Source organism: Mobula hypostoma, chromosome 25 (assembly GCF_963921235.1).
Source record: "Mobula hypostoma chromosome 25, sMobHyp1.1, whole genome shotgun sequence".
NCBI lineage: Eukaryota > Metazoa > Chordata > Chondrichthyes > Myliobatiformes > Myliobatidae > Mobula > Mobula hypostoma.
Genome location: NC_086121.1, coordinates 2,049,472 through 2,121,560, shown reverse-complemented (window position 1 = coordinate 2,121,560; position 72,089 = coordinate 2,049,472). Strand labels below are relative to the sequence as shown.

Below are 72,089 nucleotides of genomic sequence, written 5' to 3'. Positions count from 1 at the left end.
CCAGTGCCTTGTGGAATTTTCCATTTGTGATGTCATGCCAGCATTCAGACAGATTTTAGTTTTCAGAGTATGGAATTATTGTGCTCTTTATCTTATTGTGGTTTTTTTTGCTGTATTGGATCCGGAGTAACAATTATTTTGTTCTCCTTTACACTTGTGCACAGGAAATGACATTAAAGAGTCCTGAATCTTGAAAATCATCCTCTGCTTTTATCTCAGAAGCAAATCCATGGAGTAATGAGAGGTACACTTTATGTCTGTTTCAAAAGTCATCTGACCCCAATGGAACCCAATCTCAGGAGATGAAAATGTACACTGAATACACAGTGCACGTTGAATGTTCATCAGATGAATTTCCATCTCACCAGTTCATCTATCAAACCTACTCAAAAGGGAACTGTTCATTAATTTATAAATGCAGGACCTATCACTGTCTGATTCTAATGATTCTGGGGACTAAAGAGTCAAAGTACAAAGAGTATTTGATAGCTCTGGGCCTATACTCTCTGGAGTTTAGAAGAATGGTGGTGGGGGGGAATCTCATTAAAACTCATCGAATATTGAAAGGCTAGATAGAGTGGATGTGGAGGGGATGTTTCCTATGGTGGGGGAGTCGTGGACCAGAGGACACAGCCTCAGAATAGAGGGATGTCCATTTAGAACAGAGATGAGGAGGAATTTCTTTAGCCAGAGGGTGGTGAATCTGTGGAATTCATTGCCACAGATGGCTGTGGAATCCAAGTCATTGGGTACATTTAAAGCAGAAGTTCATGGTTTCTTGATTAGTCAGAGGGTACAAGGTCATGGGGAGAAGGTAGGAGAATGGGGTTGAGTGTGATAATAAATCAGCCATGATGTAATGGCAGAACGGACTCAATGGGCCAAGTACAGTTAGTCTAATTCTGTCCATATGTCTTATGGTCTTACGGTAGTGTAATGCTATTACAATGTCAGTGACCTGGGTTCAATTCCAGCCGCAGTCTGTAATGAGTTTGATGGTGCCGGCTTCCTCTGGGTGCTCGCATTCCTCCCACATTCCAAGGATGTACCGGTTTGTAGGTTAATTGGTCTCGTGGATGTATTGGATGACACAGGCTTATTCAGCCTGAAGGGCCTGTACCATGCTCTATCGCTAAATAAAATAAATAGATAGTTAAACAGCTCAGCAGGTGGACCACATTGTCTCAGAGAACGGCACTTACTGACCATTCATGGACCATGAAGTGGCACAGGCCGTTGGGATCTCTGGTAAAAGCATGGATTGTTTTTGCGACTGGGGTCACTGGTTGGAATCATTCTACTCAGTGCCCTTACTTCCGCTGTTTTCTCCACAGACTCTGCCTGATCTGCGGGGAATCTACCTGTGACCCTTACCTGTTGACATGTTGTAGCTCTCTTCCATTTCTTTCACCTTCTCCTCCAGATCCATGTTCCTGCTCACAAACTCTTTCACTGCCTCATCTTCTGATGAGAACGATTCACATTCTTCCCGATCTGTAGATTTCACTGAACTGACCGATTTGATTGAGTCAGACAGAAGGTACCCCTCAGACCCTCTGTATTCGTCCTCTGCCGAGCTTGATCTGCTGCAGCTCTCTGGTTTGGTCTCCTCCTCTGATTTCTCTGCTGGCACCTTGGGAGGCTGGGAACATTATCAATGTATGTCCCATCAGTGAAATTGTACAGGACATTATCTCCTTCACATGAAGTTCAATGTATCTGCTTTACTGAACTTGGGCTGTGTCTGGGACTAACACCCACTCCAATTCCAATTCCAATCTATATATCACGTGTACATCAAGACATACAGTCAAATACATCTTTTGCATTAACAACCGACACACAAAAGATTGTGGTTGTGGCAATTCATTGCCACAGACACCTGTGGAGGCCAAGTCATTGGGTATATTTAAAGCTGTGGTTGATAGGTTCTTGATGAGTCAGGGTTACCTGGAGAAGGCAGAACAATGGGGTCAAGAGGAAAATACATTAGCCACAATGGAATGGCAAAGCAGACTCGATGGGCTGAATGGCCTAATTCTGCTCTTATGTCTTATGGTATTATGGTGAAAGCAAGTCTCCTTTCTCCTTACTCAATGAATAGGACTCCCGACAAAGGATCTCAGTCTGAAACATCAGCTTTTATTCCCCTCCATAGAAGCTGCCTGGCCTACTGAGTTCCTCCAACATATTTTGTGCATTGCTCAGAATTTCCAGCATCTGCTGAATCTCTTGTTTATGCACGTTTCAATGTTCTGACAAGACAAATAAAGCTTATCTTTAATCTTTGTGCAGTGGATTCCGGTTAATTAGTCATCAGTTAATTGGGGCAGCAGCTCACTTGGGATACCTCTTAAAGAACAAAAAACAGTTTAAAAAAGGCTGGGATTCGCTTCATTTATTTGAGACACTATGCCACTTAACTGGGACAGGAGAATGTTGCCCAACAGTTTCTAACTTGTGACAGTCACATGCACAAGTGTGGCTGTTAGATACTTCACTGCTTAGAGCAAACAGTTTTTAAACAGCATCAGTGGCAGTGTTTGTGTTATGTTATCCACTTGGGCTGGTGGACGCCGATTCAAAAAACAGTGATTTTTGATCATTTCTTTTTTTAAAATTTTTTTTCCATTATCTGCACTAGGCGTCTGTGCTGTTCCAGTCTCAACCTATTAACCCGACGCAGACTAGGAGACCGCTTTGCTGAACACCTACGCTCTGTCCGCCAGAGAAAGCAGGATCTCCCAGTGGCCACACATTTTAATTCCACATCCCATTCCCAATCCCATTCTGACATGTCTATCCACGGCCTCCTCTACTGTAAAGATGAAGCCACACTCAAGTTGGAGGAACAACACCTTATATTCCGTCTGGGTAGCCTCCAACCTGATGGCATGAACATCGACTTCTCTAACTTCTGCTAATACCCCACCTCCCCCTCGTACCCCATCCGTTATTTATTTTTACACACACATTCTTTCTCTCACTCTCCTTTTTCTCCCTCTGTCCCTCTAACTATACCCCTTGCCCATCCTCTGGGTTCCCCGCCCCCCCTTTGTCTTTCTCCCTGGGCCTCCTGTCCCATGATCCTCTCATATCCCCTTTGCCTATCACCTGTCCAGCTCTTGGCTCCATCCCTCCCCCTCCTGTCTTCTCCTATCATTTTGGATCTCCCCCTCCCCTCCAACTTTCAAATCTCTTACTCACTCTTCCTTCAGTTAGTCCTGACGAAGGGTCTCGGCCTGAATCGTCGACTGTACCTCTTCCTAGAGATGCTGCCTGGCCTGCTGCGTTCACCAGCAACTTTGATGTGTGTAACTTGCCAACCAGCATGTCTGGACTGTGAGAGGAAACCAGAGCACCCAGAGGAAACTCAGGCATTCTACAGAGGTGGGGGTGGATATACAGACTCCTTACAGAAGATACTGGGATTGAACTCTTGAACTTTGATGCCCCAACTTTAGTAGTCATGCAGTCATGCTAACCTCTACGTCTTTACATTACCGTGGATTAGCTCCTACCTGAGTCATCGCTAGCTTTAGCCCAGAGAACTCATAATTTGCCTACCTCCTTTGTAACTCCCTGTTCCAATGGGTTTGACTCTTCGTCACTCGTCACCATGTCGAGCACAGCAATGCTAACATCGTCTCTCAGCAATCGGATCTGCAGTCCAAGCTGCCATATCTGGTCTCTCAAATCAGCAATGATCACGTCTTTTTGTTTACTCTCCTCTTGAGTTGCTTTGAGGATTTGCAGCTGAGTTCGTATTGGGCACAGAGACAGCACCTAAAGGCACGAGTAACCAAGGAACTGAGAGCAGTCGAGGACTTTCCGACACAGCATATATTACACTTCATAATAATAGTTCAAAGTTCAAAGGAAATTTATGGTCTCCATACTTGAGAAAGAATATACTGGCTTTGGAGGCAGTGCAGAGGAGGTTCACCAGGTTGATTCCAGAGATGAAGCGGTTAACCTATGAGGAGAGATTGAGTTGCCTGGGACTACACTCTCTGGAGTTCGGAAGAATGAGAGGGCATCTTACAGAAACATAAAACATTTTGAAAGGGATAGATAAGATAGAAGTAGAAAAGTTGTTTCCATTGGTGGGTGAGACTAGAACTAGGGGCATTGCCTCAAGATTCAGGGGAGAAGATTTAGGATGGAGATGAGGAGAAACTGTTTTTCCCAGCGAATGGTGAATCTGTGGAATTCTCTGCCCAGGGAAGCAGTTGAGGCTTCTTCACTAAATATATTTAAGATACAGTTAGGTAGGTTTTTGCATAGTAGGAGAATTAAGGGTTATGGGGAAAAGGTAGGTAGATGGAGCTCAGTTTACAGACGGATCAGCCATGACCTTATTGAATGGTGGGGCAGCCTTGATGGGACGGATGGCCTACTCCTGCTCCTATTTCTTATGTTCTTATGTTATGTTTATTATCAAAGTACATATATGTCACCATATACAACCCTGAGATTCATTTTCTTGCAGGCATTCACAGTAAAATACACGAAACACAATGGAGTCCATGATAATAATAATATCAGGTATTTGCAGAGCACCTTCCATACAGGCAGCTGTTCAAAGTGTTTTACAACAGGATGAAAGTGCAAGGAGCAGTGGGGAGGACTGCAGTAGTGATAAGAGATTCTATAGTTAGAGGAATACCAGATGGTATGTTGTTTCTCAGGTCCCAGTGTCAGAGACCGCTCAGTTTTCTAAGGGGCGAGGGTGAGCAGACAGAAATCTTGGTATATATTGGCACCAATGACACAGGTAGGAAAGGCAGGGAGGTCCTGAAGAAAGATTTTAGGGAGCTAGGTAGAAAGTTGAAAATCAGGACCTCAAAGGTAGTAATCTCTGGATTGCTGCCAGAATGCTGCCATGTGGCATTGAGGGTGAGAATAGGAGTGTTTGGCTGATAAGTGTGTGGCTAAGGAACTGGTGCTTGGGGGAAGGGGTTCAGATTTCTGGATAACTCGGATCTCTTCTGGAGAAGGTATGACCTGTACAAAAGGGACAGGTTATATCTGAACCCAAGGAGAACCAATATCCTTACAGGCAGGTTTATTAGAGCCGTTAGGGATGGCCCAAACTAATTTGGCAGGGGTATGGGAACCAGAATGATAGGGCTGAGGATAGGGCAGTTGGTTTACATACAGAGGCAGTTTGTAGAGAGACTGCTAGCAAGGACAGGCAAGGATAGCAAGGACACGGCAAAGTTGCAATGTAAAAGGAGGACAAAATCAGAAAGGGTGATGAATGCAGGGCTGAAGGTGTTATATTTGAATGCATGCAGTATATGGAATAAGGCAAATTAAACTGTAGCACATTTAGAGATTGGCAGGTCTGATGTCGTGTCTGAAAGAAGGTTACAGTTGGGAGCTTAACGTCCAAGGATCCACATTGTATTGATAGGACAGACATGTAGGCAGAGGGGGTGGGGTGGCTCTGTTGGTAAAAAATGAAATGAAATCATTAGAAAGAGGAGACATAGGATTGGAAGGTGTAGAATCATTTTGGGTAGAGCTTAGAAACTGCAAGGGTAGAAAGACCCCAAACTTCAGCCAGGATATGGGCTACAAATTACAACAGGAGATAGAGAAGGCTTGTCTAAAGGGCAATGTTATAATAGTCACAGAGTATTTCAATATTCATGTAGATTGGGAGAATCTAACTGGTGCTGGATCCCAAGAGGGGCAATTTGTAGAAAGCCTACAAGATGGCTTTTTAGAGCAGCTCATGATTGAGCCAACTAGGGGATCAGCTATTCTGGATAGCTTGTTGTGCAATGACCTAGAATTGATTAGAGAGCTTAAGGTAAAGGAACCCTTAGAGGCCAGTGATCACAACATGATAGATTTCACCTTGCAGATAGAGAAGGTGAAGATAAAGTCATATGTATCAGTATTACAGTGGAGTAAAGGGGATTACAGAGGCACAAGAGAGGAACTAGGCAAAGTTGATTGGAAGGGGACACTAGCAGGGCTAATGGCAGAGCGGTAATGGCTGGAGTTTCTGGGAGCAATTCAGGAGGTGCAGGATAGATACATCCCAAGGAAGAAGTTGTTTCCTAACGGCAAGATGATGCAAACATGGCTGACAAGGGAAGTCTAAGCCAAACAGAGGGCACATAATAAAGCAAAAATTAGTGGGAAGTTAGAGATTTGGGAAACTTTTAAAAACCAACAGAAGGCAATTAAAAAAGTCATGAAGAGGGAAAAAAATGGAATACAAAGGTAACTAGCCAATAAGATTAAAGAGGATACCAAAAGTTTTGGTATTATTATTATTTGGTATTATTATTTGGAATAATAAAAGACCAAGAATTAGTAAATGTCATTTACAAAAGTTGAAAAAGGATGGAGGTCTCGCTTTGCCTAATTTAAGAATGTATTACTGGGCTGTTAATGTGTGATACATGTCCTTTTGATTATATTGGGTTGATAAGAACGATGGGCCAATTTGGGTAGAATTGGAATTGAACGCTGTGAAACAGTTTTATTTAACCTCGTTATTGGGAGCTGCTTTACCTATACAATTAGCTAAAGTTGCTAATTTAAACTTATACCCTGTGATTAAGCATTCTTTACAAACTTGGCTCCAGTTCAGCAATTTTTTTAATCAAAAGTTTTCTTCAGATATACAAAGAGAAAAAGAGAGGCGAGAGTAGATATCAGATGGCCGGAAAATTATGCTGGAGAGGTAGTAATGGGGGACAATGAAATGGCGGATGAACTGAATAAGTATTTTGCATCAGTCTTCACTGTGGAAGACACTAGAAGTATACTGGAAAATTGAGAGTGTCAGGGAGCAGAAGTGAGTGAAGTTGCCAAAACTAAGGAGAAGGTGCTTGGGAAACTGAAAGGTCTGAAGGCAGGTAAATCACCTAGACCAGATAGTCCACACCCCAGGGTTCTGAAGCAGGTGGTTGAAGAGATTTTGGAGGCACTAGTAATGATCTTTCAAGAATCAGTGGATCCTGGCATGGTTCCAGAGGACTGGAAAATTGCAGATGTTGCTCCATTCTTCAAGAAGAGAGGGAGGCAGAAGAAAGGAAATGATAGGCCAGTTAGTCTGACCTCAGTGGTTGGGAAGATGTTGGAGCTGATTGTTAAGGATGAGGTTTCAGGGTGCCTGCAGGCACGTGGTAAAATAGGCCGTAGTCAAGGGAAAATCTTGCTTGACGAATCTGTTGGATTTCTTTGAAGAAATAACAAGCAGGTTGGACAAAGGAGAATTGATGGATGTTGTGTACTTGGATTTTCAGAAGGCCTTTGACAAAGTGTCACACATGAGGCTGCTTAACAAACTATGAATCCATGGTATTATAGGAAAGATTTTAGCATGGATAAAGCAGTGGCTGATTGGCAGGAGGCAAAAAATGGGAATAAAGGTTGGCTGCTGATGACAGGTGGTGTTCCACAGAGACTGTGTTGGGACTGATTTTTTAAAATCTAACATGTCAATGATTTGGATGACGGACTTGATAGTTTTGTGGCCAAGTTTGTGAACAATATGAAGATTGGTGGAGGGGCAGGTAGTTTTGAGGAAGCTGGGAGGTTGCAGAAGAGCTTAGACAGATTAAGGGAATGGGCCAGAGAGGTGTCAGATGGAATTCAGTCAGGAAGTGTATGGCCATGCACTGTGGTAGAAGAAATAAAAGTGTAGATTACTTTCTAAACGGAGAGAAAATTCAAAAATTTATGGAGCAAAGGGATTTGGAAGTCCTCGTGCAGAATTCCCTAAAGTTTAACGTGCAGGTTGATTCAGTGGTGAGGAAGGCAAATGGAATGTTAGCATTCACTTTGAGAGAACTAGGATGTAATGCTGAGGCTGTGTAAGGCACAGGTGAGGCCTCACTTGGAGTATATTAGCTGTTTTGGGCCCCTTATCTAAGGATGTACTGGCATTGGAGAGAGTCCAGAGGGGGTTCATGAGAATGATTGTGGGAATGAATGTTTTACCATCTGAGGACCGTTTGATGGCTCTGGGCCTGTACTCACAGGGATTCAGAAGAATGGGGTGGGGGGTATCTAATTGAAACCTGTTGAATGTTGAAAGGACTTGACAGAGTGGATGTGGAGAGGATGTTTCTGATGATGGGGGAGTCTAGGACCAGAGGGCACAGTCTCAGAATAGAGGGACGTCTGTTTAGAACAGAGATGAGGAGTAGTTTCTTTAGCCAAAGGGTGGTGAATCCGTGGAATTTGTTGCCACAATTGGCAGTAGAGGGCAGGGCACTGGGTATATTTAAGGCAGAGTTTGATAGGTTCTTGATTAGTCAGGCACGAAGGGATATGGGGAGAAGGCAGGAGATTGGGGCTGAGAGGGAAATGGATCAACCATGATGAAATGGCAGAGCAGATTTGATGGGCCAAATGGCCTAATTCTGCTCCTATACCTTATGGTCTTATGTGCTTTTCATAGATTCTGTTGTCTTTGTTTTGTGGCTGCCTACAAGAAGATGAACCTCAAGTCTAATAAAGGCTGCATTCTCATGGATGGTCCCAAGCCTGGCTGTGAAAGTAGGGGGGTTGGGCTTGGGACGAGCAACCCCATCCCGTAAAAACCCAGTGCTACAGAAACTCCATCAAAAGCACCAGAGGCCTCATCGCTGGGAAAGGAAAGATCTTCGAAGATGGGCTACACCTGGGGACAACTTGAATGACTAGCCCAGGGCAGGGGACTCTGGTGAGCTGCTGTCAGCAGCATGTGCCCCAGGAGGAGAGACAGACATTTAGAAGACGAGGAGAAGAACTAAAAGCTAGGTTTTTCAAAATTTCAGATTATTTAATTGAACTTAAAGTGCACCCTTCCACAGGTGATTTTGAATTGTCAGTCAAGGCCGCTGGCTGACTGGAGTGGTAGTTTATACATTCTGCTCTGCAAGAGATTTGTTTCAATCTGCGAACAAGTTGGACTTTATGAAGTAATTAGCAGATGTTGTGGAACATTTGATATTGGTCTTGCATTCAATATTTCTTTCTCACCTCTATCTTCAGGCCATCTTCAGTCAATTTTGGAAGCTTTTCTGTCAAGTTCTCGACCTCCTTCTGAAGAGTTGCAATCTGTATGTCCTTTTTTGCAGATTCATCCTTAAGTGTGGAGATAAGTTCCATCTTTTCCTCCAGCAGCTCCATACACTTCTCCTGCATATGTTAAACAGAAACAGTCATATTTTGGGTGACTGTGAGCTATTTTGTTGCATTACAGTCACTGTAACAGTAGGAAATGAAAAAATTAAATAACAAACTATGACACTAATTTTAAATGCATCAATTATTAAAAATTGCAAAGGATGATCACCAATCAGTCTATGCATCAATAACCTACAGGCCAGGACACTCAAAGACTTAGACTATATTATTATTTTTGTCATTATACATTGCTCTGATATCATAATTATATGTGCTGTGTGCTTTTCACCTTGGCCCCACAGGAACACTGTTTCATTTGGCTGTATTCATGTGTCTGGTTGAATGACAATTAAACTTGAACTTTGTGTAAATCTAGACTCAATACTTTTGAGAATTATCTAATAGCCATGATTACCTGTTCATGGATCGTGGAGACAGACCAAGGGATGATGTTCCTAGAGGTTTCCCTCAGAGTTTCCTCACTCCAATCCAACTGTATGACAACATTGCTGGGAGTCTTCACTCCACTGGCATGGGAGATGGTATTTTCACTTGGTGACAACAGGACTAAGGAAACAGAAGAAAGAATTAACGAGAATCATATCAACACACACAAAATGTTGGAGGAACTCAACAGCTTGGCTGGTATCTATGGAGGGGAATAAACAGTCAGCATTTTGGGCTGAGGCCCTACTTTAGGACTGGAAAGGAAGGGAGAAGATGCCAGAAGCAGTTGCAGTCTCCAAAAATCGTTCCATACAATTTGGTTCTTGGGGGTTTCAACAGTTTGTCCTGGACAAGACCATCATGTAACTCTCTCATTTTGAGGAGTTATAACGTTAAATCTTCTAGAACCATAGCGCAAGGAGACAGGCACAACTGGTTAGAACTGCAAAGAAAGTGCAGTGCAGGTAGACAATGAGGTGCAAGAGCCTTGAAGAGAAACAAGACTTCAACTTCCTCACATAAGAGGTCCATTCAAGAGTCTTATAAAAGTGGGTTAGAAGCTGTCCTTGAAACTGCTGATGCACATCTTCAAGCTTTTGTATCTTCTGCCTGATGGCAGAGGGGAGAAATGAGCATGTCCAGGATGGGTGGGGTCTGCGATTCTGCAGGTTGCTTCACTGAGGCGGGACACTGTGTCGATGGAGAGGAGGCTGGGTTTTGTCGATGACCTGAGCTGTGTCCACAACTCTGCAGTTTCTTGTGGTCTTGGGAAGAGCAGATGCCGTACCAAGCTGTGATGTACCTCGATCAGATACCTTTGATGGTCTATTGGGAAAAAAACGATGAGGGTCAATGGGCACATGCAGAACTTCCCTAGCCTTCTGAGGAAGTGTAGCTACTGGTGTGCTTTCTTTACAGTAATATCAAACTGGCTACACCAGCACAGGCTAAGACTGGCATTCTGAAAGTTTAATTGTAAAAGTTGAAATGATCAGAATCTGGTTTATTATCACTGGTAATCTAAGGGACCAGGTATATAAGTATTTGGATAGACATGGACTGATGAAGAATAGCCAGCATGGCCTTATGCCTGGTAGGTCATGTCTAAACAATCTTATAGAGTTTTTCAAGGAAGTTTCCAGGGAAGTAGATGAAGGCAGGGCAGTGGATGTTGTCTACATAGACTTCAGTAAGGCATTTGACAAAGTCCCACATGGGAGGTTGGTTAAGAAGGTTCAGCCGCTCAGCACTCAGGATGAGGTAGTAAATTGGATTAGACGTTGGCTTTGTGGGAGAAGCCAGAGAGTGGTAGTAGAGAGTTGCCTCTCTGACTGGAGGCCTGTGACCAGTGGTGTGCCACAGGGATCGGTGCTGGGTCCTTTGTTGTTTGTCATCTATATCAATGACTTGGTGATAACGTGGTTGACTAGATCAGAAAAGTTTGCAGATGAAACCAAGATTTGGGGTATCATTGACAGTAAGGGAATCATGGCTTGCAGAGGGATCTGCATCAGCTGTAAAAATGGGCTGAAAAATGTCAGATGGAATTTAATGCAGACAAGTATGAGGTTTTGTACTTCAGTAGGACCAACCAGGGTAACTCTACACAGCAGGACACTAACGAGTGTGGTAGAACAAAGGGATCTGGGAATACAGGCCCCTAATTTGCAGAAAGTGGCCTCACAGGTAGATAGGATCGTAAGGAAAACTTTTGACACATTTGGCCTTCATAAATTAAAGTATTGAGTACAGGTGATGGGATGTTATGTTGAAGTTGTATAAGATGTTGGGTGAGGCCTACTTTGGAATACTGTGTGCAATTTTGGTCCTACCTACAGGGAGGATGTAAATAAGGTTGAAAGGGTACAGAGAAAACTGGCACAGATGTTACCTGGACTGGAGTACCTGTGTTATAAGGAAAGATTGAATAGATTAGGACTTTATTCTTTGGAAAGTAGAAGGTTGAGAGGAGATTTGATAGAGGTATACAAAATTATGAAGGATATATGAAGGGACAGAGGGTCCAGTGAGATGGAGGAACTGAGCGAAATACATGTTAGTAGGGAAGTGGTGTTAGGTAAATTGAAGGGATTGAAGGCAGATAAATCCCCAGGGCCAGATGGTCTGCATTCCAGAGTGCTTAAGGAAGTGGCCCAAGAAATAGTGGATGCATTAGTGATAATTTTTCAAAACTCGTTAGATTCTGGACTAGTTCCTGAGGATTGGAGGGTGGCTAATGTAACCCCACTTTTTAAAAAAGGAGGGAGAGAGAAACCGGGGAATTATAGGCCGGTTAGCCTAACGTCGGTGGTGGGGAAACTGCTGGAGTCAGTTATCAAGGATGTGATAACAGCACATTTGGAAAGCGGTGAAATGATCGGACAAAGTCAGCATGGATTTGTGAAAGGAAAGTCATGTCTGACGAATCTCATAGAATTTTTTGAGGATGTAACTAGTAGAGTGGATAGGGGAGAACCAGTGGATGTGGTATATTTGGATTTTCAAAAGGCTTTTGACAAGGTCCCACATAGGAGATTAGTGTGCAAACTTAAAGCACACGGTATTGGGGGTAAGGTATTGGTGTGGGTGGAGAATTGGTTAGCAGACAGGAAGCAAAGAGTGGGAATAAACGGGACCTTTTCAGAATGGCAGGCGGTGACTAGTGGGGTACCGCAAGGCTCAGTGCTGGGACCCCAGTTGTTTACAATATATATTAATGACTTGGATGAGGGAATTAAATGCAGCATCTCCAAGTTTGCGGATGACACGAAGCTGGGTGGCAGTGTTAGCAGTGAGGAGGATGCTAAGAGGATGCAGGGTGACTTGGATAGGTTGGGTGAGTGGGCAAACTCATGGCAGATGCAATTTAATGTGGATAAATGTGAAGTTATCCACTTTGGTGGCAAAAATAGGAAAACAGATTATTATCTGAATGGTGGCCGATTAGGAAAAGGGGAGGTGCAACGAGACCTGGGTGTCATTATACACGTCATTGAAAGTGGGCATGCAGGTACAGCAGGCGGTGAAAAAGGCGAATGGTATGCTGGCATTTATAGCGAGAGGATTCGAGTACAGGAGCAGGGAGGTACTACTGCAGTTGTACAAGGCCTTGGTGAGACCACACCTGGAGTATTGTGTGCAGTTTTGGTCCCCTAATCTGAGGAAAGACATCTTTGCCATAGAGGGAGTACAAAGAAGGTTCACCAGATTGATTCCTGGGATGGCAGGTCTTTCATATGAAGAAAGACTGGATGAACTGGGCTTGTACTCGTTGGAATTTAGAAGATTGAGGGGGGATCTGATTGAAACGTATAAGATCCTAAAGGGATTGGACAGGCTAGATGCGGGAAGATTGTTCCCGATGTTGGGGAGGTCTAGAACGAGGGGTCACAGTTTGAGGATAGAGGGGAAGCCTTTTAGGACCGAGGTTAGGAAAAACTTCTTCACACAGAGAGTGGTGAATCTGTGGAATTCTCTGCCACAGCAAACTGTTGAGGCCAGTTCATTAGCTATGTTTAAAAGGAAGTTAGATATGGCCCTTGTGGCTACAGGGGTCAGGGGGTATGGAGGGAAGGCTGGGTTCTGAGTTGGATGATCAGCCATGATCATAATAAATGGCGGTGCAGGCTCGAAGGGCCGAATGGCCTACTCCTGCACCTATTTTCTATGTTTCTATGTTTCTATATAGACAGGATAAATGCAAGCAGGCTTTTTCTACTGAGTTTGGCTGGGACTACAGTCAGAGGTCATAGGTTAAGGGTGAAAGGTGAAAAGTTTAAGGGGAACATTAAGGGAAACTTCTTCACTCAGAGGGTTGTGAGAGTGTGGAATGAGCTGCCAGCACAGGTGATGCTGAAACACCGACAATACTCTTTTCCATAGATGCTGTCTGGCCTGCTGAGTTCCTCCAGCATTTTGTGTGTGTTTTGATGCATGTGAGCTTAATTTCCACATTCAAGAGAAGTTTGGATAGGTACATGAACAGTAGTGATATGGAAGGCTATAATCCAGGTGCAGATTGATGGGAGTAGGCAGTTTAAATGCTTTCGGCATGATCTAGGTGGGCCAAAGGGTCCGTTTCTGTGCCTTCTCTATGACTCTGTGATTCTAAATATGTCATGAAATTTCTGTTTTGTGACAGCTGTACAGTGCAATACACAAAATGTACTATAAATTGCAATAAGATATTCTTCTTTTCTTCTTCCAATGACGACGTCCACTCCATATATATATATCCTGCGGAGCATGAAGAAAGCTCACCTCTGTCCCAGGACACTGACGGACTTTTACCGCTGTACTATTGAGAGCATACTCACCAACTGCATCTCAGTGTGGTATGGCAATTGTCCTGTATCGGACAGCAGAGCACTCCAGCATGTGGTGAAAACTACCCGGTGGATTATTGGCACCCAATTGCCCACCATTGAGAACAGCTACCATAAACACTGCCTGGGCAGGGCGAAAAGCATTATCAGGGATGCATCTCACCCTAACCATGGACTTTTTACTCTCCTCCCATCCGGTAGGTGCTACAGGAGCCTCCGCTCCCGCATCAGCAGGCACAGGAAGAGTTTCTTCCCTGAGGCTGTGACCCTGCTGAACCTCACATCACAGCGCTAAGCAGTATTGCACCCATATTGTACTGTCTCAGTACTTTTATATTTGTGTGCTATAGCACTTACTTTTTATTCGCAGTTATTTTGTAATTAACACTATTCTTTGCATTTCTGTCAGATGCTAAATGCATTTCATTGGCTTTGTATCTGTACTCGGCACAATGACAATAAAGTTGAATCTAATCTAATCTAATATCTTATATATACATATATATATATACACACACACACATACATATAAATTAAATAAGTGTGCTAAAAGAGAGCAAAAGTAGTGAGGTAGTTTATTTATCTATTTAGAGAGACAGTCCAGAACAGGCCCTCCCCACCCAACGAGCCGCGCTGCCCAGCAACCCAACTATTTAACCCCAGCCTAATCACAGGACAATTTGCAACGACCAGTTAACCTACTAACCCGTACATCTTTATACCATGGGAGGAAATCCATGTGCCTGCTGGAAGGAACACACAGACTTTCTTACAGAGGTCACTGGAACTGAACTCTGAACTCTGATGTCCCAAGCTGTACAGTGTGTTTATGGGTTCATTGTCCATTTGGAAATCTGACAGCTGAGAGGAAAAAGCTGTCGCCCAGAGTTGGGCCTTCAGGCTCTCGTATCTCCTCTCTGATGTGCAGGTGTAGTTTTATTCTCCATTTCAACATGTGCAAGAAAGCCATTGAGCTCATCTGGGAGTGAAGCCATTCATGATGTGATATTTGAATCTCTCAACCATCGCTAAGTTAGCACCATTGATATATATGGGGGTGTGTACTCACCAACCCACCACCCGCTTCCTGAAGTCAGAGACCAACTCTTTGTTTTGCCTTACTAAGTGAACAATGAGGGTAAGTTTATTGTCATGACATCATGCTCCTCGGCTCTGTGATTCCTTGTGAAACTTTATGGCACTATCGATAGTATTTGGACTGAAGCATTAGGAGTTTGAGGAGACTTAGTATGACACCAAAGACTCTCGCAAATTTCTACTGATGTACTGTAGAGAGCATTGTGATTATTGCATCACTGTCTGGTCTGGACAGATTATTGTACAGGATCAGAAAAAGCTGCAGAAAGTTGTAAATTAATCCAGGTCTATCATGGGCACTAGCCTCCACAGCATCAAGAGCATCTTTAAAGCGATGCCTCAAAAAGGTGGCATCCATCATTGAGGACCCACATCATCCAGTTCATGCCCTCTTCTCATTGCTACTGTCAGGGAAGAGGTACGGGAGCCTGAAGACACACACAGGAGAAGCTTCTTCCCCTCCGCCATCAGATTTCTAAATGGACAGTGAACCCACAAACAATACCTCAATATTTTTTTTTCTGCTCTCTTTTTGCACTACTAATTTCACTTATTATATATACACATCTACATGTACTTCTAATTGTAATTTATAGTTTTTATTATTATGTATTGTAATGTACTGCTGCCAGTAAAATATTGAACAAGAAGTGAATTTTACCACTGGCCACCAAGATCCAGCAAACCCTGAGATTTGCACAACAAATGTCACAACATCTGCCAGTGATATTAAACCCGATTCTGACTCATCATCTGCATGTTCGTTTGTTATGAGCCATGTCGTATGAATTGGGCAGTCACAGTCTTTGACCATGATTGTTCTTGGCAAATTTTTCTGCACTAGTGGTTTGCCAGTGCCTTTTTCTGGGCAGTGCTTTTATAAGACAGATGACCCCAGCCATTATCAATGCTCCTCAGCGATTGTCTGCCTGTCGTCAGTAGTCACATAACCAGGACTTGTGATACGCAGTGGTTGTCATACGACCATCCACCGCCTGCTCCCATGGCTTCCTGATTGGGGTGGGGGAGGCTAAGCAGGGGCTACACCTTGCCCAAGGGTGACATAGACTAGCGGAGAGAAGGAGCGCTTACACCTCCTTTGGTAGAGACATATCTCCACTCTGCCTCCCATATATAAGTACTTGTGCATATTGACAGTAAACCCGACTTTAATTTTGATATTAGAACATTTTCTATCCAAAGTTCAAAGTAAATTTATTATCAAAATATGTTTATGTCACCAAATTCTACTCTGAGATTCATTTTTTTGCAGGCATTCACAGTAGAACATTGTGGGCCGAAGGGCCTGTTCCTGGGCTGTACTGTCCTATATTAACAAATAAATACAATACAATCAATAAAAAACTACACACAGAGATGGGCACACACACAATATGCAAGATGAGGACAAACCACAAATGCAAAAAGAAAAGGACACAGTTAAAAGAATAAGAAATTGTCCCAGTCCACATTTTGCCTCACCTCTCTGTAATAGGAAATGTCCCAATTATTGCTACAGACATCAAGTGTAATTTGCTTTATTATCTAATAAGAACATTTGAAAAGAAACGTTCCTGGAATCTTACCAATGGGCAGATCACTCTTCTCAGGTACACGGTATATCCAGTTCTTACTCTGTAAAAAACATAATATTGGTAGCAGAGTCAGCTGAGGTCAATTCTCCTCCAATATGCTCACTGTCCTGATGTGGAGATATGGTGCCTCACTGCCATTGGACCTAATGCTTGGAAACCCTTACCCATGGGAGTACCTTCACTGCAGGGACTCACCCCACCTTCTCGGGGACAGAGGAAGTTTATAGGAATGACCCTGGGAATAAAAGGGTTAACGTACGAGGACTGTTTGATGGCTTTGGGTCTGTACTCACTGGAGTTAAGAAGAACGAGGAGGGATCTCATTGAAACCTATCGAATATTAAAAAGCCTAGATAAAGTGGATGTGGACAGGATGTTTCCTTTGAAGGCGGAGCCTTTAGAACAGAGATGAGGAGGAATTTCTTTGGCCAGAGAGTGGTGAATCTGTGGAATTCATTGTGAGTGAGTGGTGAATCTGTGGAATTCATTGCGAGAGAGTGGCGAATCTGTGGAATTCATTGCGAGACAGTGGCGAATCTGTGGAATTCATTGCGAGAGAGTGGCGAACCTGTGGAATTCATTGCGAGTGAGTGGCGAACCGGTGGAATTCATTGCGAGTGAGTGGCGAACCGGTGGAATTCATTGCGAGACAGTGGCGAATATGTGGAATTCATTGTGAGACAGTGGTGAATCTGTGGAATTCATTGCAAGAGAGTGGTGATATTGTGGAATTCATTGCGAGAGAGTGGCGAATCTGTGGAATTCATTGCGAGTGAGTGGCGAACCGGTGGAATTCATTGCGAGTGAGTGGCGAACCAGTGGAATTCATTGTGAGACAGTGGCGAATATGTGGAATTCATTGCGAGACAGTAGTGAATCTGTGGAATTCATTGCGAGAGAGTGGTGATACTGTGGAATTCATTGCGAGAGAGTGGCGAATCTGTGGAATTCATTGCGAGAGAGTGGTGATACTGTGGAATTCATTGCGAGAGAGTGGTGAATCTGTGGAATTCATTGCGAGAGAGTGGTGAATCTGTGGAGAGACAGTAGGAGAATAGGGTTGAGAGGGATAATAAATCAGCCATGATAGAATGGTGGAACAGACCCAATGAGCCAAAAGGCCTGTTCCTGTGCTATACTGTTCTGAATTCTATGTTGCTCTTCTGTTAAGGTGGGACTTGAACTCATGTCTCTGCATTAGTGATTTAGAGCTCTGGCTGATGTTAATTTAGACACATGGCTACTCTAATTTTTGAACAATGGATCCTGTTTCTACTGTTGATTGCAAATCAGAGTATCACCCAGGAAGGTGTAAAACAAGCCAGGCAGTTAATCTGATGATACGTTCTAGCTACCCCTGCACCCACCCTGACCTATTACCCCGTCACTGCACTGCATGCTAAACACTTTAAACCACTTCTTATAATTGTAAATACAAGCTGGCATTTGTGTATTTATGCACATTTTATTCCATATCTGTCCTAACCTCTAACTTCATTTATATATATATAATATTTATATAATTCTTTATTTTTATAATTGTTAAATGTTGCTTTTAGTTGAATGTCACATCATCACACCACAGCAAATTCCTCACTCAAGTAAATCTACACTCAGTGGCTACTTTATTAGGTACACCTGTACACCTGCACATTAATAACAGCCTACCATGTGGCAGCAACTCAATGTATAAAAGCATGCAGACATGGATAAGGGGTTCAGTTGCTGTTCAGACCAAACATCAGAATAGGGAAAAAATGTGATCAAAGTGACTTTGTTGGTGCCAGATGGGGTGGTTTGAGTATCCAGTGAGCAGCAGTTCTGTGGAGAAAAATGCCTTGTTAATGAGAGACGTCAAGGGAAAATGGCCAGACTGGTTCAAGTTGACATGAAGGAGACAGTAACTCAAATAAACTCATGTTTCAACAGTGGTGTGCAGAAGAGTATCTCTGAATGCACAGTACTTTAACCTTTAAATGGATGGGTTACAGCAGCAAAAGACCAGAAACAAACGTTCATTGGCCATTTTATTAGGTAAAGGATGTACAGGAGGTATCTAATAAAGTGGCAACTGAGTGTATATGGTGACTAAAGTCGCTCCTTGATCCTTTATTATTGATCCTTACCTTCTTTCCAGCTGCACCCTCCAACCTGATTGAGCTTTTACAAATGGGCTTTGACTGGATCAGGTCACATTTCTTCAAAGTGACCCTTGGTGGTTGGTTTTCTCTTTTCTGGAGTGCCAAAAATCCCTTCATCTTCACAAACACCAGCAGACCCCTCTTCACCTGCTACAGAATAACTCACCCAAAATCAACGACCAATCTGGAACAAAGCTGTGACAATAGAAGAATGAAATTACCCATTATTATAATAAGCTCTGGTTAAACACCAAATGGATTTAAAAATCCTTACCCTTGCTTTCAAACCTTCTTAGAGTAATTTTTCCTCTCAATCTCCAGGAATTCCCAGGAATGAAAGGGTTAACATACGAGGAGCATTTGATTGCTCTTTCTTTAGAAACACTGCAAGGTAACAGGCCCTTGCAGCCCAACAACCTGCACTGCCCAATTACATCCGTGTCAGCAATTAACCTCCTAACCCATGCGTCTTTGGAATGTGGTAGGAAACTGGAGACCCATGTGCTCACAGGGAGAAGGTACAAACTCCTCACCGGCAGTGGCGGGAATTGAACCCTGGCTGCTGGTACTGTAATAACGTGCTGCCCTGTGTCGCTGGGCCTGTAACCACTGGAATTTAGAAGAATGAGAGGGGATCTCATTGAATCAAATATTGGAAAGCCTAGATAGAGTGGATGTGGAGAGGATCTTTCCTATGGTGGGAGAGTCTCAGACCAGAGGGCACAGCCTCAGAATAGAGGGACCAGAAGAGGTTCATGAGAATGGGTTAAAGTATGAGGAGCACTTGATGGTTCTGGGCCTGTTCTCACTGGAGTTTAGAAGAATGAGTGGGGATCTCATTGAAACCAGCTGAATATTGAAACAGTGGATGTGGAGAGGATGTTTCCAAGACAGGGGAGTCTGGAGACCCAACAACTGTGAGTCTGGAAGTCCAAGGTCAAGGACTGAAGGCCCTGAGGCTGTCCGTCCTGGGATTGGAGGCCTGTCTGTATGTGCGAGTGGATGGCTGGGTGGCAGAGTGGGAAAAGGGTTTATTTAGCTGTTGTTGTCTTGGTTTTGTTCTGTTGATGTTGTTACTGTTTCTGCTTGTGTTGTTTTGCTGAATGTTGCAGACATGCTATGTTGGCACTGGAATGTGTGACAACACTTGCAGGCTGCCCCCAGCACATCCTTTGGTTATCTAGGTTGTTAACACAAATGTGGGCCAAGTGGTTAAGGCATTGGACTAGCTACCTGAAGGTCGTGAGTTTGAAGCCCAGCCGAGGGAACGTGTTGTTCCTTGAGCAAGGCACTTAATCACACATTGCTCTGCGATGACACTGGTGCCAAGCTGTATGGGTCCTAATGCACTTCCCTTGGACAACATTGGTGTTATGGAGAGGGGAGTCTTGCAGCATGGGCAACTGCTGGTCTTCCATACAACCTTGCCCAGGCCTGTGCCTTGGAGGGTGAAGACTTTCCAGGTGCAGATCCATGGTCTCGCAAGACTAACAGATGCCTTTACTTTAACACAAATGAGGTATTTCACTATACATTTTGATGTACATGTGATAAATAAATAAATATAAATAATCTCGTCCAGCACATATAGAATCCTATAGAGTCCTATAGAATCCTGCACAAACTCAATCATCTGTCCCGTTCATCCACAAATTCACCTGTTACAGTCCTTTAGAATCCTGCACATACCCAATCCAACCCTCCCAATCATCCACAAATTCACCTGCTCCACTGCTGTTGGCTATGACATCTGATGCCAAAGCTCTAAATTCAGAAATAAACCCTCCCCCCTCCCTCTGCTTTGCCTCCTCATAAAATGCTGCCTACACTAGTCACCATGAGAACCCAGCTTTACAAAATAACACTTCCCAGATGCACTCTGGCAGGGTGAGCTGTGAAGATGGGGAATTTGAACAGAATGCTTGTAATACTTGGCAAACCAGGCAGCCTCTGAGAAGGGAGAATCCAGAGGGAAAAGGACATCAGATACAGAGATACTATCAGTTAGTGATGCCATTTGTGAGGTCAGCTTCAGTAGATTTTCATAAATAGCATTTAGGTATTAGAAACAACACACACAAAATGCTGGAGGAACACAGCAGGTCAGCCAGCATCTATGGAAATGTATCAGGCCAAGACCCTTCTTCAGGATTGATTATTAATATTAGATATTATGAATTGGTCATTTATATATCAAATAACATAAATATATTACATTGGACAATATTAATATCTGATATTAATAATTAGTAATTAGAGAAGACATGTTGACACTGTTTATCTACTATGAGCTCCATAATTTGAAAAGTCCTGAAGGCTTAAAAGTTTTAAGTCTCTTCAGTGACCAGACCAGAGACCAACACTGGAAGACAGAGGCCATGAGATACAGGGGCAGAATTAAGCCATTCGGCCTGTTAATTCTGCTCCATTTGATCATATACATATTTCTGGAAACACATCAAAACAAAAGAGATTCTGTAGGTACAACAAACCAGAGTAGCACACACACAAAGTGCCAATCAAATTCAGTTCTGATGAAGTGTCTTGGCCTGAAAAGTCAGCTCTTTATTCCCCTCTATAGATACTACCTGACCCTGTTGTGTTTCTCCAGCATTTTGTGTGTTTTCTAGAAACACAACTGGATAAAGCATTAAAGTTCTGTATGTTTTACTTTATCTCCATTCAAAATTAATTTTTTTTTCAGACTGGCCCTTTAATACCAGTACACCCATTCACTACCTGGCTGTCAGGGCGCCGACTCACCTGGACCAGAGAGGCGGGAGCACATTATGATTGACAGGGGTGTGGGCCAATTGAGAAAGGAGGCACCTTAATTCACCAATTACCATGAAGCAGGCTGGGCTCACCTGGTTAAGTCAGCGTGCAGGTACCAGCCGTCCAAATTTGCTCTACGCTCACGATGGCTACAATGACCCGTTGACAAAGGGAACCATGGAGGCGGCCGGTTGCCTAGCACCCATTGTCCTCCGGCTGTCACTACATTCCCAACCCATTGCGGTGGGACAAATCTTTGGTCCACTTCTTCCCTGGTCCGTTCCGAAGCCTGCGGGTGGCCGTCCAGGGAGACTCAGTGCATTTTGACTGTTTATCCATCTCCATGGATGCTGCCTGATCCGCTGAGTTCCTCCAGTATCTTGTGTGTGTTGCTCTGGATTTCCAGCATCTGCAGAACCTCTTGTGTTTGTGTGACTGGTTCAAACTCAAGATGGTTTATTGTCATTCTTCAGTACCTGAGTGTAAGGGAGAACAAAATGATCGTTACTCCGGAAACGATGCAGCATAAAATAACCACAATAAGTGTCAAGAACACAATAAAAAATTCAAATAAAGACAAAAGTAATATATTTTTTAATAAATACACACACACACACGCTTATTTATTGATTGAGGTACAGCATGGAACATGTCACTTCCAGCCCTTCGGGCTACGCTGCCCAGCAATTCCCTAATTTAATCCTGGCCTAATCACAGAACAATTTACAATGACCAATTAAACTTCCAACCTGTAGGACTTTGGACTGTGGGAGGAAACCAGAGCACCTGGAGGAAACCTACGTTGACACAGGGGAAAACGTACAAACTCCTTACAGGTAGTGGTGGGAATTGAACATGGGTTGCTGGTAGTATGAAGCATTGTGCTAACCACAACGTTATCATGCTGCAATATACCGATATATATATGACATGGGACATAATGAATGAGTATATGTGAATGATGGGTGGCAAGGTGGAGATATATCTCTACCAAAGGAGGTGTAAGGCGCTCCTCCTCACCGCTAGCCTGTAGGTCACCCTTGGACAAGGTGTATCACCTGCTTAGCCCCCCCGATCAGGGTCTCGTGAAGCCATGGGAGCAGGTGGTGGATGGTCGTATGAGCAGTTGGTGCATATCACAAGCTCTGGTTATGTGACCACTGACACCAGACAGACACCTCTGAAGAGTATTGTTAATGGCTGGGATCATCCGTCTTGTAAAGACACTGCCCAGAAGGCGGCAATGGTAAACCTCTTCTGTAGAAAAATTTGCCAAGAGCAATCATGGTCATGGGGTGACAATGATGATATACAGTATAAATAATCCTATAAGACACAATATTCAAGTATCTCAAACAAGAGAAAATCTGCAGACGCTGGAAATCCAAGCAACACACACAAATGCTGGAGGAACTCAGCAGGCCAGGCAGCATCTACCGAAAAGAGTATAGTCAATGTTTTGGTCCGAAACCCTTCATCAGGACCCTTGAGTACAATAACATTTTTTGGAAATTGGTGTGGTGGGTTGGTCAGTGGTAATACAAAGTTTGGAGATAGATAGGGAGGAGTGGGGCTGTGGGTGAAGACCAGGAGGGTAAAAGAATGATGTAAAAGAATGCGTTTCCCTGTATGTTTCAATGTACCCGTGACAGATAGAGCGAATAAGTCTAATCTGATGTAACTAGTCAGATTGCTCTCCATCGTACACCCAAAGAAATCTGCACGTATACCATGATTTCATCTTGGTACCCTGGTCAATATTTTATTCATGCACCGAGTGGCCTCTTCCCATGCTAAACACATCTGAGATTCCTTGAGGGTGTGGTCCTTGAGTGACCATTCACCGATTGTCCAGTCTTGGCTCAAAGGTTCAAGTTCAAGTCTGGTGTCACCTGACTGTACAGATATACAAACAAAACAACGTTGGGTTTGGCGTAGGCATGACTCCCCATGGGTGGTGCTCCCTTCCTCGGGATCACATCCCCCCTCACCTTTGATGAAGGATCAGAGGTTTGGTGTAAGACAGGGAGCCTGCTTGTGCAAGGTGAGGGACAGGGGTTGGGGAGGGGAGGGAAGGGAGGAGGGGGTTGAGCAGGGAGAGGAAATGAGGGGAGCCTGGGTGGGGAGAGATGGGAAGGAGAGAGGGGTGGGGGCTGCGGAGAGAGGGTGAGAGGGGGTGAGTGTGTGGGGTTGGACAGTGAGGGAGTGGTAGGGTAGGGGTTTGGAGGGGTGGGGGAGAAGGGGGTGGTAGGAGAGTGGCCTGAAGGGACAGAGGGAGAAGGGGTGGCGGAGAGGAGGGTGAATGGGGTGGGGAATGGAGTGGTGGCGATGATAGGGAGTGGGGAGAGGGGTTGAAGTGGGGAAGAGGGGATGGGGTGTGAGGGGATGGGGGGTGAAGGCATTGGGGAGAGGGGATGGGGGATGGCTGGGATAGGAAGAGAGGCCATGAGGTGGGATGCACCATGTAACCCTCAGAAAGAGGAGGTGTGCATCTCTCCACCCAGGATCTGCGGCCCCGACTGCGGCTCTCTTTGCTGCTCGGGACGGCGTGACCGGGTCCAATCTTCCTCCTTCCCTCTTCCCTCCCTCCCTCCAGATCGTGTCCCCCACCGCCGGCGTCCGTCCGCCTCCCGGGTGTTCCAGGCCGGTGTGTGACGCAGGGAAACGCGCACCGAATGGTGGCGGCTTCGGAAGGCGACGGTTGGTTCGGGGAGCGGCGGCGCTGATGGAGCCGGATCCGCGGGACGCGCCCCGGCATGAGGCCCGAGCCCAGGCTCCCGGCCGCGACTGACACCAAGCGGCCATGCGCTGCATCCTGCGCCTTTGCCTCCTGGCCGCGCTCTTTCCCGGCTCCAGACTCGGCCCCGACTCCGACACCGGCTCCGGCTCAGGCTCAGCCCTGCGAGGTGACCTCCTGGGGAGGGTGGTCGAGGGTAGGGGCAGGTAGAGGTGGTGTGAGAGGGGGTTGAACGGTAGACTGGTATTTCACCCCCACACCCCTGTCCCTCCATGGATTCTCTACCCCCGCACCTTCATCCCTCCTCCCAACCCCATTCAATTCCACTCCTATCTCACTCTCCCACCTCCCAGCCTCCACCTCCACCCTTTCTCCCCCACAACCCAACTTTACCCCTCTCACCCACCCTGTCCAATTCCATCTCCTCCCCAACCTCTCTTTGGACTCTCTACCCCACCTTGCTATCTATCACCCTCCCCAGCTTCTACCTCCCCCCAATGTCTCTACCACCCCTCCCCTCATCTCTAACCCCAGTTCTTACCCCTTCAGGTCTCAAAGCCCCATCCTGTTCTCTATCCCACCCTCCTGGTCTTATCTTCAGCCACAGCCCCTAGTTCCCCCTGTTGTCTTTATCCTTACGGTCTTATGTTAGTCAAGGCGTCAAATGTTACCGTGAGAAGGCAAGAGAAAGGGGTTGAGAGGGGTAATAAGTCCGCCATAATGGAATTCTGCTCCTATGTCTTTTGGTCTTATGGTCACTTAGTTTCCACCCTGGTCACGCCCTTCTCCCTCCAGCCCCTACTAGAGGCAGCAGAAAGGTGGGTGAGCCCGAGATAGGCTGGATTCCCTGGGTTACACTCTGGCGAGGAGTCACTCCAGGCAGGATCCCTGGTCACGGATGAACGGAGATGGATTAACACTGGCAGACAGAAACGTGTGTAGTGGTGCTGGAGGAACTCAGTGGGTCAGGCAGCATCTGTGGAGGGGAATGGACAGTCAATGTTTCAGGCCGAGAGGCATCTGGACCGAAAGCACAAAGGGCATCAAGTTTTTTTTATCACTGACATATTTCATGAAATTTGTTGAGTGTACAGTGCAAGATGTAAAACTTACTATAAGTTACGAATATTAGTAAAAAGTGTAAAAGATGAAAACAAGGTAGGGTTCATGAATTCATTAACCGTTCAGAAATCTGATGGTGGAGGACAAGAATTTGTTCCTAAAACAGTGAGTGTGGGTCTTCAGCTTCCGGTACCTTCTCCTGGATGTTAGCAATGAGAAGAAGGCTTGTCCTGGGTGATGGGGATCCATCTTGTTGATGTTCTTGATGGTGGGGAAGGTTGTGTCCATGATGGTGCTGACTGAGTCTACAACTCTCCTTTTGTAATCTTGTGCATTGGAGACTCCAGGCTAGACGGTGATGCAACCAGTTCGAACACTGTTCAAGGTTCATCTGTAGACATTTGCGAGATTTGCAAAAAATCTATTCAACCTTTCTCTATAATTCAGGTCCTCAAGACCCAGCAACATCTTTGTAAATTTTCTCTGCACGTTTTCAATCTTATTGATATCTTTCCTGTAGGTAGGTGACCAAGATCGCACACAATGCAAATTAGGCCTCACCAATGTTTTATACAACTTCAACATAACATACCAACTCCTGTATTCATTACTTTGATTTATGGAGGCCAACATGCCAAACGATTTCTTTACAACCCTATCTACTTGTGATGCCATTTTCAAGTAAAGTTGCAAGAACAGTTCTCAGGCTTTTCTAGTCTAATACACTGAGAGAGGGAGGTGAATGGTATCAGAGACTGTTCGGTAATGTGGAACCTTCCCACAAACTTTAAACCTTTGCCTAATAGAGGGTATAAAATGTAATTATAAGTCACTTGTTTTGCAGATCCATATCAGAGTGAGTGCTATTACAGGAAAATCTTTTGTCACGAGAAAGCTATCTGCCAGCTGGACTTGGTGACTCAATTGTTTTACTGTCGATGTCTGCCTGGATATACTGGAGATGGAATGAATACCTGCCAGGGTAAGGTCACCACACTGACGGTAGTTGATGTACTTAACGGATTCATCAATGAGATGTGTAGTCCTTGTTGTTTACTTGGAGTGTTGTGTATGGTTCTAGTCACCTCATTATGGGAAGGATGTGGATACTTTAGAGAGTTTGCAGAGGAGTTTTACCAGGATTCTGCCTGGATTAGAGAGCATGTCTTATGAGGATAGGTTGAGCGAGCTAATGTTTTTCTGTTTGGAGCGAAAGAGGATGAGAGGTGACTTGATGGAGGTGTAGAAGATGATAGTGATCAGCCTCTTTTTTTTATTATGGCTAATACAAAAAGGCACAATTTTTAGGGGGGAATGTCAGAAGTAGGTTTTTTAAACAAAGAGTGGTGGCTACATGGAACACACTGCCAGTGGTGTAGGTAGAGGCAGATGTATTAAGAACATTAAAAAAAACTCTTACATAGGCATTGGATGATACCTGCCTCTACTACCTCTTCTGGTAGCTCATTCCATGCACCCACCACCCACTGCATGAAAAGTTTGCTTCTCCTTCTCTTCAACTTGTTCCCCACCCTCATTTCCCTCAGCCCTCACTACTGTTCAGTAAAGGGGCATACAGGTTGGAGAGAGGGGTGGAAGAGGCAAGACCAAAGAGGGATAAGAAGACAAAGCTGAAATTTTTAAATTGGAGCATTGCTGAACCAGGAGGCCATGTGGGTCAGTGAGGACTGAGTCTATGTGACTAGGAGTTGGTCAGACCGGAAGGGCGTGTGGGTCAGTGAGGACTGAGTCAATGTGATTAGGAGTGGGTCAGACCAGGAGGGCGTGTGGGTCAGTGAGGACTGAGTCTATGTGATTAGGAGTGGGTCAGACCAGGAGACCGTGTGTGTCAGTACAGACTGAATCAATGCTACTCGGAGTGGATCATGGGAAGGACTGCTAAGTGTTAGCTGAGTTCATGTTTGTCTCAGAAATGAGGACCCAGGTAGATGTGTGCAGCAAATCTCTGGACCGCCCTTAGGAATTCTGGGAATGAAAGGGTTAATGTCTGAGGGGTGTTTGATGGCTTTGGGCCTGTACTCACAGGAGATTAGAAGAATGAGGCAACTCTTAGATAGGCACATGGATGATAGAAAATTGGAGGGCTATGTGGAAATGTGGGTTTAGATTGATCTTGGAGTAGGTTAAAAGGTCGGCCCAGTATCTGGGCTGAAGACCTGTATGTTCTATGTTCAGAGTAGTGGTTTCGCTCTGAAGATCTTTCATCTGGACATCTGACTAGCTGACCTATGGGGAACTTTGACCATTTCCTGGAGTTCAAAGAGTTCAAAGTCATTCAGTAAACGTTGTTAATTTTAGTGTAAGAAATCAAAGCTCCATGACGTCTGGGGGGCGATCCTCACAGTTTGATTTTGTTTTGTGTTTGTATGCAGAACCCGAGGGCTTGATCACTGTGTCTGATCTGGGAAGTTGCAACAGAACAGAAGTCCAAACTTGCCTCATAACAAAACAAGTTGGAGGAAACGTGACCTTCCGTGTGTCTGTCTCTGGTTATAATCTGGAGCACATTGCTTGGTTTAAATTTTACGCTTCTCAGGGACCAATTTTTCACAGGTATACAGGCTGCAAAGGAGCAGGTGAATGAACCACACATTTATACCAACTCGTATTTGCCTTTCCCCATTTGATGGGGTGTCCCATGTAGCTTAGAGGACACAGGTCTAAAGTGAGAGCGGAGAAGTTTAGTAGGAACCTGAGGGGCAACTTTTTTACTTGGGGATTGTCAGCATATGGAACAAGCTGAGGGAGTGGTTGAGGCAGGTGCAAAGATTGGTTGTCTGTTGTATCTGACAAAGGCAGCTGAGACCTGTGTGGGAGAGATTTAAAAGTGGAAAAGCCATTGCACTGAGGCAGTTCCATTCCCTTGAACTCGGATGTCTGGATCCAGTGGTATGAGTATTTTACACAATTGGCATCTTCCTTGATTGTGGTGGTTGACCATGACTTCTGTGCCTTGTCGTGCCCTTCGCTCTCCATGGAGCTTTGCAGAACCGCTTTCCTGGCTGTTGGATCTCACTGTAGATCTCATCCGCCGAGTCCACCGGAGCTGGTTTAACATACTAGGACAGGCATGTCCCTGTCTCACCAGGGTGTGAGGTCCGCCGGCTGCCCTCACCTGATTGTCTGGTGGGGTCCAAAGGTGAGTGAGATGCCCCAGAATGGACATGATAAGCCCCTTCACCGGAGTGATGCCCCCTCCCTGGACACCCCACACACCTTTGCAAGTACAATAGCAATGTTTAAAGGACAGTTGGACTGGTACATGGATGGGAAAGGATTGAGGGATGTGGACCAAACATGTGGAAATGAGACTAGTTTAGATGGGAGCCTCAGTTAGCATGAACATTTTGGGCCAAATGGCTTGATGCTATAGGACTCAATGACACTAGTCAATTCATGCTCTTGTGCAAAGTCCACTCTCTTTGGCAATGGGGCTGTGACAAGATACAACCTTAATAAACAACACGATAGCTATAAACCATTTCTATAATCATCAGAAAGCAGAAGCTACAGATGCTGTAAATCTGGAATAAAAATACTCAGCAGGTTAGGCAGCACCCACGGAGAGAAGTGGAGTTAATGTTTGGGGTCACTGACCCTTCTTACTGGTTTGTGGACCAACCCTCGTCCACGCTGGCCTGCCAACCTGATATCCAACCACATATGTCCCATGTCTGAGTCACTGGCTTTCAAACACGGGAAAGGAGGCTCAGGCTCCAGCCTGCCTTCTAATTCCCCCACACCTTCATCCCTAAGCTCTAATCCATCCCCAAACTCTCCTGTCTGTCCCCAAAACCATCACAAGGGACCTAAAAAATAAACAATAAAAAAAACTAAATCTGGGCTGCCACATTAGTAGAGACTGCAGCTCAGCACCATCTTGAAATGGTTGTTAACGCAAATGATGCATTTCACTGTATGTTGTGATATACATGTGATAAATAAACTTCAATCTTGAATTTTCAAACTGATCCATTATGAAGTATTCGAATAGTGCACACTCTGATGGGTTTATTCACTAAAGCTATAGATTAGTCTCTTTAGTTTACCTTGTGGCCTCTGGTTAAGGATACTCTCACATAGAGAAAGGGTACTCAGAGACAGAGTCAGGTTTAGTATCACTGACATATACTCAGTGACCACTTTATTAGGTGCACCTGTACACCAGCATATTAATAGAAGTTTGTGAACATTCAGCATGACATCTGAAACTCTGACAAACTTCTATACATGTGTGGTGGGGAGTGTATTGACTGGCTGCATCACATCCTGGTATGGAAACACCAATGGCCTTGAACAGAAGATCCTACAAAAAGTAGTGGATTCGGTTCAGTCCATGACGGGTAAAGCCCTTACGACCATTGAGCACATCTACATGAAACGCTGTTACAGGAAAGTAGGATCCATCATCAGGGACCGCCACCACCCAGGATGTGCTCACTTCTCACCGCTGCCATCAGGAAGAAGGTACAGGAGCCTCAGGACCCACACCACCATGTTCAGGAACAGTCATTACCCCTCAGCCATCAGGCTCTTGAACCAAAGGGAATAACTTCACTCACCACCCATCACTGAACTGTTCCCACAACCTGTGGAGTCACTTTCCAGGATTCTTCAACTCAAGTTCTTAAAATTTATTGCTTACTTATGTATTATTGTAGCTTTCCTTTGTATTTACACAGTTTGTTGTCTTTTGCACATTGGTTGTTGGTCAATCCTATTCTTGTGTTTTCTGCATATGCCAAAAGAAGATGAACCTCAGGGCTGTATATGGTGACGTACTGTGTATGTACTTTGATAGTAAATTGACTTTGAACTTTGGCAGCAACTCAATGCATAAAACCTCGCTGACATGGTCAAGAGGTTCAGTTGTTTTTTCAGCCCAAACATCAGAATGGGGAAGAAATGTGATCTAAGGGATTTTGATCATAGAATGATTGTTGATAGACAGGGTGCTTTGAGTACCTGAGAAACTACTGATCTCCTGGGATTTTCATGCACAACAGTCTCTAGAGTTTACAAAGAATGATGCAGTAAACAAAAAAAATCTGATGAGTGGCAGTTCTGTGGGCAAAAACGCCTTGTTAATGAGAGAGGTCAGAGGAGAATGGCCAGACTGTTTGAAGCTGACAGGAAGGTGACAGTAACTCAGAATAGCATCTCTGATCATACAATACATCAACCTTTCCCTATAACCCAGGTACTCAAGTATTGGCAATAACCTTGGAAATTTTCTTTGTACTCTTTCAATCTTAGTGATATCTTTCCTGAACCGCACAATACTCCAGGTTAGGCCTCACCAATGTCTTAGACCATAAAACCATAAAATATAGGAGCAGATTTAGGCAATTAGACCCACCACATCTGCTCTGCAATTTTATCATGGCTAATCCATTTCCCTCTCAATCCCCTTCTCCCCATAACCTTTCACGCCCTGACTAATCAAGAACCTATCAACCTCCGCCTCACTATATTCCTTTCCCACCTCTTTGCCCATTCTCCTAATGTCGAAGTTTTCTGCAGTCTCTCTGCTTCCTCAAAGCTACCTGTAGCAACACCTATTTTAATATCGTCCACAAGCTTGCCCACAAAGCTATCAACTTCATCATCCAAATCATTGACATACAACAAAAAAAGGAGTCCTAATACAGACCCATGTGGGATACCACTGGCCTCCGGCAGCTAATCCAAAAAGGATCTCTCTATTCCACTCTTTGCCTCCTGCCAATCAGCCAATGCCCTACCTATGCTAGCATCTTTCCTGGGTTCTTATCTTGTTCAGCAGCTTCTTGTGTGGCATCTTGTCAAAGGCTTTTTGAAAATCCAAGTATACAACATCCACTGATTCTCTATCCTACTTGTTATTCCTTCGAAGAATTTCAACAGATTTTTCAGACAAGATTGCTCCCTAAGGAAACCATGGTGACTATGGCCTGTTTTGTTATGTGCCTCTAAGTAGCAACCACATCCTTAATAATCAAGAAAGCTAAATCTTGTGACATCGGGACAGCAGAGCTTCGCTTCCAGATGAGTTCATTATGGCTTGGTATGGGAACACCAATGCCTTTGAGTGGAAAATCCTACAAAAAGTAGTGGATTCAGCCCAGAACATCATAGGTAAAACCCTCCCAACCATTGAACACATCTACATAAAACGTTGCCAAAGAAAAGCAGCTTCCATTATCAAAGATTCTCACCACCCAGTCCAGGCTCTTTTCTCACTGTTGCCATTAAGTAGTAGTTACAGGTGCCTCAGGACTCACACCACCAGGTTCAAGAACAATTACTACCCCTCAGCCATCAGACTGTTGAACAAAAGAGGATAGCTACACTCATTTAAGGTCTCTGTTTTATTGTTATTTATTACTATTTATTTATAACTGCATTTACACAATTTGTTCACAGTTAACAGTTCCTGATGTTTACAGTTTACAGTTACTGTTCTATAGATTTGCTAAGTATGCCCGCAGAAAAAGAATCTCAGGGTTGTATGTGGTGATGTGTATGTACTCTAATAATAAATTTTACTTTGAACTTTGACTCCAACATCATCCCAACCACTGAGGTCAGATTAATTGGTGTATAATTTCCTTTCTTCTGCCTTCCTCCCATCTTGAAGAGTGGAGTGACATTTTCAGTTTTCCAGTCCTCCAGAAGTGTGCCAGAATCCATTGATTCTTGAAAGATCATTCCTGAACCTCCACAATCTCTTCAGCTAATTCTTTTAGATCCCTGGGGTGTAGTCCATCGGTGATTTATCTACCTTCAGACCTTTCAGTTTACCAAGCACCATCTCCTTAGTAATGGCAACTTCACACACTTCTTCTCCTTGACACTCTCGAACTTATGGCACACTACTAATATCTTCCACAGTGAAGACTGATGCAAAATAATTATTCAGTTTGACTGCCATTTCATTGTCCCTTGTTACTAGATCCTGTGTCATTTTCAAGTGATCCATTATCTACTCTCGCCTCTCTTAGACTCCTTATATATCTGAAAAAACTTTTGGTATCATATTTGATATTGGCTAGCTCCCCTTCATATTTCATTTACCCTCCTTATGTTTTTTTAAAGTTGCCTTCTGTTGGGTATAAAAAATTTCAGAATCCTCTAACTTCTCACTTATTTTTGCTTTATTATATGCCCTTCAACATATACAACTTCAACATAAAATCACAGCTCCTTTACTCAATATTTTGATTAATGAAGGCCAATGTGCCAAAAGCTCTTTTTACAACCCTTTTTCCCTATACTTTTTCAATCTTATTAAAATGAAAGATATTTGGGAGACTTGAAACAACTTTGTAGCCTGATGCAAAAGTGGCAGAAACTTAGAGGAATTAAGAGACCAGGCTCCTATTAACTTGGTCAGCAACACCATCCGGGTGTTACCCGGCGCATCCACGAGACTGAAGCTACAAAGCAGAGTGAGGCTGAGCTGTGTCCTGTCGACATGCAAACCGGAGCTTGGGACATGAACCCCTGTCACTACATCCAAAAGCAGGATGTGTGGGACTGGAACCTTGTCTGGTGCCAGCAGCAAGCACTGTGACTAAGGCAAAAATCAGAACCATTCCGTTTGGTTTAGATGCTATTTATCAGGGATAGTCTGGAGAGATGGAAAAAAAAGTCTACAGAAAAGAGGTAAATGGTCCAGTAGTCAGCCTTTGCAGCAGAGTACCATGGAGAGCATTCTAACCGGTTGCATCACCATTTGGTATGGCACACGATATCAAAATAAGCTGTAGAAAGTTGTAAACTCAGCCAGCTCCATCACGGGCTCTGGCTTCCACAGCACCAAGGACACTTTCAAAAGGCGATGCCTCAGAAAGATGACATCTGTCATTACAGATCTCCGTCACCCAGGACATGCCTTCTTCTCAATGCTACCATCGGAGAGGATGTACAAGAGCCTGAAGACACACACTTAGCATTTCAGCAATAGCTTCTTCCTCCCCACCAGCATATTTCTGAATGGACAATGACCCATGTACACTATCCCATTATTTTTGCACTGCTTATTTAATTTATTTTTAATATATTTATTGTAATTTATAGTTTAAAAATATGTATTGCAATGCACTGCAGCTGCAAAACATATTTCAGGAGATACTATATGCCAGTGATATTAAACCTGATTCTGATGTGAGATAATGGTGATGAGGCAAGGGTAGAGTGGGGAGAGAGAGGATCACTTAAGGACCAAGGATCAAGGCTAACTTCATTCACCATATACATTGACATGTATTAGGAATTTGCTGTGGTGTGTTGGTCAGGGTGTGGTATGCAACACAAACACAGCAGAAATGTAAGTACATAAGATAGCTTATATACATAGCAACACTCACAACACGCTGGAGGAACTCAGCAGGTTGGGCAGCATCCGTGGAAACGATCAATGTTTCGGGCTGGAACCCTTTGTCAGGACTGAAGAGGGAAGGGGCAGAGACCCTATAAAGAAGGTGGGGGGCCTGTGCCCCTTTCCTCTTCAGTCCTGACGAAGGCTTCCGGCCCGAAATGTTGACCGATCTTTTCCACAGATGCTGCCCGACCTTCTGAGTTCCTCCAGCGTGTTGTGAGTGTTGCTTTGACCCCAGCATCTGCAGAGTGTTTTGTGTTTAGCTTATATACATAGATCTATTTTATGTCTATAAAATGACGCTAAGCACAGGAGTATCTGTATAAGTTGACTGACAAGAATAGTAAAGTTATGATGGAGTTAGTGGGTGGAGGTGTTGATCAGCCTTACTGCTTGGGGAAAGTAACTGTTTTTGAGTCTGGTGGTCCTGGTGTGGATGTTATGTAGCCTCCTCCCTGATGGGAGTGGGACAAACAGTCCATGAGCAGAGTGGGTGGGATTCTTCATGATGTTACTGGTCCTTTTCTGGCACCTTTCTGTATATATGTCCTTGCTGGTGCCGGTGATGTGTTGGGCAGGTTTGATCACCCAATGTAGAGTACTCCTGTCCTCCACAGCGCAGTTCCCATACCACGCAGCGACGCAGCTTGTTAGGATGCTCTCCACTGCACATCTGTAGAATGACATGAGCATAGATGTGCGTAGTCCAGATCTCTTCAGCCTCTTGAGAAAGTAGAGGTATTGGTGAGCTTTCTTGACTGTGTAGGATGTGTTCTGGGTCCAAGAGGGGTTGTGTGTGATGTGCACTCCCAGGAGTTTGAAACTGGTTGCAGTTTCCACTGCTGTGAAGAGGTGGGGGGGGGCGTGAGTGTTGCGAGTTCTCCTGAACTGAATAACCATTTCCTTTGTCTTGTTGATATTGAAGAAGATGTTATTTGCCTAGCACTAGTCTTCAAGCTCTTCCACCTCCTTTCTGTAGGCTGTCTGGTCATTGTTGGTGATGAGCCCCAGCACTGTTGTCATCAGTGAACTTGATGTGATTGCTTGAGTGTTTAGTTATGCAGTTACGAGGGAACAGAATGTACAGAAATGGGGCTCAATACACAGCTCTTGAGGGCGTCTGTGTTGAGAACAATGGGAGGGAGGAGCGGTTGTGCATCTTGACTATCTGAGGTCTGTTAAGTCCAATACCCAGTTTCACAGTGGTGTATTCAGACTGAGGAGTGGGTGTTTATTCACTAAGGTCTGTGGGACAATAGTATTGAGTGCCAAACTGAAATCCAGAAACAGCATTCTGATGTGTCCTTGTTTTCTAAGTGTAGAGCCCAGGTGAATGACAGATAACATTCAACAATGATGAAGATAAAGTAGTACAGTATATAAAAATAACGTTAGAGGTTAAATACAGATATGGAATGAAATATGCAAAAATAAATACCAGCATGTATTTACAATGTAAAGAGCATTATAACAAGTGGTTTAAAGTGTTTACAGTGATGGGGGTAATAGATAGAGGGGGGTGGGGGGGACTAACCAGAATGGTTGATCAGATGAACTTCCCAGGGAAGAAACTTTTAAGCTAGTGTGAAGTGTTTGTTTTAATAGCCCTAGAGCATTTTCTAGAAGGGAGCTTTTGGAAAAGACAGTTTGCTGGGTAGGTAGTGTTCGCGATAATTTTTCCTGCCCACTTCTTTGTCCTGAACACATGCAGTGATGGTAGACTGCAGCCAATGACCTTTTCTACTGATCTGACAATTTGCTGTAGTTTTTGTACATTGTGAGAGGATGCCGTGCCAAGCCAGACAGTAATGACTAATGTGAGGATGCTGTCTCGGAGGACAGTGTAGAATTGTACCAGGATGTTCTGGGGAAGGTGGGACAAGGTGAAAGACTTAGATAAAGCAATATCTTTGTTTGCTCACTGGTGGAATTAGTAGCTGAAGTGAAAACCTTTTCAAGATTGAACCGGTTCAACAATGGAAGGAAAGGTTTTAGTGGGTGGGTGAGCGATCAGACCCACACAACCAGCAGGATCTGGGTAGACCAAGTGGCTTGTTACTGGGAGGTATTTTGACGCTGACCAACTTTTCCCACAGTTACAGGAGAAGACTGACTCCTCCCGCTGAACTGCTCCCCGGGATCACGCTGAAGAACCAGAACCTGGCCATGGAGTTGGACAACATCAGTGAGGACGATTTCTACCCCAACATGTTCTGGGTCGAGTTTGAATCCGAGATTTTCAAACAGATGGAAGGTGCTACAGAACCGTATGATGATGCCCCGTTTGAGTTACTGAATCCCACGCGGATACGGTATTACTTCATTCTTGACAGCCCTCCAATTGGTAAGAACATTTCTGTCCCATCCCACATTCAACAAGATCAAAATCGTTTAATTGTCAGAATGAGAATCAGGTTTAATATCACTGGCATTTGTTGTTTTGCAGCAGCGGTGCATTGCAGTATACAACAATAATAAAAAACTATAAATTGCATTCAGAAGTATATATAAAATGAAATTAAATAGCAGTGCAAACAGAGAACAAAAATGGTGGGGTGGTGTTCATGAGTTCAATGTCCATTCAGAAATCTGAGAGCAGAGGGGAAGAAGCTGTTCCTGAAACACTGAGTGTGGATTTTCAGGCTCCTGTACCTCCTCCCTTGTTGGTAGTATTGAGAAGAGGGCATGTCCTGGGTGATAAGAGTCCTTAATGGTGGATGCTGCCAATTTTGGGCATCACCTTTTGAACATGTCCTCAATGCTGGGGAGGCTCGTGTCCATGATGGAGCTGGCTGAATTTGCAACTCTCTGCAGCTTTTTCCAGTCCTGTGTAGCGCCCTCTCCATACCAGATGGTAATGCGGTCAGTTAGAACGCTCTCCACAGTACATCTGCAGAAATTTGTGAGTGTCTTTGGTGACATACCAAATCTCCTCAAATTCCTAATGAAATATAGCCGCTGTCGGGCCCAGGGTAGATCCTCAGAGATGTTGACACCCAGGAACTTGAAACTGCTCCCCTTTTCCACTGCTGATCCCTCGATGAGAACTGGTGTGTGTTCCTTCAAGTTACTCTTCCTGAAGTCCACAATCAATTCCTTAGTCAGACCGCACTCCAAGTTCATGTTTAATTGATATTCAACCATAGATGTGTAGCAGCTAAATAAAACAACGTTCCACTGGGGCCATGGTGAAAAACAGTGCATACAGTTACACCCAGCACATATGGTTACAATAACACATACAGTCACAAAATAATATTAGCCCAAGTCTCTGAGTGATATGGTCTGAAGATAGAAGCTGCATGGGATCAGACTTAGCAACCAAGGTAGAGTTGTGCATAATTGAAGAGACCTGAGAAACATTCAATACAGAGAAAAAACAAAAACAAAAACAAAACCCTGTTGTAATTTTAGCAGAATTTTAAATACTTTTCAAATTATTTTTATGGTATTTAAAAGAAATGCACCAATTTACCAGCTCACTATGTCTGTCATTTCTGAACTTTCCAGCAAACTTACTCCCAGAGTCTGTTAAAAGCCGTCTCTGTTCATTTCCCTGTTTCTCAATGTCTGACTCAGAATCAGAATCAGATTTATTATCACCGACCCTGTTGGGGTCACCTATTGAATCCGGTGCTTCTGATGTGGCAACGCAAATTGGGAGACCACATTGTCGAGCACCACTGCTCCATCTGCAGAAAATGGGATTTGACGGTGGTCAAACATTTTCATTCCTATCCCCATTCCCATTCCAACATGTTGGCCCATGATCTCCTCTTCTGCCATGATGAGGTCACTTTCAGGTTAGAGGAGCAACACCTCATGTTCTGTCTAGGTAGCCTCTGGTCTGAAGGCATAAACATCGATTTCTCCAACTTCCTGTAATTTCCACCCTCCCCCTTCCCTTTCCTTCCATTCCCCACTCTGGGCTCTTACCTCTTCTCACTGCCCATCACCTTCCCTCGGTCCCTCTTTTCCATTTCTCCCATCAGATAGTCCTCACTGACCCACACAGCCTCCTGGTTGAGCAATACTCCAAATTAAAAATTTTCAGCCTTGACTTTTTAATCCCTCTTTGGCCTTGCCTCTTCCACCCCCTCTCTCCAACCTGTACGGAACAGTAGTGAGGGCTGAGGGAAATGAGGGAGGGGAATGAGTTGAAGAGAAGGAGAAGCAAACTTTTCATGCAGAGGGTGGTAGGCTCATGGAATGAGCTACCAGAGATAGCAGATGAGTCGGGAATCATCCATGTGCCTATCTAAGAGTCTTTTAAATGCCCCTAATGTATCTGCCTCTACCACCACCCCTGACAGCATATTCCATGCATCCACCAATATGTGTGAAAAACCTACCTCTGACATTCCCCCGTACTCTTAAAATGATGCCTTCTTGTATTAGCTATTTATGCCCTGGGACTGACCACTCTATCTTTAAAATATAGAACATTACAGCACATTGCGGGCCTTTCGGCCAATGCTGTTGTGCCAACACTTTAACTGCTCCAAGATCAATTTAACTCTTCCCTTCTACACAGCCCTCCATTTTTCTATCATCCACATGCTTACCTCAGAGTTTCTTAAATGCCCCTAATATATCTGTCTCTACCACCACCCCTGGCAGGGCACTCCACGCACCCACCCCTCTCTGTAAGTAATTTACCTCTGACATCCCCCCTATACTTTTCTTCAATCATCTTAAAATTAAGCCTCCTCGTATTAACCTTTTCTACCAATGGTAAAAAAGTCTCTGACTGTCCACTCAATTAATGCCTCTTACCATCTTGTACACCTCTATAAAGTCACCTCTCACCCTCCTTCACTCCAAAGAGAAAAGCCCCAACTCACTCAACCTATCCTCTCAAGACCTGTTCTCTAATCCAGGCAGCAAAAAAATTATGTGTTGCAATGCAATTACCTCTACATCACTCTAATCCGGACACAATCCTGGTAAACCAAACATGAGAAAATCTGCAGATGCTGGAAATCCAGAGCAACACACACAAAATGCTGCAGAAATTCAGCGGGTTAGGCAGGCATCTTTGAAAAAGAGTAAACAGTTGACATTTTGGGTCTCAGTCTGAAACGTCAACAGTTTTCTCTTTCCCATAGGTGCTGCTGGCCTGCTGAGTTCCTCCAGGATTTTGTGTGTGTTGTTCAGTGTCCTGGTAAACCTTGGTTAAAGAGATTTAAAGTGATCTTGTTGAGTTTATTTACATCTGTATTGCTGGAGGAATGGGTGGTGTGAAATATTTGGTGATACACGTGTCTTACGAAGGCTTACTCCTTGTCCTTTAGATATTGGAGAATATTTAGTAGGAGATAAAATCCAAATGTACATAACACCCTACCTGGCAATCTCCGAGACCGCGTTTGTTCGATGGTTTATGGAGCCCTCAGAACTCTCACGGTCTGGGGAAAATATCACCATGTTAACTGAGGGAGCAGATGGCATTTTAATTAACGGGATCAGGTAAGGCTTACTGAAGATATGTTTGGTTGTTCGTCAGTGAAACCTGTGCGGGAGTTTTTAAAGTGGAAAAACATTGAACTGGGGCAGTTTCACTCTCTCGACCTCAGAAATCCAGGTCCAATGGTACAAGTAAACAAAACAATAATAATATTGCCTGAGTCCTTGATTGTCATCTCTTGTAGATTGATGGTGCATAGATGTTCTAGAGCCATGTTTCTACAAGAACAAGCCCATAGCAGTTGCTTATATCATGCAGTGCAGCTGCAAACGAATGCAATCCAGCTCGTCTGCACCAAGTGACCACTGAAGGACAGCACCGATAGGAAGCACCGCGCCCCACCCAGCACAACATCCCGTAGCATACAGCCGGCTCTGGCACATCCTTCCTCAGTGGCAGCAACAGGCAGCCTTGAGGCATGAATGAGGCCTGGTCCATGCCATTTACTCTCGCAGAGTTGTGAAGAATTTTCAGAGTTGTGAAGAAATGTGTCAGTTGTATGCCAGAGTAACAAAGACAAATACTGGAGGAACGCAGGAGGTCAGGCAGCATCAATGCAGGGGTGTAGACTATAGACATTTCAAGCTGAGACCCTTTGCCAGGACTGGAAAAGAAGGGAATAACTGGGTGGGGGAGTAGGAAGCTGGGAGGTGATTGGTGGAAAATGTAAAGGGCTGGAGAAGAAGGGATCTGCTAGGAGAGGAAAGTGGTCCCTGGGAGAAAGAGAAGGAGGTGATAGGCAGGTGAGGAGAAGAGAAAGGGTGTTAGGGCAGTTGGAGTTGTATCACTGATCTGTTCTGATTTAAGGTGTGACACAGTCTATGGACAGAACTGACAGAGGTTTATAAGATTATGAGAGACATAGATAGAGTAGACAGGGGGTATATTTTTTCCAGGTTTGAAATGTCTAATACCAGAGGACGTGCTTTTGAGGTGAGAGGGGGTAATTTCAAAGGAGATGTGAGGGGCAAGTTTTTTACACAGAGAGTGGTGGGTGCCTGGAATGTGCTGCCTGGGGTGATGGTAGAGGCAGAAACATTAGAGACTTTTAAGAGATGTTTAGATAGGCACATGAATGTGAGGAGAGATATGGGCATTGTCCAGAAGAAGCAGAGGAGATTAATTTAGTTCACCATTTGATGACTAATTTTATTAGTTCATCACAACATTGTGGGCCAAAGAGTCTGTTCCTGTGCTGTACTGATCTATGTTCTATGTTCCAGAACTGATGGGAGAGCATGTTCTATTGCAATCTTATTAGGACTTTAGTTGACCAGAAAGTAAGCATCACCAGAAAGTGCAGTGCCTCTGCTCAGTGTATATCTGCATCTCCATGCTCCTGGAGAAACCTCTTTCATGCTGGCAAGTGGCTCATGGGAGATTGTGATTTCATCTGATTAAATGTTTCATGGGATTTAACAAAGTCAGTCTAAATTCATTATGAAAGTATGTATATGTCACCGTACATTTTATTTTACTTAGAGATACAGCACAGTAATGGGCCCTTCCGGCCCAACTCGCTCACACTGCCCAGTTATACCCATGTGAGCAAATAACCAACCAATCTGTGTGTCTTTGGAATGTGGGAAGAAACCAGAGCCCTCAGAGGAAACCCACATGGTCAAGGGGAAACATAACAAACTCCTTACAGACAGTGGTGGGACCTGAACCGGGGTCGCTGGCACAGTAATAGTGTTGTGCTAACTACTGTGCTACCATGCTACCCTGAGATTCATTTTCTTACAGGCATTTACAGGTAAAGAGCAAATTAGAATCAATTTTATGAAAATCTATACATAAACTAGGACTGACAAGCAACTAATACGCAAAAGAAGACAAATAAAAATATAATAATATTGAAAATATGAGTTGTAGAGTCCTTGAAAGTGAGTCTGTAGGTTGTGGAATAAGTTCAGAGTTGTGGGTGAGTGAAGTTATCCATGCTGGTTAAGGAATTGATGATTGTAGGGCAGTAACTGTTCCTGAACCTGGTGGTGTGGGACCTGATGGTTGAGGGGTAATAACTGTTCCTGAACCTGGTGGTGTGAGACCTGATGATTGAGGGGTAATAACTGTTGCTGAACCTGGTGGTGTGGGACCTGATGGTTGAAGGGTAATAACTGTTCCTGAACCTGGTGGTGTGGGACCTGATGATTGAGGGGTAATAACTGTTCCTGAACCTGGTGGTGTGGGACCTGATGATTGAGGGGCAATAACTGTTGCTGAACCTGGTGGTGTGGGACCTGATGATTGAGGGGCAATAACTGTTCCTGAACCTGGTGGTGTGGGACCTGATGATTGAGGGGTAGTAACTGTTCCTGAACCTGGTGTTGTGGGATCTGATGGTTGAAGGGTAGTAACTGTTCCTGAACCTGGTGGTGTGGGACCTGATGGTTGAAGGGTAGTAACTGTTCCTGAACCTGGTGGTGTGGGACCTGATGGTTGAGGGGTAATAACTGTTCCTGAACCTGGTGGTGTGGGACCTGATGGTTGAGGGGTAGTAACTGTTCCTGAACCTGGTGGTGTGGGATCTGGGAAGTGTGAGGTTTCCCATGGAGCTATGAAGTGGCCTGTTAGCTGATGGGAAGAGTTTAATCATGACCTCCTTGCCCTTCTATCCTGTGTTTCAGCCTGTGGGGCAAGTGTCTTAATCACTTTATCCACCCAATATTTGCTGCTATCTTCAGAGACGACCTATGTATCTCACCAACATCACAGTCCTCAACATGTTGCTTACTTTTTGCTCTTAATATTATTTCTAATTTTCAGGGACGAAGAATTTGGCCACATCCGAGCTGTTGTTTATGATTTTACAAAGGAAATACCCGGGAAGGTGGCTGTAGGACAAAGACTGTTTGATATCCGGAAAGGTATGGAAAACCATTTCCATTCCCAATCAGTTCTGTATTTCTTCCTACTGGGGCTGTGTATGCTGCATGATTCACAGGACAAGAAGAGTGGAAGAGCTAATTTGTTAATCTTACACTTCATTATTTTGACTATAATATACTGCATATTTCAGTAGTAATGGTGTGATCACTTGAGGTGAATGTGATGTTCTCCATAGTGGTTGTTAATTGGTGGGTCCTCAGGTCACTGTAGACCGATCTGGGATCCACATATTCTGGTGCAGTGAGGGTGAGAGTCAGTGGTGACCGTGGTTAGTGGTTGGGTCTTGTGGTAGTTCAGTCTCTCCTTTCACAGCTGCTGCTTGTTCTCTGTGACACAGTGGAGGTTGCTCTCATTTAGTGCAGCTCCCGCATGACCTCCGGGCTCTTCTATCCTGCTATCCTTGCTCTTCTCTCTGCTAGATTATGTATTGCGGCTGCTAAGTTAACAAATTTCATGTCATATGCTGGTGATAATAAACCTGATTCTGATTCTGAACAGGTTTCTTCCAGGTGTATCTACTGAGTGCAATGTCTTCCCAGTTTTTAGATGTGATGTTGAATTCCTCCAGGCTGAATTTGATGTTACCTTTGAAATGTTTCCTTTCCCACCAGACACTGACTGACCTTTCCTCAACTGGGAGTAATGGATCTGCCTGTACATTTTACAACTACACACACAGAGAAGCTTCGTTAATTTATTCACTGTCCATCCATCTGCATGTCTTCTGGACCTACTCTGGTCAGCCCCCTCTCCATTTTCATAACGTGGACATCATCCAGATCTCTAACACTGAGTCCTGTTCATGCCCCTGAACATTCCACCATGAATACTAATCTACATTCTGTCTTAACTGTTCACAGACTCACTACTCACTGACATCCACCAGTCCTACAACTCTCTGGGGGTGCCATGGTAGCACAACGCTTTATGGAACCAGAGACATGGGTTCAATTGTTGCCACTGTCTGTGGGTTTGTATGTTCTCCCCTTGACTGTGTGAGTTTCCCCTGCTGCTCTGGTTTCAGCCCACATTGCAAGGATGTACGTGTTAAGGTTAGTGAGTTGTAGGTATTGCTGTGTTGGCATCGTAATAATGGCGACACCTGTGGGCTGCTCAGCACATCATAGAACGTTACAGCACAGTACAGGCCCTTCGGCCCACAATGTTGTGCCAACCTTTTAACCTACTCTAAGATGATTCTAACTCTTCCCTCCTACATAGTCATCCATTTTTCTATCATCCATTTGACTATCTGAGTTTCTTAAATGTCCTAATGTATCTGCCTCTACCATCACCCCCGGATGTGTGTTCCACAAATCCACAATCCTGCGTTAAAAAGTACCTGCTTCTCACATTTTCTCTTTCCTTTTTCAAATCATCTTAAAGTTATGGTCCTTAGACTTTGTTAGTTATTGACACAAAGGATGCATTTCACTGTATGTTTCAAAGTGCATGTGACCTATAAAGCTAATATCTCTCTCACTCTCTAATCTAATGCATCGACACTCCCCTCCTGATCATTCCAGAGTTGAATCACTCCCCCTCTGGTGGCTGTGTCTTCAGCTGTCCAGGTCCCCAGCTTTGGGACTCTCTCCCTGAATCTCCAGAGCTTATTAAAACCTGCCTTTCCAACTTGGGTTGCTTCAGTCAATTCTTGTTCAGTTGTAATTGCCATCGTGATTGTTGGGAACATTTCACTAAATTAAAGCTATAAATACAATTGTATAAATACAATTAGAGCTATAGAATCATAGAACACTACAGTACAGAAACAGCCATTAGGCCCATCTAATCCATGCCAAACCGTTAAGCTGCCTAGTCCCATCCTGCACCCGGACCATAGCCCCCCATACCCCTCCTATCCATGTACTTATCCAAATTTCCCATAGTTGCCCATAGTGTGGGCAAACGGGGTGAGTACATACGCGAAAAAGGCGAGCATGAATGTGGAGAGCTGAAAGGCTTTGTAGTATTGGACATGGAACAGAAAAAATCTATATTAATAGATATGGCAATTTACCATTGCTTTCTTCTGTTCCTTGTCCAGTATTACTATGTCTGGCAATGGTACATCCGTGCAGTGGCTTGTCCTGCCATGGCCTCTGGTCCTCTGGCTCTGCTTCACCCACTTCCATTTCCATGTCCCCAGCCTGCCGTCTGAGGTATTCTCTTAGCAGATTGTCCTTAGGGCCCATCTTCCAGACATACTCATGGATGTTTTGCATTTCCTCCAGGACTGTGGCCTTGACACTTCCACTTCCCCGTCCTCCTTTATTCCAGTGGGAGTACAGTTGCTCGATGTTGAACTTAGGATGGAATCCTTCATGTATTGTTAGTAGTTTCCGGGTCTTGAGGTTAATGGCTTCCAGTTCGTTCCTTGGCCTGCACACTATTGCAGCTGGATATCTGATGACTAGTAGGGCAAATGTGTTGATGGTTCTAGTCTTGTTCTTCCCATTCAGCTGGCTCCTTAGGACCTGTCTCACTCTTTGGAGATACTTGGATGTTGCAGCCTTCCTTGTATCCTCATCATGGCTTCCATGCTCCTGCAGGCTCCCCAGGTATTTGTAGTTTCCTGTACATCTGGTATGTGGCCTTCAGGTAACTCAACTCCATCAGTCTTGATAAGTTTGCCTCTTTTCACTACCACCCGGCTGCACTTTTCCAGTCCAAATGGCATCCCGATGCCTCTGTTGTACACCCTTGTCAGGTGGATTAGTTAACCAATGTGTCTCCCATTTCTGGCATACAGCTCGATGTCATCCATGTATAGAAGATGGCTGATGGTCACTCCACTCTTGAACCTGTACCATGTCCACTCTTTGAGGTGATCTGGCTGAGGGGTTCAAGCCTATGCAGAGCAGCTGTGGGATAGTCTGTCACCCTGGTCTATTCCACATCTGATGGTCACTTGTGCTATTGGCTTTGAGTTAACTTGTAACTTTGTCCTCCAGCAGCCCACTGAATTCTCCATGAAGGTCCTTAGTGTCTTGTTGACCTTGTACAGAGACGGGCATTCCAGGATCCATCTGTGGGGCATTGAGTTGTATCCTTCTTGATATTTGAGCCAGGCTATGCTTAGGTTGGTTGCCTGGTCATGGTGTCTTGCATCAGTGACTTGTCTACCAGTAGCTGGTGCTTAGAGCCTCTGGTTCCATTACCAATCCTCCTCTGAGCAGGGAGTAGGAACTTGCACATGTTCCTTCAGCTTGGTGGCTGTGATGCCGGACAGGAGCTTCCATGTTGTTGACAGGTAGGTCATAGGTGAATAGTTTGACAGTGTTGCTCCTCTGTGAGGACCTTTCATTATGAGTACTGTCCTTTGAGTTAGTCGTTCAGGCTGGGAGCCTGCTTCAAGTAGCGGGTTCATTTGAGCTGCCAGCCATGTATGTAATGCTAACACGAGGAATTCTGCAGTTTAAAGTGGGAGACAGATACCAGTTAGTTTTTCCAGCCAATAGGTGTGGATCATGTCAAGTCCTGGTGATGTCCAGTTCTTCATACTTGCTACCCGTTACTGGACATCTACTGCTGTGATGGTGACTGGTTTTTCCTTTGGGAGATTGCAGAGGCTTGCTTGTAGGTCTTTCAGCCATTGGGCACTGATGTTATGTGATGCTTCTTTCTCCCATATACTCTCCAGAACTCCTCAGTTGCCGTTTTGGTTGGTTCAGGTACTGACATGTTATTACCCTGGAATTGTGCAAGTACTTTTCCTGGTTCTTTGGAGAAGGGTGCATTTATTCCCTTGGCCTCTGTGTCCTTACTGTATCACTGTGGTCTGATAGAGCTGTTAACTGTCGCTTGGCAGTTTTCAGGGCTTCGGCTATATAAATTCCTCTGTACTTCCTCAGCAGCCAAAATCAGTCTTTCCTCTTCACACCTTTCAGCAGCCCAGCTAGTCTGTTGACTTCTGCCCTTGTGGTTTTCACCTTGGCTTCCAATCGTCGTCTCTGGGGGTGGTATGACAGTACTCTCCACTGTCTCTGTCACGTCATGTCGTCTCTGGGGGTGGTATGACAGTACTCTCCACTGTCTCTGTCACGTCATGTCGTCTCTGGGGGTGGTATGACAGTACTCTCCACTGTCTCTGTCACGTCATGTCGTCTCTGGGGGTGGGGAGGGGGGGTGGTATGACAGTACTCTCCACTGTCTCTGTCACGTCATGTCGTCTCTGGGGGTGGGGAGGGGGGGTGGTATGACAGTACTCTCCACTGTCTCTGTCACGTCATGTCGTCTCTGGGGGTGGGGAGGGGGGGTGGTATGACAGTACTCTCCACTGTCTCTGTCACGTCATGTCGTCTCTGGGGGTGGGGAGGGGGGGTGGTATGACAGTACTCTCCACTGTCTCTGTCACGTCATGTCGTCTCTGGGGGTGGTATGACAGTACTCTCCACTGTCATGTCGTTTTGTAGCTCAATGTTGCTGATGCATGTGTCAGGTAATTGTTCTCAGTTATGTTGGAGGTTGCAATTGTGAGTAAGTGCTCCACTGGCTGCTTCTAGCATGCTGTCTGATGGAATGTTATCACTAGGTCACTGATTGACGGGCACCATTTTAGCCATGATCTGCTCCTGATTGCAGTGGCCAGCATTGATGTGCCCCGAGATAAAGATAATAGCATCGCCTTGTACACGGCAAGTGTATATATGTGTATATAAACTAAATTATGTAAGTAGTGCAAAAAGAGAGCAAAATAAACAAAAAAAAACAGTGAGGTAGTGTTCATGGGTTCATTATCCATTCAGAAATCTGATGGCGGAGGGGAAGAAGCTGTTCCTGAAATGTTGAATGTGTGTCTTCAGACTCCTGTACCTCCTCCCTGATTGGAGCAATGAAAAAGGGGCACTTCCTTGGTGATGGGGGTTCCTAATAATGGATGCCGCTTTTTTCAGGCATTGCCGTTCAAAGGTGTCCTCGGTGCTGCTGAGTTTACAACTTCCTGCAGCTTTTTTCAATGCTGTGCAGTGGCCCCTCCGTACCAGACAGTGAGGCAATCAGTCTTGCAGGCTGCATCTTAAACCAGTTAAGAAAAATAAACATGTTTTTCATTACTGTTCATTTAAATTGATTTCCACATTGCTAGTTTTTATTGGTACATTCTGTAAACCCGACGTTACAGATGTTCTTAATCCTTTACAGACATAAGCAAGACCTGCACAGGGAACATTAGGAGCACTCACACCTGCCGATGCAATGATGGCTTCGAAGGAAATGGTGTTCACTGCTTGGGTGAGTATTTGCCTGGAGTGATTTCGGGGAAAGACATGGCATGGAAGGAAGTAGTCTGCCCGTTGTGCTGCCACCTGCCACTTTAATTCTTCTCCTTGTTCTCTCTCCTTCACTTAGATTTATTTATTTTTTTATCTTTTTATTAGTTTTCAAGTTCATAAACATAATAACAATGGTGATACAAAGAGATTGGAATTACATTATTGGTAATAAACATATACAAAAGAAACTACAAATAGTACAAGTGTAATAGACTTCCAAACTCTTGATATAATTAATCATGAAGAGAAAAAAATAAAAATAAAAAAAATATCACAAAGAAAAACCCCAAAAGAAACAAAAAAAAACAAACAGAACAAAACAGGGCTGAACCAATATATTAGATCGAATACATTCATTAATGTCGTAAACTCTTAGTAGATTTTTATTCCACTCAATTCTTCAACCATTCCTCTCGGAAAGTTCCTGTTGATTCTGCATTCTTCCCTCTCACAGGCAGCTTGTACTAGGACAGGAGGCAAAGAGTGGGAATAAAGAGAACCTTTTCTGGTTAGCTGCCGGTGACTAGTGGTATTCCACAGGGGTCAGTGTTGAGACCACTTCTTTTTACGTGATATGTGAATGACTTGGGTGATGGGATTGATGGCTTTGTGGCCAAGTTTGTCGATGATACAAAGATGGGTGAAGGGGAAGCAGGAAGTCTGCAAAATAACTTAAACAGATTAGCAGAATGGGCAAAGAAGTGGCAGATGGAGTACAGTGTAGGGAAGTGTATGGTCATGCACTTTGGTAGAAGGAATAATGGTGTAGTCTATTTTCTAAACTGGGATCAAATTCAGAAATTGGAGGTGCAAAGGGATTTGGGAGTCCTCGTGCAAGATTCCCTAAAAGTTAATTTGTAGCTTGAATCAGTGGTAAGGAAGGCCACCATACTACCAATGGTAGCAAACGTTTCAAGAGGACTAGAATATAAATAGAATATAAAAGCAAGGATGTAATGCTGAGGCTTTATAAGACATTTGTCAGATCGCATTTGAAACGTTGTGAGCAGGTTTGAGCCTCTTATCTAAAAATGGATGTGCTGACATTGGAAAAGGTCAAGGCTGTTCACGAGAATGATTCCAGGAATGGAAAGATTAACTTATGAGGAGCCTTTGATGGCTCTGGGCGTGTACTCACTGTTGAATATTGCAAGGCTTAGATAGAGCAGATGTGGAGAGGATGTTTCCTATAGTGGGGGAGTCTAGGACCAGAAGGCACAACCTCAGAATAGAAGAACGTCCATTTCGAACAAAGATGAGGAGGAATTTCTTTAGCCAAAGGGTGGTGAACCTGTGGAGACCAATTCATGGAGTATATTTAAAGTGGAGGTTAATAGGTTCTTGATTAGTCACGATGTAAAAGGTTATGAGGAGAAGGTAGGAGAATGGAGTTGAGAGGGAGAATAGATCAGAAATGATGGAATGAAGAGCAGACTTGATGGGCCAAATGGTTTAATTTGCTCTTTATGTCTTATTACAGTTTTATGGACAATAAAACTGCAGAGCAAAACATGGCCACTAGATGGGGAAAATGAGCTAACTTTGTCTGCACTTTCCAGGACATCAGAGATGTCTCCTTTCAAAGAACGGGATTTTCCTTCCCTCACCATTGATGGTGCCCTCTCCCACTCTCCTCCATTTCCCGAACATCTGCGCTCACCCCATCTTGTCGCCACCTTAATAAGGATAGAGTTCCTCTTGTCCTCACCTACCACCCCATGAGCCTCTGTATCCAACACATTGTTCTCCAGAACTTTTGTTACCTTCAACAGGATCTTACTACCAAACACATCTTTACCTTCCTCCCACCCTCTACTTTCCGCTGGTATCACTCCGTCCATGATTCCCTTGTCCATTTGTCCCTCACCACTACTCTCCCTCCTGGCACATATCCCTGCCAACGACAGGAATGATACACCTGCCCAATCACCTCCACCATTGCCTCCATTCAGGGCCCCAAACAGTGCTTCCAGGTGAGCCAACATGTCACCTGCAAATCTGTTGAGTTTGTCTATTGTATCCGGTGCTCCCGATGGGGTTTCTTCTACATTGGTGAGACCCAACGTAAATTGGTGGACCACGTTGTATTTCCTTTCCCCATTTCTATTCTGACATGTCAGTCCGTGGCCTCCTGTTTTGCCATGATGAGGCCACTGTCAGGGTGGAGGAGCAACAACTTGAATTCTGTCTGGGTAGCCTCCAGCCTGATAGCATGGTAGCAGTAGTGTGCAGTACATAAAAGATGGCAGCAGCAGAAATAATCAGGGCAGGAGAGGAACAATGAGACTGTCAGAAATGGGATGGCGGAGGGGAAGAAGCTGTTCCTAAAACATTGAGTGTCTGTATTCAACCCCTTCCCTGATGGTGGTAATGAGAAGAAGGCATGTCTTAGGTGGTGGGGGTCCTTGGTGATAGATGCCACCTTCTAGAGGCGGTTGGGGGGGGGGGTGCCTGTGATGGAACTTGTGGCCCCGTGCATCGCAGCCTCCCTACCAGGCGGTAATGCAGCCAGTCAGAATGCCCTCCATGGTACCTCTGTAACCAGGTTTGCACCAGGCATATCAGACCCAGGCAAAGTGGCCACTTGGACTGTTATTTATTTAACTATTTAGCAGGTGCAGCATTGAACAGGCCTTTTGGCCTACTGAGCCACACTGTCCAGCAACCCAACTACTAAACACTAGCCTAGTTTACAATGACCAATCAACTTACTAACCGGTCTGCCTGTAGACTGTGGGAGGAAACCTAACGATGCATGGGAGAACATACAAACTCCTTACAGACAGCATCAGAATGAGACTCTGAACTGCAGAACACTCTGAGCTGTAACAGTGTTGCGCTAACCACCACACCAATGCGGTGCCTTACTGCCCAGTTCCTCTTTACACCGGCTGCACGCAGCCCCGGCTCCATACCCTTCAGCCCCTCCTTCCCCACGTACACCACATTGGTCATTGTCGGAAAGGCAGCTGAGGTGGGCAGGTCCGATACGAGAGCCAGTCTCCATCAGTCTAGGTGCTGCACAAGGCTGTGTGCTTAGTTCCTGCTCTATTCACCGTACACTCTGGCTAAGCACAGCTCCAATGCCATTTTCAAGTTTGCTGACGATACCACTGTCGTAGGCCAAATCAAAAGTGGTGACAAATCAGCATACGGGGGTTGGGGGGGAGATTAAAAATCTGGCTGGGCAATGTCATAACAACAACCTTTTACTCAATGTCAGCAAGACCATGGAGCTGATTATAGACTTAAGGAGGAGGAAACCAGAGGTCCATGAGCCAGACCTCATCGGGAGGATCAGAGGTGGAGAGTGTTAACAACTTTAAATTCCTGGGTCTTATTATTTTGAGGACCTGTCCTGGGCCCAGCACACAAGTGCAATTACAAAGAAAGCACAGGAGTGTCTCTACCTCATTAGGAGCTTGTGGAATGAAAAATCCTACAAAATGTAATGGATATGGCCCAGTACATCGCAAGTAAAACCCTCCCCACCGCTGTGCACATCTACATGAAATGCTGTTGCAGTAAAGCAGCATCCATCATCAGGGACCCCCACCACCCAGAACATGCTCTCTTCTCACTGCTGCCCATAAGGCTGGAGGTACAGGAGCCTCAAGACCCTCACCACCAGGTACAGGAACGATTATTACCCCTCAATCATCAGACTCTTGAACCAAAAGGGATAACTTCACTCAGCTTCACTTGCCCCATCATTGAAATGTTCCCACAACCAATGGGCTCACTTTCAAGAACTCTTCATCTCATGTTCTTCATATTTATTGCTTACTTATTATTATTATTATTATTTTGGCTTTTTGTATTTGCTCAGTTGGTTGTCTTCTGTGCTCTGGCTGAATGTCCTAATTGAGTAGTCTGTCATTGATTGAGTTATGGTTATTACCCTATAGATTTATTCAGTATGCCCACAAGAAAATGAATCTCAGGGTTCTATATATATACTTTGATAATAAATTTACTTTGAACTTTGAATCTAATTCTTCATTTTCCACCTCTGCCTTTGAGATGTTAATGAATGTACAGAAGGAACATCCTATATTTGCCTCCCAGGAGCAACGTGTGTCAACACCCCTGGCTCCTACAAGTGTCAATGTGAAAAGGGGTATGAGGGAGATGGCATATATTCCTGCATAGGTAAGGATTCTCATGGTCCAGATGCAATGTTCACTCGATCTGTTGTGCTGTGGAGCTGAACCATTGACCAAGTGTCATGTCCAGGAACCCACGTTTTCACCCTGCATCACAGGCTGGTGATGAATGAGTTAAATCTCTTAACTCCACCTTGATGTGTGATGGGGTAACAGTCCATTGGGGTTGGGGTCACCCAGGGATCCCGACTAGTGTTGGAACACAGACACTGTGTGTCACTGTAACGTAGCAGTTAGTGAGATGCTATTACAATGCACAGTGTCAGAGTTCAAAGTCCAATCCCGGCCTCCTCAGTAGAGAATCTGTACGTTCTTCCGCTGACCATGTGGGTTTCCTCCGGGTGCTCTGGATTCCTCCCACATTCCAAAGACATACTGGTTAATAGGTTAATTGATCATTGTAAGTTGTCCCATGATTAAGCTAGGGTTAAATTGGTGGGTTGCAGGGCAGTGTGGCTCGAAGGGCGTGTTCCGTGATGTGTCTCAATAAATAAAAAATGTCTGCTCTGCTGATTTCCAAGTCCCCCCTTGGTCACTTCTTGTCGCAGTAATCGTGTATTGATCTGTGTGTATTGCCACTCCCAGACTCTGAAACCCTCTCTGAAATCTTCTCTGAACCCTCTCCAATGTCAGTATATCTTTTCTAAAGGATATCCTTCAGAAAGTATATCCTTTCACGTGGCACAGACAGTAATCCCGAGATTACTGAGATCCTGCTTCTCAGCTTCCTTCCTAACTCCCTGTAGTCTGTTTTCAGGACCTCCTCCCTTTTCCTACCTACGTCGTTGGTATCAATATCTACCACAACCTCTGGCTGTTCACCTTCCCACTTCAGGGTATTGCGGACACGACCAGAAACATCCTGGACCCTGGCACCTGGGAGGCAAACCACCATCCGCGTTTCTTACCTGCATCCACAGAATTGCCTGTCTGACCCCCTGACTATAGAGTCCCCTGTCACTGCTGCCTTCTTCCTTTCCCTACCCTTCTGAGCCACAGGGCCAGTCTCTGTGCCAGAGGCACGGCCAGGGGGCCATCCTCCCCAACAGTACTTATTGCTTGGGAACGTTCATGGCAGAGTTAAGCTCTGAATTTGGTCACTGCTTATAAAGAACAGAGAACAGTACAGCACAGGAACAGGCCCTTTGGCCCACCATATGGATACTGAACATGGTGCCTATTAACTGAAATAACATGCTACCCTCGTACAAAAAGATGCACAATTGACCTAACAATCGACCTCATTATGACCTTGCCTGCACTGCACTCTCTCGGTCACTGTTACGCTTTACCCTGCGTTGTTAGTGCTTTATCTTACCCTAGCTCAGAGGTTCCCAATGTTTTTTTTATGCCATGAACCCCAGGTTGGGAGTCCCTGCTTGCTCAGTACACTGTGTAGTGATCTGATCTGTGTGAACAGCATGCAAGACAAGCTCCTCACCGTGTCTCTGTGCAAAAACCCATTTATCCAAGTTACACCAGTCACTGTCCCTCCTCACCCAGTTCTCCAACAGACCCTGAGGTCTCACACCTCCTAACGGTCCAATATCCGCGTGATCTCAGAATCCCTGGATCCATCACTGACTGGCTGAGTGTCACACAGTCACAGGATGCTACAGCTCAGAAGCAGACCCTTTGTATCATCCAGTCTGTGCCAAACTGTTATTCTGTCTAGTCCCATCGGCCTGCACCCTTCATGCTCCCTCCCATCCACGAATCTATCCAAATCTCACTTAAATGTTGCACTGGAGCCCACTCTACCAGCAGCTCATTCCACACTCACTCCACTCTCTGAGTGAAGACATTGCCCCTCAAGTTCCCTGAAGTATTTTACCTCTCACTCTGGTCTTTCCCTGCACCATTCTCCAGGGAGGTATCCTAAAGCGAAGATTAGTACCTGCCCCAGCCAGTGGAGGGTGAGTTCCTGCTCACTTTGTGCCCCAGATTTCGAGGGCAAGAGCACGGTAGTGTAGTGGCTAGCACAGCGCTGTACAGTACAGGCAACCTGGGTATATTTCCCACTGCTGTCTGCAGTTTGTGTGTTCTCCCCATGACCACGTGGGTTTCCTCTGGGTGCTCCAGTTTCCTCCCACAGTCCAAAGATGTACCGGTTGGTGGGTTAATTAGTCATTGTAAGTTGTCCCGTGATCAGGCTAGGGTTAGATCAGGGATTGCTGCGTGGCACGGCTTGAAGATCTGGAAGGTCCTGTTCTGCGCAGAACCTCAATAAATTAAAAAACTCCGTAATGTGTCCCATTTAATGTATCCTTTCCACAGACATTGATGAGTGTCTCCTGCAACACCATTCCTGCAGCCCCAATGCCTTCTGTGTCAATACCCTGGGATCCTTCACTTGTCTTTGCCAGACTGGACATTTTGGTGATGGTATTCACTGCATTGGTAAGGAACGGTTTGCCAGTGAATGGCTCATTAACTAGTGCTCTGATCACTAATTGAGGGAAAGATCTTCTGCTGAAGGGAGGAAGGGAAGTGAGGCACTGGGTCAGAATGTAGGTCCACTGTTTCTTTAAAGTCTGATTTTAGGTCCCACCCAGACTGATGGTTGAAGGTAACAACTGGATTGGAAAGACCTTCCAGTAATGAACTGCAAGATCACTGAGGCTTTATAAGGCATTAGTCAGACTACACTTGGAGTATTGTGAGCAGTTTTAGGCCCCTTAACTAAGAAAGGATGTGCAGCTGTTGGGGAGAGCTCAGAGTAGATTCACGGGAATCATTCCTTCAGTTAGTCCTGACGAAGGGTCTCGGCCTGAAACGTCAACTGCACCTCTTCCTAGAGATGCTGCCTGGCCTGCTGCGTTCACCAGCAACTTTTATGTGTGTCACGGGAATGATTCTAGGAATGAAAGGGTTAACGTATGAGGAGTGTTTGATGGCTGTAGGCCTGTAGACACTGGAGTTTAGAAGAAAGGAGGGGGGCTCTCATTGAAACCTATCAAATATTGAAGGGCCAATAGAATGGATGTGAAGAGGATGTTTCCAATCGTGGGGGGGGGGGGGGCGGGGTCTAGGACTGGCTGGGTACAATGTTTAATTGTCATTTTCTGTGCAATTAAACAATTAATTGTCTGCTTGTATTTTATATAATTGCTTACATACAAGTACCTGCTTACTTTGATCCCTAGTGGCAATAGTACAGTATACACGTAACATTTTAATATGCCTCTACTGGTTATACAAAGTGTAATTCTGGAAAGCTCTGGAAACTCTGCATTAAGTGAATAAGTGTATTCTCATTGGTTGACTTTTACTGTAGTATTGAATAATTATTTTCTAATTGGTTTATTATTATTTATAGATTTTGAATGGAATTTTTCTTATCTCTGGGTATAACATAATGGTTTTGTGCTAGGCGCCATCTTCTTCTCATTCTTAAATCTCAGATTTCCCTGTCACCATTTATTCAGGTTCCTTCTGTTCCATCAACTCTTAATAAAACTATCATGAAGCAATAAGTTTTATGCCTTGTTCCTGACTTCTAAAAGTACCTTGAATTAAAACATAAGAATTCAACAGTCTTAGCCTCAAGCCGCAGAGGTCACAGCCTCAGACCACAAGGATGTCCCTGTAGAACAGAGATGAGGAGGAATTTCTTTAGCCAGAATGTGGTGAATCTCTGGAATTCATTCCAACAGAAAGCTGTGGAAACCAAATCATTAGATATGTGGAGGTTGACTGGTTCTTGATTAATCAGGACAAAAAAGCTTATGGTGAGAAGGCAGGAGAATGGGGTTGAGAGGGATAATAAATAAGTCATGTTGGAATGGTGGAACAGACTTTCTGGGCCAAATGGCCTAATTCTGCTCCTATGTCTTATGGTCCTATCATTCCCAGTGTCTCTGAATATTGTGTTCAGTTCTGGTTGCTTCATTATAGGAAGGATGTGGAAGCTTTAGAGAGCATGCAGAGGAGATTTATCAGGATGCTGCCTGGATTAGAGAGCATGTCGTATGAGGAAAAGTTTTGCAAACTGGGCTTTTCTCTTGGAAGCAGAGGTGGATGAGGGGTGATTTGATGAGAGGTACAAGATAATGAGGCATAAATAGAGAGAACAGACAGAGATATTTTTCCCAGGGTAGAGATTTGAGGGGGCATGATTTTAAAGTGATTGGGGAAAGTTGTTTGTCAGAGGTAGGTTTTTTACACAGAGATTTGTGGGAGCATGGAACACACTGTCAGAGGGTGGTGTTAGAGGCAGGAATTAGAACAGTATAGAACACTACAGCACAGTACAGGCCCTTCAGCCCACAATGTTGTGCTGACCTTTTAATCTACTCTAAGATTTAACCTTTCCCTTCCACATGGTGCTCCATCTTTCTCTCATCCACATGTCTATCTAAGAGCTTCTTAATGCCACTAATGTATCTGTCTCTACCAGCACACCAGCAGCGTATTCCATACGCCCACCACTCTGTGCCGAAAAAAACTTCCGACATCCACCCTATGTTGTTCTATGTAGCTGCCTCTACCACTGCCCCTGGCGGTGTATTCCATACACCCACCAATCTCTGTGTCAAAAACCTACCTCCGAAAACCCCCCTATACTTTCCTCCAATCATCTTAAAATTATGCCCCCTCACATTAGCCATTTCCACCCTGAGAAAAAATCTCTGGCTGTCCACTCAATCTATGCTTCTTATCATCTTGTACACCTCTATCAAGTCACCTTTCATCCTCCTTCTCTCCAAAGTTTGCTCAACCTTTCTTCATATGTTTAAGAAGTTCTTAGATAGGCACATTGGTAAAATAGAAATGGAGGCTATGTGAGAGGGAAGGGTTAGATTGAGCTTAGAGTGGGTTAAAAGATCAGCACAACATCGTGGGCCAAAGGGCCTGACTTGTGCTGCAATGTTCTATGAATATGCATTACAGAGCTAGATTTAATGAATGTTAACCTCAACTCTACAGCTCATGTTCTCTGTAATATTTATTTGCTTGCACAGTTTGTCTTCTTTTGTTCATTGGTTGTTTGTCAGTCTCTGTGTGTAGTTTTTCTTTGATTCCATTGTATTTCTCTATTCTATTGTGAACGCCTGAAAGAAAATGAATATCATGGAAGTATATGGTGACATATATGTACTTTAATAGTAAATTTACTTTGAACTTTGAACAGACAACCACAGAGAGCCCAGAGAGAGAGAGATGGAGTCATCATTCATGGTGCGATGAGTGATGTTCAAGGGGTGGTCTTCTTGAGTGACCCCTTGCTAACTACACTGGGGGATAAAGTGAGAATTGTGCCCTGCTCACAGGACCTGGTTTCAACACCAAATCACTTGAGCAAGGGATCTGAAGGGTCACCTTACCAAGAGCAATTGGCACAATTTCATCTGCAGTTCCACCTCTGCTATCTGTCTGTCTATGGCTTCAGTTACTCAGACAGCTCACAGTATATCACAGTATTTTTATTCATTTGAGGGTGACCCCTTTTGAGTACACCCACCATTTGTCAGGACATATAGAGGAGACCTAACCCAAACACAGATCAGTGGAGACGATCCAGCAGTGAAAAATCACTCCAACAATAGACAGCAAAATAACAAGCCACGTGGGGTCACAAAATGAGAGAACAGATAATTGACACGACAAGATGACCAGGTAACTGAAGTCTAGGCTAAGAGCAACTGGTTGAGGCCGACTGGTTCGATGGGAACTAAGGACTGTGGATGAGAGCTGGGTTTAAATAGGCTGCAGGTGATGAGTTGGAAACCAGGGCAAGTGACTCCTGTTAGATGGGTGGAGGCTGGGAGGTGCCTGCCTACGGAGACCTGACAACCAATGGTGGTACCTGTTGCAAGTGTCTCTCTGGGCTATTGTATCCAGTTCTAAAGATTCAAAGTTCCAGGTAAATTTATTATTAAAATACGTATATGTCACTATATACTATCTTGAGACTCATTTTCATGCAGGCATTCACAGTAAACAAAGAAATAAAATAGTAAGTGAAAAACCACACATAAACAGCGGGACAATCAATGTGCAAAAGGAGACAAACTACAAACAAACAAACAAACTAATAAATAAATAAGGTCAAAATGCCTAAAACCTGAAGGCATGCCTTTAAGATGAGAGGGGGTAATTTCAAAGGAAATGTGAGGGGCAAGTTTTTTACACAGAGAGTGGTGGGTGCCTGGAATGTGCTGCCTGGGGTGGTGGTAGAGGCAGATTTATTAGAGGCTTTTAAGAGATGTTTAGATAGGCACATGAATGTGAGGAAAATGGAGGGATATGGACTTAGAGATTACAAATGGCCATTTGATTACAAAACTAATTGATTTTGCACAACATTGAAGGCAAAGGGCCGGTTCCTGTTCTAAATAAATAATAATGAGCTGTAGAGTCCACAATTTATGGAATCAGTTCAGTGCTGAGGCATGGAAGGGTAGACTGGGAGCTGGCCAGTGGGATTAGCATGGATGGGAGATGGCAGGAGCTGGGTGAACAAACGGCCCCTTTCTGTGCTCTGAGATCTTTCTCTCTTTGTGCCCAGCCTCCAGTACATGGACCCCCTGGTCGCCATGGTCAGTCTGCACTGCGACGTGTGGGGTGCAGAACAAAATGCGTATCCGTGCGTGCACGCACCCAGAGAGCGGAATGCGTTGTGAGGGACCGTCGGCTGAACTGATGGGTTGTGAAGTGCTTACACCTTGTCCAGGTAATTTCCCACACGATATTGAAGGGACTCTGTGACCCCATGAAGTTGTATAAGACTTCGCATTAGTGAAGCCTCATTGGAGTTCTGGTCACCCATCTACAGGAAAGATATCAATAAGATTGAAAAGGTGCAGAGAAGATTTACAAGGATGTTGTCGGGATTTGAGGACCTGAGGAACAGGGAAAAGTTGAATAGGTTTGGACTTCATTCCCTGAAGTGTTGGAGAATGAGAGGAGTTTTGACAGAGATGTACAAAATTATGAGGGGTATGGTTAGGGTAGCAAGCAGGCTTTTTTCACTAGGTTGGGTGTCATGAATACGAGAGGTCATGGGTTAAGAGTGAAAGGTGAAATGTTTAAGGCAAACTTGGGGAGAAACTTTTTCACTGAGGGTGGCAAGAGTGTGGAACAAGCTGCCAGCGGAAGTGTGGATGTGGGCTTAATTTCAACATTTAAGAGAAATTTGTATAAGTACATGGATAGGAGGGGTATGGAGGGGTATCAAGGGCTATGGTTCAGAGGCAGTTTGATAGGACTAGGCAGAATTACATTTTGATATGGTCTAGATGGGCTGAAGGGACTGTTTTTGTGGTAAGTCGCTCCCAGGAGCATGATCAGTGTCCTGGGAAGGGAAGGAAGAGTGTGGGATCTTGGCGGCTTTGTAAAAGGTGGGAATGGAAAAGGGTCGGGAGAGCAGGGATCTCAGGGATCGGAAGGCTTGGTAGGAGCGCAAGAGCTGGGGAGCTGCAAGATCAAGGAGGTGTAGATATGGCAGGTAGAATCATTTTCACAGAGTAGAAATATAAAATACTGGAGGAAATGGGGTGGCATGGTAGTGAAGCAGTTAGAGTCATGCCATTACAGCACCAGAGATTGGGGTTCAATTCCCACCGCTGTCTGTAAGGAGTTTGTATCTTTTCCCTGTGAGTGCCTGGGATTCCTCCAGGTGTTTCGGTTTCCTCCCACAGTCCAAACACTTATGTGTTAGTAGGTTATCGGCCATCATTAAGGGCTTATTAAGTCCTGTGATTAGACTAGGGTTGAGATTGGAGGCTGAGGGGCAGCGTGGCTTGTTGGGCTAGACGGGCCTGTTACCGTGTTGTATCTCTAAAAATAAATTCATTTAAGGTGATGTGGGGTGGGGGTGTTTAACGGAGATATGCATGCATGTTATTCAAACCGAGAACATATCCCATTGCCAGGGCAGGTGCTGGACGCATGCACAATATCGCGGTTTAAGGGGCTGTTCAATGGGCACAGAACGAAGGATCATGGATCATTTGCAGGAACATGGTGGTTGGCCATTGTGTCCAGCGATGACATAAAACCTGTGGGGAAAAGTTTTTAAGTGGAAAATCCATAGCACTGGGGCAGTTCCACTCTCCCGACCTGGGACGTCTGGGAACCGTGGTGTGAGTAGTGGTCATGACTGGGCTTCCTTGGTTGCAGTGGATGACCATGACTTCCTCTGTGCCTTGTCATGCCTTTCACTCTCCACATAGTGTTACCTTCCTGGCCGTCAGATCTCACTGCAGATCTCGTGTGCAGTCCGCCAGAGCTGAGTTCTCACAGATGTTCCTATCTCACCAGGGTATGAGGCCCTCTGGTTACCCTCATGTAATTTAGCCTGCTTGTTGAAGCGGTGTACTAGCATGTGACCACTGTTACATGCAAACAGTGCAGGAACATAGGACTATTCTAATCTGGCATTGTGATTAGCACAGTGGGCTGCAGGATCTATTCCTGTCCCGTTTTATGTTCCGAACACTCTGTGTGCACATTCAGTGACAGGTTTCTGTGTCCCACAGTGAACGGGCAGTGGTCTGAATGGTCACCATGGTCCCCATGCACTGCCTCCTGTGCTGGCATCAAGAGACGAGTTCATATCTGTGATAATCCCTCTCCGGCCGGCGGGGGCGTCCCGTGCAGTGGTCCCCCCGAACAGGTCATGCCATGTGGAAACGCCGACTGCCAAGGTGAGTGATCCTCACCGTACACTGGCCTAGACTTGCAGACATTGGGCCTCTGACCTCTAGACAAGCTGATCCAGGAGCTACGATCTCTGGACTCTCCACAGTGGCCCCAGTGGCTCTCCCCACTGGATGGAGAATGTTTCTGGGGAAGGATCAGAATCAAGCTCACCTTTAATATCACCGACATGTGTCATGAAATTTGTTGTTTTGTGGCAGCAGTACGTTGCAATACATAGTAACAAAAACTATAAAGTACAATAAAAATATATGTGAAAATAATAATAATTACTGCACAAAGCAAAAAAGAGAAAAAATGGTGAGGAAGTGTCCCTGGGTTCAATGTTCAGAAAATAGATGGCAGAGGGGAAGAAGCTGTTCCTGGAACATTGAGTGTATCTCTTCAGGCTCCTGTACCACCTCCTTGATGGTAGCAGGGAGAAGAGGGCACGTCCTGGTGAAGGGAGCCCTTAATGATGGATGCTGCCATTTTGAGGCATTGCCTTTTGAAGAGGTCCTCAATACTGGATATGACTGAACTTACAACTTTCTGCAGCTTTTTCTGATCCTGTGCAGTGCCCCCCCCCGCCCATACTGGGTGGTGATGCAACAGTTAGAATGCTCTGGGTGGTGCTTCTGTTCAATGGAAGGAGATTTACTGGGGCAAACATGACTAAAACTACTCTTTGCCATTCTCTGTGGGATCTTGCTGTATGCAAATCTACTGATCCCTTACTTGCATTCCAACAGTGACTGCATCCAAAAAAACACTAACGACTGTGATCTGCTCTTGGAAGGACTTTAAAAGGTAGCAGAGATTCCAGAAGCCCCTTCCTCATGTCTATAAGACTACAGGGCATAGCGGCTGAGGCAGCTCATTCAGTATTTTCACGCCACGTTACTCTACAGATGCACAGTAGGGAGCATCCTAACAAGCTGTATCACTGCTCGGTACGGAAACTGCACTGTGGCGACAGGAAGGATCTACAACGGATAGTCAAAACTGTCCAACACATCACCAGCACCAGCCTACTTAACACAGAAAGCTGCCGGAACAGGGCCAGTAACATCATGAAGGATCCCACCCACCCTGCTCAAGGACTGTTTGTCCCACTCCCATCAGGGAGGAGGCTACATAACATCCACGACAGGACCACCAGACTCAAAAACAGTTACTTTCCCCAAGCAGTGAGGCTGATCAACACCTCCACCCACTACCCCACCCCTCCACACCCCCAACCACCACTACTTTATCATCTCCTGTCAGACATCTTATGTACAGACACTCCTGTGCCTAGCATCACTGTATGGACATACAATCAATCTACGTATATACAGTAAGTTGTCTTATGTATTTATATTTATTGTGTTTAAAATTATTATTTTGTTCTTTATCATATTGTGGTTTTTATGTGTTGCATCGAATCCAGAGTAACAATTATTTTGTTCTCCTTTACAACTGTGTACTGTAAATGACATTAAACAATCTTGAATTGAGTCCACTCTGCCATTCCATCATGGCTGATTTATTTTCCCTCTGAATCTCATTTTCCAATCTCATTTTCCTGCCTTCTCCCCATCTCCAACCTGCTTGTTCCTGCCCCACTGAACTCATGTCTGTATCTGCCTGGTCCTACCTCGATGAAGTTGAGTCCACATACCTCAACTTCATTTTATCCCTCCGGTTCAGTCCCTTCCCACCTACGTCTGCGATACTTCACACGCTGTCCATCTCCTCAACAACTCAATTCCCTGGCCCTCTCTGTCTCACTCTCACTATGGATGTCCAGTTCCTATACACTTCTATCCCCCAGCAAGAAGACCGTAAGGCTCTCTGCTTAGACCCAACCAGTTGCCCTCCACCACCACCATCATCAGTCTGATAGAACTGGTCCTCACCCACAGTAATTTCAACTTCGACTCCTCCCACTTTCTCTGGACTCAAGGGGCAGCCCTGAACACTATGCATGCCTCTTTGTTGGCTACGTAGAACAGTCCATGATCCAAGTCTTCCCTGCTAATACTCCCCAACTTTTCCTGTGCTGCATTGATGACTGCATTGGTGCTGCTTCATGCACCCATGCTGAGCTGGTCAATTTCATCAACTTTGTCTCCAATTTCCACCCTACCCTTAAATTCATTTGGTCCATTTCTGAGAGCTCCATCCCCTTTCTTGATCTCTGTGTCTCCATCTCTGGAGACAAACTGTCTACCAACATCTTTTATGAATCTACTGATACCCGCAGTTATTTTGACTATACTTCTTCCCACCCTGCATCCTGTAAAAATGCCATTTTCTCAGTTCCTTCATTTCTGCCGTATCTGTTCCCAGGACATGGCTTTCAGTTCCAGGACATCAGGGATGTCCTCCTTCTTCAAAGAATGTGTATCCCTTCCTCCCACCTCACCTCCATTCAGAGCCCCAAATAGCCCTATCTGGTGAGCCAACACTTCATCTGTGATTCTATTGTATCTATTGTATCCACTACTCCCGATGCAGCCTCTTCTACACTGGTGAGGCCTAACATAAATTGGGGGAACATTTTGTTGAACACCTCTGTTCCATTTGCCTAAATTTCCCAGTGGCCAAACATTTAAATTCCTAACCCCATTCCTGTTCTGATATGTCAGTCCATGGCCTCCTCTTTTGCCATGATGAGGCAACTCTCAGGGTGAAGGAGCAATACCTTATATTCCGTCTGGGTAGTCTTCAACAAGATGGAATGAACATTGATTTCTCCTTCCAGTAGTTTTTTTCCCATCCCCCTTCCTTCTTCTGTTCCACACTCTGGCCTCTTATCTCTTTTCCTCCCCTGCCTATTACCACCCCACTGGTGTCCCTCCTCCTTCCCTTTCTCGTATGGTCCACTCTCCCCTCCTATCAGATTCCTTCTTCTCCAGCTCTTTATCTTTTCCACCCATCTGGCTTCACCTATCACCTTATAGCTATCCTTCCCTCCTCCCAATTTTTTATTCTGGCGTCTTCCCCCTTCCTTACCAGTCCTGATTAATGGTCTCAGCCTGAAACGTTGACTGTTTTTAAAATTTCCATAGATGCTACCTGACCTGCTGAGTTCTTCCAGCATTTTGTGTGTGTTGCTTAGATTTCCAGCACCTGCAGATTTTCCCTTGTCTGTCAATATCCTGGTATGAACTGAGTGACGACATCCTGGTGACACCATTACATCCCTCTGTATCTCCCCCACCCCACTAACCAACCCAGGCCTCCTGCAGCAATGAGAGGATGGACGGGCGGGTGGGGAGGGGGTGGAGAGAAGAACAACGTAACACTTTACAGCACCAGCAAACTGGGTTTAATTCCCACCAATTTTGTAAGGAATTTGCATCTTTTCTCCGTGACTGTGTGGGTTTCCTCCGAATGCTTCAATTTCCTGCCACGTTCCAAAGATGTACGGGTTAGAAGGTTAATTGGTCCCATGGGTGTGGTTGGGCAGGACAGGTTCGTTGGGCCGGAGGGGTCTGTTAATGTGCTGTATCTGTAAATAAATGAAATGAAAAACCTTGGTGGAAGGGAATCATTACTGGTTGGATTGTTGCTGTTTTGTTTCAGTCACTGGGTCTTGGTCGGCGTGGACAGCGTGGAGCCCTTGTCCGCTCAGCTGTGGAATGGCAATAATGAAACGTTCCCGTACCTGCAATGCTCCAGTCTCCACGGAAAGTGTAACTTACTGTGCGGGGCATAGCCAGCAGGAAAGATCTTGTGGATTTCCGGTGAGGACCAAGTTTTAATGTTGCTCTACTCTGTCCCCAGTACCAAAGCCTTCAACACAAACAAGGTGTGCACAGAAAGCAGTGAGGACCTGGGCATCTCCAGGGCCCAGGAGCTGATGTTGAAGGAAGAGGTGTGGTACAGTGACTGAGATACTGGGCTAGTACTCTAGAAACCTGGACTAACAATCCAGAGACTGAATAGCACCTGCGGAGTTGACAGCCTGTCATAGGAGCCATTTAGCATGGAAACAGGCCATTTGGCCCAACTCATCCATACTGACCAAGGAGTACAACCGAGCTAGGCCCATTATGCCTGCGTTTAACAGTTTGTGTACTTGTGTAGTTTTTCATTCATTCTGTTGTATTTCTTTGTTCTACTGTGAATGCCGCCACAAAAATTAATTTCAAGGTAGTATATGGTGACATATATAATCTTTGATAAAAAAATTACTTTCAACTTTAAGATTCTACAAACCTTTTCTATCTCATGTACCTAGTAATCTCGATTCTTTTTAATAGTCATTCTTAACACAACTTACAAATCTAATGGATTGTTGTCATAAAACACTGATGCACTAACACCCTACAGGGAAGGAGATTTGACCTTACTTGGTCCTGGCTAAATGTGTTTCAGACAACTTACGTCATTGTGGGCCACTCTTAACCCTTTTGTCATGGACTGAACCCTCTCTGTCTCTGTGATCTCCCACATGGACTGAACCCTCTCTGTCTCTGTGATCTTCACCATGGACTGAACCCTCTCTGTCTCTGTGATCTCCCACATGGACTGAACCCTCTCTGTCTCTGTGATCTCCCACATGGACTGAACCCTCTCTGTCTCTGTGATCTCCACCATGGACTGAACCCTCTCTGTCTCTGTGATCTCCCACATGGACTGAACCCTCTCTGTCTCTGTGATCTTCACCATGGACTGAACCCTCTCTGTCTCTGTGATCTCCCACATGGACTGAACCCTCTCTGTCCCTGTGATCTCCCACATGGACTGAACCCTCTCTGTCTCTGTGATCTCCCACATGGACTGAACCCTCTCTGTGATCTCCACCACTGACTGAACCCTCTCTGTCTCTGTGATCTCCCACATGGACTGAACCCTCTCTGTCTCTGTGATCTCCCACATGGACTGAACCCTCTCTGTCTCTGTGATCTTCACCATGGACTGAACCCTCTCTGTCTCTGTGATCTCCCACATGGACTGAACCCTCTCTGTCCCTGTGATCTCCCACATGGACTGAACCCTCTCTGTCTCTGTGATCTCCCACATGGACTGAACCCTCTCTGTGATCTCCACCACTGACTGAATCCTCTCTGTCTCTGTGATCTCCCACATGGACTGAACCCCCTCTGTCTCTGTGATCTCCCACATGGACTGAACCCTCTCTGTCTCTGTGATCTCCACCATGGACTGAACCCTCTCTGTCTCTGTGATCTTCACCATGGACTGAACCCTCTCTGTCTCTGTGATCTCCCACATGGACTGAACCCTCTCTGTCTCTGTGATCTTCACCATGGACTGAACCCTCTCTGTCTCTGTGATCTCCCACATGGACTGAACCCTCTCTGTCTCTGTGATCTTCACCATGGACTGAACCCTCTCTGTCTCTGTGATCTCCCACATGGACTGAACCCTCTCTGTCTCTGTGATCTCCCACATGGACTGAACCCTCTCTGTCTCTGTGATCTCCACCATGGACTGAACCCTCTCTGTCTCTGTGATCTCCCACATGGACTGAACCCTTTCTGTCTCTGTGATCTTCACCATGGACTGAACCGTCTCTGTCTCTGTGATCTCCACCATGGACTGAATACTCTCTGTCTCTGTGATCTCCCACATGGACTGAACCCTCTCTGTCTCTGTGATCTCCACCATGGACTGAACCCTCTCTGTCTCTGTGATCTCCACCATGGACTGAACCCTCTCTGTCTCTGTGATCTTCACCATGGACTGAACCCTCTCTGTCTCTGTGATCTACACCATGGACTGAACCCTCTCTGTCTCTGTGATCTTCACCATAGACTGAACCCTCTCTGTCTCTGTGATCTACACCATGGACTGAACCCTCTCTGTCTCTGTGATCTACACCATGGACTGAACCCTCTCTGTCTCTGTGATCTCCACCATGGACTGAACCCTCTCTTTCTCTGTGATCTTCACCATGGACTGAACCCTCTCTGTCTCTGTGATCTACACCATGGACTGAACCCTCTCTGTCTCTGTGATCTACACTATGGACTGAACCCTCTCTGTCTCTGTGATCTTCACCATGGACTGAACCCTCTCTTTCTCTGTGATCTCCACCATGGACTGAACCCTCTCTTTCTCTGTGATCTCTACCAGCCCACGATGCTGCAGAATCTCTGTGCTCTTCCAGTTCTGGCCTCATGTGTCCCTAAGCCTGGTATTACCTCCCTAATCATCTCCACCCCTTCACCTTTATTACTTACAGACTTACTTCGGCCCACCACCCCTGCTGGGTGATAGGCTGCTGACAGCAGCTCACCAGAGTCCCCTGTTCTGGGCTCATCTTTCAAGTTATTCCAGATGTAGCCTATCTTCTCCTGTAAGGTGTTTGTATATTCTTGCCGTGTACCGTTTCCTCCGGGTGCTCTGGTTTCCTCTCACAGTCCAAAGACATACCAGTTGGTAGGTTAATTGGTCATTGTTAATTGTCCCGTGATTAGGCTGATGTTAAATAGGTGACTTGCTGAGTGGGTTGGAAGGGTCTGTTCACACTGTAACTCTAAATAAACAGATACAATTTTTTTTTAATAGGCTGATTACTGCAAGTATCTGTCTCAGTCGTCAGATTCTGTCTTAACAGGAAAATGGCCATAAGTGTTGACCCACGCTTCAGTGTCACTGAATCTGCTGGTAGATCATTTCCGTCAGGGGAACAGTGCAGTGCCCCAGTTTGTATGTTTTATAAATGTACTGTTTATTTATTAAATGTTCCACGTTTTGAAGAATACTGACTTCTTACCGTTATGTATTTTGATGCAGATTATTAGCATGCGGAACTGAAACTTGTTTCTGTCTAACTGCTCCCTTAAGGGCAGTCAGGAATGGTGGGGAGGAAGATGGAACAGCATCCCCCCACCCCCACCAGCCGTCAGGTTTCTGAATGGACAATGAACCCCTGTACACTACCTCACTACTTTCCCTCTCTTTTTGCAGTACTTATTTAATTTAATTTCTTATATATACTGTTTATTCTAATTTATAGATTTTATTATTATGTATTAAAGTTAGATTATGAGGACACTCAGTCCTCGTTTATTGTCATTTAGAAATGCACGCATGCATTAAGAAATGATACAATGTTCCTCCAGAGTGATACCACAAAAAAAACAGGACAAATCAAAGGCTAACACTGACAAGACCACATAATTATAACATATAGTTACAGCAGTGCAAAGCAATACCATAATTTGATAAAGAGCAGACCATGTGAACGGTAAAAAAAGTCTCAAAGTTCCGATCGACTCCCCATAGTCCCCGATAGCAGGCGGCAGAAGGAAGAATCTAAAATAACAGCATTCCCACAACGCTCTGCAGAGCAACACAAACAACCACAACAGCACAACCCCTCCAAGCACCTCCGCTCCATCCGCAAATTTCCCAGTGGCCAGGCATTCTAATTTCAGTCCCCTTTCCTGTTCTGACATAATTGGCCCACAGCCTTCTCTTCTGCCATGATGAGGCTACTCTCAGGTTGGAGGAGCAGCACGACATATTCTGCCTGGGTAGCCTCCAGATTGATGGCATGCACAGCTTAAGGTAATTTCCCCCGTTCCCCTTCCCTCTTCAATTCTCCACTCTTGCCACCCTCTTACTTCTTCTCCTCACCTGTCTATCACTGTCCCAAGGAAATGAATCTCAGCATTGTATATGGTGACATATATGTACATTGATATTAAAATTTACTTTGAACTTTGAACCTCCCCCTGGTTCCGCTCCACCTTCCCCTCTCCCATGATCCACTCTCCTCTCCTATCAGGTTCTTTCCTCTCCAGCCCTTTACCCCCCCCCCACCTATCACCTCCCAGCTTCCAACTTCATCCCCCCTTCCCCACTCATCTGGCTTCAGCTATCACCTTCTAGCTTGTCCTCCTTCACTTCCCCTCACATTCTTATGCGTCTTCCTCCTGCCTCTCCAATCCTGATGAAACTGCTACTGTTTATTCATTTCCATAGATGCTGCCTGACCTACTGAGTTCCTCCACCATTTTGTGTGTGTTGCTCTGGGTTTCCAGCATCTGCAGAATCTCTTGAGTTTATGAACAGAAAAACAAGCCCCTTTCCCACCCTCCCATCCACCTCTATACTCACGCACGCAGACAAGCCTTCAGTCACAGGACAGACTGCCTCTGGCCTACAGGATAACTTCCCTCATGGAAGATTCTAGAACTAAGACTGTAGTTTTCAATCTTTCCTCACAGTCTCACTGCACACTGCATCAACTTGTACACCAACTGCCCCATCTTCAGACTTATCACTGTGGTTCCCACCTGCCTGCCAAATTAGTTTAAATCCTCCCCAACAGCTCTAGCAAACCTGCCGACAAAGATATTGGTTCCTCCTTGGATTCAGGTGCAACCCATCTTTTTTGTACAGATCAAAACTTTCCCAGAAGAGATCCCAATGATCCACAAATCTGAAATGCTGCCCCTATACCAATTCCTCAGCCACACATTCATCTATCATATCATTCTATTCTTACCCCCACTGGCACGTGGCACAGGCAATAATCTAGAGATTACTACCCTGGAGGTGCTGTTTTCAGCTTTCTACCATACTCACCAAATTCTCTCTTCAGGACCTCCTCCCTTTTCCTACCTATGCCATTGGTACCAATATGTACCATAATTTCCGGATGTTCACCCTCCCTCTGTAGAATGCCATGGACCCAACGTGAGCTGGGAGGCAACATATCATCCAGATGTCTCTTTCACGTCCACAAAATCTGTTTTTTGCTCTTCTAACTATGGAATCCCTTATCACTACTGCCCTTCCTTCTCCCCCTCCCTTCCCCCCCTTCCCTTATGAGCTACAGAACCAGACTCAATGCCAGAGACCCAGTCACTGTGGCTCCCCCAGTAGGTCGTTCCCCCAAAAGTATCCAACGCAGTGTACCTATTGTTGAGGGAATGGCCACAGGGGTACGAAGCACTGCCTGCCTTTTCCTTTGCTCTGACGGTCAGCCAGCTACTTGCTCCCTGCAGCTCAGGGGTGACTACCTCCCCGTAGCTCCTATCTGTCACCTCATCATTCTCTCGTAGGTCGTCCAGCTCTCTAAAGCACTTGTAAGGAGCTGCAGCTGAGGGAGAGTTTCGGCCTGAAATGTTGATTGCTTATTCCTCTCCATAGATTCCTAACCTAGTTGAGTTCTTCCAGCACTTTGTGTGTGTTTGAGATTTCCAGCATCTGCTGAATCTCTAGTGTTTAAAATTCAAAGCAGATCTATGAACACTGACATATGATGTGAAATATGTTGTTATTCAGCAACAGTACATTGCAGGGATAGAAAAACCCATAAATTATCAAAATAACTGAGAAAAGGAGTAACAAGATAGTGTTCATGGGTCGTCCAGAACTCTGATGACAGTGGGGAAGGATCTGTTCCTAAACTGTGAGTGTACAGACCGTAATAGGGAACTGCAGCTGGAGCTCATACAGGAGAATGAGGAGATGATTGTACCTCCTTCACTATTAGTTCCAACATTGGCATTGCTTGGATGATATCAGCGTTACTTGAAGCAATGAGGATGACAAGAAACATCTCCAAAATCTTAAGACAGTGGTAAAAAGATTAGAAGATTATGGGCTGAAAGCACGACGCTAGAAGTGTGAATACTTTAAACCAAACATCAGTTTCTGTGGTCACTCCATTAACGCTCAAGGATTACACAAGTGTGCTGAAAATATTCAAACGGTGGTGGATACCCCAAGGCAAAAGGATGTGTCTCAGTTAGGATTTGTCAATTACTATAACAGGTTCCTGCCAAACCTGGCTACTGTGCTCCACCCCATGAGCACATTACTACAGATCGGGAAGAAATGGCAATGGGCAAAGTAGTGAGATGGCTTTCCAAAACATAAAGGGTGATGTCAGACACTGTACTCACACATTATGATCCCCATTTTCCAGTGAAGCTTGTCTGTGACGCCTCACCTTATGGGATAGGTGCAGTCATGTCACATGTTGAGTGATGAAAGTGAATACCCCAAAGCCTTTGCATCACGTTCCCTTACTGCCGCAGGGAAAAGTTACGCACAGATTGACAGAGAGGCCTTGAGTCTGGTTGGGGTGTAAAATATTTCAACCAGTACTTGTATGGGAGAGAGTTCACCCTCATTACTGATCATCAACTGCTCGTGTCCACTTCAATGCTCAGAAAGGTGTTCCACTAACAGTCGCATGAATACAGAGATGGGCTCTGTTTCCTGAGGATACAATTACAAGACTGAGTTCATGAGGATGACCAGTCATGGAAATGCTGATGGGTTGTCCTGTTTATACTTGGAAAAGGAAATACAAAGAGGACACTCCTCTTGACATATTCTCCCTATTGAATGACAATGAACTAAACTTGAACTTGAACCTTGTCTTTCCATTCTGACTGTTTTGTGAATTGAGGTCCTGCAGCATGAAATGGAGTATGTAGAGTCTGAAGACCATAGAGCCGCACAGCACAGGAACTGTGACTTCTGTGCCAGTCGCGATGCCAGGTTAAGTTAATCCCATTCTACTTCTACATGAACAGTTCCCTCCCATTTCCTGCTGGTTCAGATACACACATCTGAAATGTTTCTATTGTCTCGGAATCAGAATCAGCTTTCATATCACTGACATATGTTGTAGGTACAGTCATCATCATCACAATGTGCCTCGTCATATGGTGAGGGCGATCGTGACCTATTGACCATGATTGTTCTCAGCAAGTTTTTCTACAAAAGTGGTTTGCCATTGCCTTCTTCTTGGTAGTGCCTTTACAAATGGGGGACCCCAGCCATTATCAATATTCTTCAGAGATTGTCTGCCTGGAATCAGTGGTGGCATAACCAGGACTTGTGATAATCACCAACTGCTCATACGACCATCCACCACCTGCTCCCATGACTTCCCATGATCCTGATCGGTGGGGTGGGGGAGTGGGGCTACGCGGGTGCTACACCTTGTCCAAGGGTGACTCGCGGGCTAATGGAGGGAAGGAGCACCTTACACCTCCTTTGGTAGAGACATGTTTCCACCCCGCCACCCTAGCAGTACAGAGCAATACATAAAAATAAAAAACTAATAGTACAATGAGAATATATATTTTTTCTCACCCCTTACGGGGGGCGGGGGGAAAGGAGAGAGACAGAAAAAGAAAGGGAGAGAGAGCTCAAAACAAGAGGAAAAAAATAGAGAGGTAGTGTTCATGGGTTTATTATCCATTCAGAAATCTGATGGTGGAGGGGAAGAAGCTGTTCCTAAAATGTTGAATGTATCTTCAGTCTCCTGTACCTCCTTCTTGAGAGATGGGGTCCTTAATGATGGATGCTGCCTTTTTAAGGCATCGCCTTTTGAAGATATCCTCCACTATCACCCCAGCAGTACATTCCAGGTAACTACCAGAATCTGTGTAAACAAAAAAACTTGCTTTGTCAATCTGCATTAAACCTCCTGCCTCTGGGCTGAAGGGCTGTTCCTGTGCTGTACTGTCCTATGTTCTATGTCATGGAGACACCTTTGTCAGCATGTTGGGCTGAAGTGCCTGCTCCAGGCTGAATGATCTATCCTTGTGTAATACTAAGTTGGATCTTTTATTTTCATAGTCCTGATGGTCAAATATTTTCAAAACAGAGCAGTTCCCAACATCACTGGTTTGACTCAATAAAACCTGCTCTTGTCAATATGCCTTGCTCATGTGTTAGATTTATTTGTCTGTGCTGAAGTTATATAACTTGTTTTGTGTTTGTACATTGAATGTGTGTACCACAGCACTCTACCAGCCAACTGAGTACAGTACAGCTTATCATCAACACACTGCAGTTACAGATGTGCTTTTGTTTGTGTTTTTCTTTCCACAAGGCAAGTTATAATGCTTTATGGTCTCTGACATACTTGTTTGTTATAACATTTGAGCACTTACATATCAAAGCTGTTGGTCTCTTCTGCGGAGCAAGGCTCAAGAGATTACAACCTTTA

The 72,089-nt window shown here is 44.9% G+C and overlaps 1 protein-coding gene across 2 annotated transcripts; it reads left to right on the top strand.

Annotated features, from left to right (window-relative positions):
- The first annotated feature begins 24,134 nt into the window (after positions 1 to 24,134).
- LOC134338013 (SCO-spondin-like) lies at positions 24,135 to 64,030 on the top strand. Of its 2 annotated transcripts, XM_063033510.1 has the most exons (12): positions 24,135 to 24,428; positions 26,166 to 26,303; positions 27,715 to 27,918; positions 35,801 to 36,048; positions 38,999 to 39,173; positions 41,941 to 42,041; positions 47,206 to 47,295; positions 51,360 to 51,488; positions 53,780 to 53,902; positions 58,014 to 58,178; positions 59,986 to 60,153; positions 63,719 to 64,030. In XM_063033510.1, exons 4-12 carry the CDS (start codon positions 35,871 to 35,873, stop codon positions 63,895 to 63,897), a joined length of 1,308 nt encoding a protein of 435 aa, XP_062889580.1. In that variant the 5' UTR covers positions 24,135 to 24,428; positions 26,166 to 26,303; positions 27,715 to 27,918; positions 35,801 to 35,870; the 3' UTR covers positions 63,898 to 64,030. The 2 variants fall into 2 exon arrangements, with proteins under 2 accessions (XP_062889580.1, XP_062889582.1); XM_063033512.1 differs by lacking the exons at positions 26,166 to 26,303; positions 27,715 to 27,918.
- Positions 64,031 to 72,089: the final 8,059 nt, after the last annotated feature.

Excerpts from the sequence above, each read along its gene's own strand:
- LOC134338013 (XM_063033512.1), top strand. The coding sequence starts at position 35,871 with ATGGAGTTGGACAACATCAGTGAGGACGATTTCTACCCCAACATGTTC. Across the intron at positions 39,174-41,940 it reads ATTTTAATTAACGGGATCAG|GGACGAAGAATTTGGCCACA; the intron begins GTAAGGCTTACT and ends TCTAATTTTCAG. Across the intron at positions 42,042-47,205 it reads ACTGTTTGATATCCGGAAAG|ACATAAGCAAGACCTGCACA; the intron begins GTATGGAAAACC and ends AATCCTTTACAG.